We start from the raw sequence: 72089 nt of genomic DNA, 5'->3' as shown, positions 1-72089 counted from the left end.
GGACCTGCCTCAAGAGCTAATGCCCAGGACCAAGCACTTCAATGTCATCCAAAGTCAGATTTATATCCTACTCTGTCACTTCCTCTTAGAGAAAACTTGGCCAACCTACTGTATATCCCAGACCTTTAAATGAGGGTAATGTCGCATCTCAGATGTCTTGAGAGTCCAGTCTCTGTAAATCCTAGAGTAGCACCTGGCAAGTAGTAGACATACAGTAGGTTTTTGTTGACTAAGTGATAGTTATCTAGAATATTTCTCAGCCATAAAAAAAATGAAATAATGCCATTTGCAGCAACCTGGATGGACCTGGAGGTTATCACACTGAGGGAAGTAAGCCAAACAAAGACAAACATCATATAATATCACTTATCTGTGGAATCTAAACAAATTGATAAATATGGACTTATTTACAAAACAAAAATAGACTCACCAACATAGATGTCAACCTTATGGTTAGTAAAAGGGAAGGATAAATTAGGAGTTTGGGATTAACATATGCATACCACTATATGTCTTTTAGGATTTTAGTAGCTCAACTGGAATTCCATCACCTCCACTAGCTTTGTTAGCAGTGGCCACAGGACTGGAAAAGGTCAGTTCTCATTCCAATCCCAAAGAAAAGCAATGCCAGACAATGCTGAAACTACCATGCAATTGCATTCATCTCACACACTAGTAAAGTAATGCTCAGAATTCTTCAAGCCAGGCTTCAACAGTATGTGAACCCTGAACTTCCAGATATTCCAGCTGGATTTAGAAAAGGCAGAGGAACCAGAGATCAAATTGCCAACATCCATTGGATCATCAAAAAAGCAAGAGAGTTCCAGAAAAACATCTATTTCTGCTTTATTGACTATGCCAAAGCCTTTGACTGTGTGGATCACAACAAACTGGAAATTTCTGAAAGAGATAGGAATACCAGACCACCTGACCTGCCTCTTGAGAAATCTGGATGCAGGTCAGGAAGTAACAGAACTGGACATGGAACAACAGACTGCTTCCAAACCAGGAAAGGAGTACGTCAAGGCTATATACTGTCACCCTGCTTATTTAACTTATATGCAGAGTACATCATGCGAAATGCCAGGCTGGGTGAAGCACAAGCTGGAATCAAGATTGCCAGGAGAAATATAAATAACCTCAGATATGCAGATGACACCACCCTGATGGCAGAAAGTGAAGAAGAACTAAAGAGCTTCTTGATGAAACTTAAGGAGGAGAGTGAAAAAGTTGGCTTAAAATTCAACATTCAAAAAACTAAGATCATGGCATCTGGTCCCATAACTTCATGGCAAATAGATGGAGAAACAGTGGAAATAGTGACAGACATTATTTTTGGGAGGCTCCAAAATCACTGCAGATGGAGACTGCATCCATGAAATTAAAAGACACTTGCTCCTTGGAAGAAAAGTTATGACCAACCTAAACAGCATATTCAAAATCAGAGACATTACTTTGCCAACAAAGGTCCATCTAGTCAAAGCTATGGTTTTTCCAGTAGTCATGTATGGATGTGAGAGTTGGACTATAAAGAAAGCTGAGCACTGAAGAATTGATGCTTTTGAACTTTGGGGTTAGAGAAGACTCTTGAGGGCTCCTTGGACTGCAAGGAGATCAAACCAGTCCATCCTAAAGGAAATCAGTCCTGAATATTCATTGGAAGCACCCATGTTGAAGCTCCAATTCTTTGGCCACCTGATTCAAAGAACTGACTCATTTGAAAAGACCCCAATGCTGGGAAAGATCGAAGGCAGGAGGAGAAGTGGACAACAGAGGATGAGATGGTTGGATGGCATCACTGACTCAATGGACATGAGTTTTAGTAAGCTCTGGGAGTTGGTGATGGACAGGGAGACCGGGCGTGCTGTGGTTCATGGGGTCGCAAAGAGTCGGACATGACTGAGCGACTGAACTGACTGACCACTATACATAATATAGGTAACCAACAAAGGCTTACTATACAGCACAGGGAATTCTTTTCAATATCTTGTAATAACTATAATGGAGAAGAATCTGAAGAAGAATACATATATGTATATAACTAAATCACTTTACACCTGAAACTAATACAACATTGTAAATCAACTATATGTCAATCAAAATTAAAGACAGGAAGCAATCCAGACATTTATCAAGATTCTGGACAATGCATTACCAAGCCTTTCATTTTTCCTCCCATGCCAGTCTGTCCAAAACCCCTCTTCATATTCACTGATCACTTTTATTTATCAAGATTTATCAAGATTCCAGACAATGCATTACAAAGCCTTTCATCTTTCCTCCCATGCCAGTCTGTCCAAAACCCCTCTTCATATTAGCTGTTCACTTTTCTGCAGAAACTCTGTTTTCCTGTCGCTTTTAGCATGAAGGACATTTCAGGGCTGTCTCAGCTTGTTTATGCTACAGTGTTATTCTCAGGAGTTTAACACTCTCTTCGCCTCATTTCAACTAAGTCTCTGCTAATACACTTCTCTATCTAGTCCCTATTCTGTTCCAGATACTACATTAGGAACCGAGCATACATATATGAACTAAAACAAAAGTTTTGCCCTATGGACTCCTCATGTAGAATAGGGTTCATGATACAAAGCATTATGGAAAGATAAAAATGGGGACATGAGGAGGAATGTCAACTCCATCCAAGCAGAGGGAAGCATAATCCATTTTTGAGTAAAGGAAGGAAGGGAAAGAAAGGAAGAAAATGTATGATTTAGAACCTTGGAAGAAACTAAATGTCAAAAATAAATCTCAAAATCATGACCCGAACTCATGGGAGAACATCTAACTACTCTTAAAATGGGTTACAGGGAAATTAATAAATGTATTAATAACAAAAAAGCATAACATATAAGAGACTGGTAAATTTTACTACTTAAAGCAGTAAAATAAATGTATATCAAGAAAAAACACAAAAGGCTGATACGTAACAAGAGATGTTGGTTATACGATCACCCACAGTTTCAAAGATACTTTCATCATATGTAACTAACCACAAGTATCAAGGGAAATGGGACATCAGTACATGAAAGACAAAAAATCTGTAGAAAAACGAGTAAAGGAAATGTACAGGCAATTCACAAAAGAGAAGTCTCAAATGCCTGATAAACATATCCCCCACCTTAGTAATCTGGGGAATTCAAACTGGAATAATAATGAAAAAGACATTATCTCACCCATTGGATTAACAGACATTTAAAGGTGTGGCAAGATCAAGTGTTGCTGAGGGAATAAAGACAAGAAAATTATCATAAATTGCTGGAGAAATATACATTGATAATATACCTGCAAAGAGCAATTTGGCTCTCTGAGTGCTCTTTGCAGGTATATTATCAATGTATATTTGCTATATTAGGTCATTCCCTATGACCTAATAATTCTACTTTTGTGTATATATACACACACTAGAGAATATTATGACCATGTACACAGATTATACCAGAAAACTAATTGCAACTGTATTTATAATAGAAAAAAAATGTCAATCATGTGCATGCCCACCATTTGAGAAACAGATGACCAAAATAATTTATGTAACGGAATACATAAAAGAACAAACTAATGGTGAGATCTGAAACACATAACTTAAGAGGGAAAGTGTACAGTTGATATTTTGTGTATATATGATATGATACCATTCATGGAAATCATTTAAAAAACCTACAAAATATAAAACAACACTGTATGTGATTCATACAATAGAAGAGTAAAAAGCAGACTGGAAAATATACATGTTAGGTTGGTGCAAATGTAATTGTGGTTTTCGACTGTGAATTTTAAATCTTTATAGCAGGCTCAAACACATCTTTATTAATCAAAATCAGAACCATTACAGTCAACACAGTTTTGCCAATGAGAAATAAGTTTGTATATTTCTGTATTGTAAAAATCTGTGCTTCGGGATTTGATGAACTCTTGGAGAGCATTTTCTGCCTCCTACTGGTTGTGGAAGGTTTTTCCCTGCAAAAGTTGTTGAGAAGCTTGAAGAATTGGTAGCTAGTTCACAAGAGATCAGTTGACTACGACAGAGGAGGCAAAACTTTGTAGCCTAATTCATTCAACTTTTGAAGCATTAGTTCTGCAAAGTGAGGTCAGGTGTTGTCGTGGAGAATTGGACCCATTCTGTTGACCAAAGCCAGCTGTAGTCATTGCAGTTTTCATTGCATTTCATCGATTTGCTGACCATATGTCTCAGATGTAATGGTTTTGCTGGGATTCAGAATGCTTTAGTGGATCAGAGTGGCAGCAGAACACCAGTGACCATGACATTTTTTTAGGTGCAAGTGTGGCTCTGGCGAGGGCTTTGGAGATTCCCCAAAATCTCCAGCCGAACCACTGAGCTGGGTCACTGCCGGTTGTTATATAAAATCCACTTTTCATCACACGTCACAGTCTAATTGAGAAATGGTTCATTGTTGTTGCATAGAATAAGAGAAGATGACACTGCAAAATGACGATTTTATTTTTTCTGGTCAGCTCATGAGACAGTCACTGATAAAGCCTTTTCACCTTTCCAATTCACTTCAAATGCCAGATGACCATAGAATGATCGACACTAAGTTCTTGGGCAACTTCTCATGTAGTTGTAAGAGAATCAACTTCGATGATTGCTTTCAATTGGTCATTGTCATCTTTCAATGGCCAACCACTATGTTCCTCTTCTTCAAGGCCCCTATCTCCTTTGGAAAACTTGAACCACCACTGCAGTGTACATTCATTAGCACTTCCTGGGTCAAATGCATTGTTGATGCTGCAAGTTGTCTCTGCTGCTTTATGATCCATTTTGAACACAAATAAGGAAATTGCTCGACTTTGCTTCTTGTCTAACATCATTTCCCTAGTCTAAAATAAATATAAAATAAAAAGCAAATAATAAGGCATCAGCAAAAAAACATAAGGCGAGAAATGTGCATTAAAATGATGTATAACATAACCACATTTATTTAAGAATGTATTCCAATATCAAATAGCGAATTTCAACAATGCAAAACTGCAATTACTTTAGCACCAACCTAATACTTAATCCAGGGTTTCCTTTGTGGTTCAGATGGTAAAGAATCTGCCCACAATGTGGGAGACCTAGGTTCGATCCCAGGGTTGAAAGGATCCCCTGGAGAAGGAAATGGCAACCCACTCCAATATTCTTGCCTGGAGAATCCCATGGACAGAGGAGCCTGACAGGTCACAGTCCATGGGATCACAAGGAGTCGGACATGACTGAGTGACCTTCACTTTCACTTTTTCATTTCCAGTACTTAATTCACGAAGATATTCGTCGAGAGGGAAAAAGAAATGAGACCGACAGTAAGAGTCAGAAAGGACTTTAATTTTATATGAAATGTTTAATTTGTTTATTAGAAGAAAAAAAAAAACTTTAAAGCAACTGTAGCCAAAATGTTAACAATTGTCCAGTGTTGGTGGTGGATCCATGAATATTTGTTTTGTAATTATCATTTCTGTTGCTTTCACAAATGTCTTGGAAATTTAGATACAAACTTAGGAGAAGAAGAGCTACTTTTGAAGTCATATATGATTGAGGGGTGACGGTGGGGATGCAGGTGACAGTTTTGGGTTTCTCTTCTTCTAATGGCCCTGGGATAAACCAAGCTCCAGCTCAAGGAAAAGAAAAGTAACGCAAAAATCCAAGTGATGTCTGACCATAGACTTAAAATCTTCTCGGGAACCAATAGGATATATATATATTTTATTTTTTTTTTTGCTAAAAACCAAATATAAAATATTAAGCAAAGGAAAACTCCACATTTGTGTGTTCACACTCATTTAATTAAACTTTCAGCAAACATTGGTGAGTCCCTGCTTCCCTGGTGGCTCAGATGGTAAAGTGTCTGCCTGCAATGCCAGAGACCCGGGTTCAATCCCTGGGTTGGGAAGATACCCTGGAGAAGGAAATGGCAACCCACTCCAGTACTGTTGCCTGGAAAATCCCATGGATGGAGGTGCCTGGTAGGCTACAGACCATAGGGTTGCAAAGAGTCGGACACAATTGAGTGACTTCACTTTCTTTCTTTCTCTCTCTCTCTCTCTCTCTCTCTGTGGTAGGCACTGTGCTAGGTATAAAGGACACAGATAAACCACTTCCTTGGGATCAAAGCACTAAAGCTGTGTTGTGCTGGGTACATGAGATTCCACGTTGCTAGAACAGACATTGGATATTTGAAAAGAAGAGATGAATGCTCTTTAGAGATGTACCATGTTTTGTTAAAAGCAAAACTTTCCAACCTTTGCTTTTGTCCTTGAAACTGAGAAATAAAATTGTCAGTGGAACTAATAGTCTTTGGATGGCAGGCCTGCCTACCATTTAGTTTTCATTCCCACTGGGCAGGAACCATGTCATCGCTGTGGTTTGCTCTGTGCTGAGGGCGGGGATGCTCAGATGCTCAGAGGGAGGGTGCCCTCGGGGCAAGCCTTGCACCTGCTAGTGACAAATTGTCATCAGGGAGTTCTGTGTGTATCTAATTGGCTCTTCATTCAGAGGACATCTTTCCCCTTCCCAATGCAGAGCGTCCAAGGAGCAAGATGCTGAGGGACATAGGACAGAGAATCCAGACTCCTGATGCTACAGTTTGCTTCAACTTCCTTTGTGACTGTAGCCAGAATCACCTTTCTGATCCTTAAATTTCACCAATTGAAAATGGTACCAGTTCTGAGATCACTAATATATTTAGGGGGATGAGTGAAGACAATATACTGGATAACAGAGCAATCATTGAAGATTTTCAAATGGTCTCTTCTGATCCTCAGCACAGTCCTGTAGTGTACAAAGGAAAGTTCCTGAAGCTTCCATTTTACAGAGGAGACTCAGAGAAGCCACATAACACTAGTAAAGGGCTCTCTGGTCATCAGAAGTATTTTTAAACTAAAGAGTACACATGAGCTTTGTCAGACTATCTACCAATTATCATACTAGTGATGTGACTACAGTCATCCAAAATTGCCCAGTTGTTCTGCCTATTCTCTGAGTCAGACATGGCTCAACCTGACACCTTCAGGCCCTGCTTAAATTCTCTCTCCAGAGGTGACAACTGGGCAGTATACAAGGGGGTAGCAACCGGAGGATATCCATTAAAGTACCCTTTCTTAATAATACCCAAGGGGGCTCTCTGAATTCAGGACAGCGCTAGACCAGCTAAATGAGCAGCTGTGAACAAATGTGGCCACAGCATGCAGTGAATTATGTATATGTCATCAGTTACTGATGTGTGCACCCACGAGCACCTTCGTATCCTGTGAACCCAGGGGGACGTGCTCCAGGGCGTAACTGGGGCAGGCCTGGGGGATTCCCTCTCTGCTCCGCATATCTGCCCAACCCTGATGCTGTCCTTGCTCCCAAGCCTTCATACTGGCTCTCAGGTACCAATCCTGGGTCATTTTGGCCTCCCATCCCACTATCTTAGTCTAAACCCTACTGCTCCTCAGATGTCAGCATCCATATCATTCCTCTGGGAGGCCTTCTGGGCCCTCCCACCTCTAGATTCAGTTGTTCCCCACATAGGCCCAAAGATCCATCCTTCTTCTTTTGTGATGTATGAGGATCACATGGGTCAATATTGTCATGGCCCATGATGGAGAAGGAGCAGCCGGCCTGGGAAGAGCCCAAGAGTTTCTCAAGTATGTATGCCTATGTTGATATTTTTATACAGGGTCCCAGGTCCTATGCTCAGAGGAGTCCTGCAGGCCTTCCACCCCAGGACCAGAGCAGGCATGGACTGTCCTTGTCATGTCATTAACATGAAAAATTCCAGCCATGTGGTCCTCTCCCACTACATCTCACTGTCACCAGCAAGGTTATGGTGACTTCTCTGGTTTTTCACTGTCCCCTATTCTGTCAATTTCACATTCTGATAGAACACTTTTTCCCAGATTCACTGTAAACTTTGTTTCTAGAATACCATGCCATCTAATTTTCTATTTTTATTATACATCCCACCAGCCACTTCTCCCTGGCCCTGCTTTCCCCATCTGTACAATAAGAAAGTTGGAGAAAGCAAATCTCTAAGGTCCTTCCAAGGCTAATGTTCTGAGTCTATGAAAAATCCCCTTAGCGGGTTGAAGAGCCCAAAGAAATATCCGCCTGTGTTAAGTGGTTATCATTTAGGGGCCATAGAAACAGCTTAAATGAACACTACTTACAGCAAAGATTCCATCACCCTACTTATTTTTTCCCCTTCCACCCTGCTCCAGTTGGTTGAACCTCCCCTCCCGTGGGTCAGCTAGAAGATTACTGATCCTGAGGAGATCTGATACACATGACTTGATGAAAGCCGTACACAGGAAAGTTAACAGTGATTAGCATCTATTTGCCTTCACTTCATCTTATTACAGATTATACTTGTATATGAACTTCATAATTCTCTGATTACCAAGGAGTTCAACTGAGGTCCTAGATCTCTTCAGTCCTAATTAGCCTTGTTCAGCCGCGCTCATGCTGGACTGAAGCATCGTCAGAGTATTTTTCAGCCGGCAGTGGAAGCAAAATGATTCATTCTGGGAACCTTGTCTCTGTTGCTGTAAACTATTTGCATATCATCTGGATGTGCACAGACCTAGGCTATGCCAGGGCCCCAAAGCAGTTTGCTTTCACCCTTTTCCTCATTCATCTGAGAAATGGCTGTGCATTATTCAGTAAATGGTCCCCTCCTGGGAGCTGACATCACTTCCTCGTGAAACAGAATATAATTTAGATATTTTGAGGCACAGCATGGCATAGTGATTGTGTACACATTCTTGGACAGCTGGGCTATGTTTTAGCTTAGTGGTTGATTTTGGAAGAGTTAGCTGAACTTTCTAAGCCTCAGTTTATTCATCTATAAAATGGGAATAATAATAATGCCCACCAGATAGGACTGATATCAGGATAAGGTGAAATCTATAAACTGTATAGCATATTGGAAGTATTTAACATATGTTCATTTTCATCATTATTAATATTAATTTCTCTTTCTGTGAAAGAATAGCAGAGAGGCAACAGAAAGACTGTTTACTTTATGAATAAGAAATGAAGCTAGATGAGAAGAGGTGAATTCATACCCTCCATAAACATTAATCAAATCCTTACCATGGGTGAGTCCCTCAATATTCAAAAAATGTCCAACACTATTTTCTGCCCCTCAAATAATCAGTAGCTTTTAACTGTGCCTGTGGGACCAGGGAAGGCTTCCCAGAGGAAGTGTCCACAAAATTGGTCTAGTGGAATCAATTTCATCCTTAAACACCTCACCTCAAACTTTAAAACCAAGCTTAATGCCTAATGTTACCTCCACCATGAAGCCCTCCTTTAATCTCTCCCTCATTCCATTTCTGTACTTGGTCTATACTGACATACTTGCATATAAAATGCACCAAAAAAGTGGAGATCTTTAACTTCTCTGTCAGTTTTCTATATCACTGGCTCACAGCTTTGTGTCCAAAACACAGTACAGATAACCACATACTATAATTTCTGACACCTATGGTGGGATTGGACGAGGATAAGAGGCTTATGCAAGCTTCCTGAGGGAGGGAGAAGACTCTTGAAAATATCTTGGATAGCAAGTTCAAACCAGTCAATTCTAAAGGAAATCAACCCTGAATATGCACTGAGAGGACTGCTGAAGCTCAAGGTCCAATACTTTGGCCACCTGATGCAAAGAGTTGACTCATTGGAAAAGACCCTCATATTGGGGAAGATTGAGGGCAAGAGGAGAAGAGGGCAATAGTGGATGAGATGGTTGGATGGCATCACCTACTCAATGGACTTGGGTTTGAGCAAACTCTGGGGGATGGTGAAGGACAGGGAAGCCTGATGTGCTGCAGTCCATGGGGTCACAAGGAGTCAGACAGGCCTTAGCGACTGAACAATAAATGCTGGAATTACTGCTTAGAGCACACATGCATGCTCAGTCCTGTCTGACTCTTTGCGACCCCATGGGCTATAGCCCACCAGGCTCCTCTGTCCATGGAATTTTCCAGGCAGGAATACTGGAGTGGGTTGCCCTACCCTTCTCCAGGGGATCTTCCCAACACAGGGATAGAACCCACATCTCTTGCATCTTCTTCATTGGCAGGTGGATTCTTTACTGCTTTGCCACCTGGGAAGCCCACTGTTTAGAGACACTCCTCTAAGTACTATATTTACATCAACTTACTTAGCCTCCTGACAACTTTGTGAGGATGCTGAAATACTGAGCAATTTAGAACTTTGCCAAGATTATGCAGTAGCAGGATCTGGATGCAGGCAGTCTGGCCCCAGAACCCTTGCTCCTAACCAGGATGTAATAACTCTTCATGTGTGCTCAGTCACTTCAATCATGTTTGACTCTTTGTAACCCCTACGGACCATCGCCTGCCAGGCTCCTCTGTCCATGGGTTCTCCAGGCAAGAATACTGGAGTGGCCTGCCATGCCCTCCTCCAGGGGATCTTCCCAACTGAGGGATTGAACCCGTGTCTCTTATGTCTCCTGCATTGGCTGGCAGATTCTTTACTATAAGTGCCACCTGGGACGTCCAATGACTCCCCATAGGTGTTTGCTGAGCTACACGTTATAATGGTCATCGAGTTCTAGGCAATTTACATGTATTGCCTTATTTGACTTTCACAATAGTCTGATGTGAATCCAGTCCTGATCTTCATGTTATAAGCTGAGGTCTAGCATGTGTAACTACCTTGCCCAAGGAGGTAAGGATAGTAGGTGGCAGGAGTTTAAACCCAAGCCTATTGCCAGTGTCTGAGATCTTATGTACTGTCCTAGTATTTCCTATAATGTGATACAGGAATTCTCAGAATTTATGTGAGATGATTTTTATGTGGTTCTTGGGTTAACAGTTATGTATCTATATTTTTTCTTTTTAACTTTATTTATTTATTGGCTGCACTGGGTCTTTGTTGCCGCACACAGGCTTTCTCTAGTTGCCGTGGGCAGAGGCTCCTCTCTGGTTGTGGCGTGCAAGTTACTCACTGTGGTGGCCTCTCTCGTTGTGGGGCACAGGCTCAGTAGTTGTGGCGCATGGGCTAAGTTCCCCTGAGTGATGTGGAATCTTCCCAGACCAAGTCTTAATCCTGTGTCTCCTGTATTGGCAGGTAGATTCTGGACCGCCAGGGAAGCCCAACATATCTGTTTTAATGTGCACCACACAATAGGACTACAGTCTTAAACCCAGATTGGTGGTAGTGGTGTAATTGCTAAGTTGTGTCCAACTCTTGCAACTCAAACTCATTATTACATAGGTGTAAATACATGAATCAGCCTAGCGTAGGTGTTTAAGAGTTAGTTTGTGTCATTTGAAAAATCGTTAAGTGCAGGGTAATATTATTAAGTTAGGGATATGAGACTTGATGCATTGATGACTGAAGTTTGGGATGCTCTATCTTACACTCCCCTGCCTGCCTGGCCTGTGAAATAGGATGATAATAGAAAGAGATTTGAGAGTCTTCCAATTGTGAAAGCAGTGCAAACACAAAGATGAAGTCAAGAAAATGTTCGTCAGTTTCACACAGTGTTGTCTGGATTTGTCTGTCTTTGAACTTTTTTGAACTTTGAACTTTTTTCTTTGAACTTTGAACTTTTTTCTGTGGAAATGAGTAGCCTTTAGACATGACATTGTCTATTAATGTTTATCTTTTAAAGTCATTGGGGTTTCCTATCCATCTAGATTTATAATAGCTTGACAATATCGATAGGTAAACATTATCACAAATACGTGTTCACTACCAGCTCCTTAGGAGACGGCTGCTGATGAAGCAAGTTTGGATGTGTGTGTGCCATGCAGAGCCCGCTCTACATCCACCTGTGCATTTTATAAATTAGGGCATTATCCTCCTCTTTGAAAGTTGTTTCTATCTGCCAAGATGGGTAATCTTGCCTCTTTCTCCATTTGAAATCATAAAACTAATTGAACAATTCATTGACCCTAATGGCTTTAGAAAAATCAATAATCACATCCTATTATTGATAGAGTGGAAGCACATGGAAGAAATTATCCAATACAGAAATAAGCCAGTTAAAATAAATAATTCAACAAGCTGCCTGGCAATCTATTCAAATTTTGAACTTGAACGATCATGTGGAGTTTCTTAAGTATAAATAATGAAAGCCACACATTCAGTGCTGCCAGGTTGTGGGCTAAGGTTACGGACAGCAAAGATGCCAGTCCCTGGCATTTATCCCAGTACTCCTGGCTATGAGTGATCAGTAAATAGGAACTTGACTCTTAGGGTGGGGGGGGGGGTGTTTAGGAACACTGCCTTCCAATTAGTGTGGTTAGCTTTTGAGGTCAGAAGAGAGCTGTAATAATATGTTCCTTATACCTTCCTCAAATATATATAGTAATTTGCAAAGCACTTTCATATCTAGCTATAAACCAGGTAGATATTTTGCAAATGGGAAAACTAAGGACCAACATGTGACCTGATTTCCACAGTCACAGTGCTAGTAACTACAAGAATAGAAACTCTAACATAAGTTTTTAAGCTCCTGTCCTTTGCTCAGTTTAGGACAATTGCTAGCTTTGGCTTCTGATTCCCTTCTAGATTCAAAAAACGTTCAGTACTCAAGTCTGCTCTCTGTGTCAGAAACCTGTAATTAAGAAGAGAACTGTCATTTGGTCAAGGTCACATAGTTCAGAAAGGATAGAGCAAGGATTTGATCGCACTTCTCTCGACTCCTGGTCCCAGGCTGCTTTCTTATACTTCTCAGCCATTAGCATGTCTCCTCTGGAGGCAGGGAGGTGAGGTGATGAGGGAAAAGAGAAACACTGGCTGAAAACCGCTGATGTTCCAAAACAGAACACAGCGATTGAGACTGAGACTGAAGGAAACTTTCAGCTGGTTCCTTGGGGTGAACTGCTTCTCTTTCCTGGTTCCAAAACATCAGGCTTGGAGGTAGATGGGAGCAGATGTTTGTAATTGACAGGAACTTGGTCCATGGGTCCTGACATCATGAAAACAAAAATTATAGCAGGACTATGTGAGGGGAAAATAAAATGGAAAACTATACTCCACTGCCTGGTTGGTCTTTCTCTATTACCTCATTTTCTCAAAGTGGTCACAACACAGGCCATATCCGAGAGCAAGGAAAAAGTCATCAAGGAGGCAGTCCAGTGCCAGCTGCAGTTCTGGACACTTAGACATTCACTCACACCTCTTTCCTGTTCATCAGTGTATCTCACGTGAAACAGTACAAGCTGATGCTCAATTGGGCACTCAGGATGTACCAGGCACTGCTCTAAGTGGTTATGAATATTAGTTCATTTAGTCCTCCCAATAACATATATAGATACTTTTATTATAACCAGGTAACAGATGAGAACATTGAGATATGGGCAAAATAAGTGACTCATCCAAGGTACCACAGTGGTACCTTCAAGGATTCAATTGAACACAAGCCCAGTGGCTCTAGAATGTTCTAAACTGCTACATATAGTCTAGTGCCAAATGGTCTGTGCTTGCCTCTTCAGATGCTGGCTCCACCTCTGTCCACAGGGCTCTTAGTGGACTGTATCAAAGTGCCCCCAGGTCTCCTGGCTTCTGCTTGGGTCTGGCCAATGGAAAGTACCAGCAAAAATCAGATGGGAGAAGAGTGATCAGGACACTTAGTCTCCTTCCCTGCCAAAGCCGCAGGTTCCTCTGCCTGAAGCCGCAGCTCCTGTTGAGAGCCCTCTCCTGCAGCAACAGCTGCAACCTACTGTCCTCTCCTGGCTTCAGAATATGCTCCTCCCCATGGGAAAGGGAGAGAGGAAGGAAGAGAAGGAACCAAGGATGGGAAGACAGGGAGAGGGGAGTTAAGGGTACTTGTCAGAGCAATTTAGAATACTGGTCCACCTCATTTCACTTGGGACACTACCTTTTCTCCACTTGTGTCATGAACCTTTATCATGTGTTATTTCATGTTTAGCATATGTATTATCACAGCCACTTTATAGTCCGCAAAACTGATCCTCAAAAAGATGAAATAATTTGTCTAAGTTCACTCAAAGTGAAGAATCAAAGCCTTGATTCAGCCCAGCAATTCTGATTGCAAATTCAACCTAGTTTCCTCCCCCAAGCTTCAGTTTCTGAGCATTCAATGTCTCCTTCCCAACAATGAGCAGATATTTAGGAAGTTGAAACCCTCTTGGAGGAAGGTCTCTTTCTTCATGAAGGCTTTGATCATGATGGGCATTTGATTTTGTTTCCTTGGCATCAATGTTAGCTCCTGGGTCTCTGGTTCCCTGAACGCCAGTCTTAGCTTGATCTTTGGAAGGGTGATGAACACATCTCAAATGCTGAAAAATATATTCATTCTATGTGGTTCCAGTCTTCCAAGGTTAGCCCAGGAATCATTTTTATAATAGCATATAGCAATCGATGTAGAGAGACATTAATGTACTTTTCTGATAGCCCACTTTGAAAAATATAGGTCTTTTTTAAAAACTTAGATATTGGTATTTGTACAGATGGGTGACATTTGAGTGTATCACCATGAAATCCCCAGAGGACCCAGAAAGTCCCTCTGAGAAATGTTTATTTGAGAATCAAAAAGGCCATCACCCCTCTCCGTCCCGTTGATTTAATTCTCCTGGAAGTACATTAATCCTGGGCCCAGACATTGCCTTGAAAGTAGACTGGAAATATCCATTGTTAAGAAACCACTTTTTTTTTTCCTGATAGGAGGAAAATGTATGATTTTGTCTGTGAATATTTAACATTCTAAACAAAGTGGCCAATAAAATGAACCATATAAGCAGCTATTTATGTGGACAAAGGTTCAGATACAAGATTGAATAGACTATTTTTGTAGGAAACCAAGCTGTTGTTTCATTTTCTATTGAGACTCTAAACTCAGGAATTTTCAAACTAAAAAGAACACAACAGCTCAGCAGAACAAGAAAGAGAGCACAGGCAGCCCGAAGAGCTGCACTCACTGCCTTGTCTCTTCTGCTCCACTCCGCAGCAGCTTCTTACTAGAGAGGCATCTTACTTTAGTTATTTTCTGTCCCAGGTGCTAGCGTCCTGCCTAGCCTGTGTAGTTAAAAAGTGAAAATATTAACCCCTTGGTCATGTCTGACTCTTTGCGACCCCATGGACTGTAGCCCACCAGGCTCCTCTGTCCATGGAATTCTCTAGGCAAGAATACTGGAATACGCTCTCATTAAATAATAACAGTGATTGACTGACTGGCTAAATGAGTGAGTGGTCTTAAAAGTCTTTTCTTATTTTTCATTTCACCTTCAAAGATTCCCTTGAGATAAGCACGAGGAGAGATCATCCTTCCTTCCATTTTATAGATGCAAAAACTGATGCCCAGATAGGTACTGGGTCTTGCCCAAGGTCACACAGCAAATTAGTAGCAGAGCCAGTTGTTAAAACCTTGGTCTTTTAGACCCAGTGCAGCCAAAAAGAAAAAAAAAAAAATTAAAAACCTTATTTTTTTAATGACAAGGCTCGTGGTCTTTCCAATTCCTTGATCTGGTCTTCTTTTTATTGTTTGTTTGTTTGTTTAACCCTTTGTTTGGTATACCAGATTACACAGTGAAAATGGCATCTGGGGACTAGAGATGGATTGGAGTGGAAATGGCATTTGGGAACTGAAGGACTGAAAACAAAGCTCTTCCAATCGAAACCATGAAATCCCCAAATGAAAGGGAAGGCATTGAATTCCCTGATACAGAGATCAATGTAGTAGAAGAGAAGTGAATGACAGATATGAAATTAATTGCATTTAAATTTATGCAGTTACAATAGAAAACAATTCTTCTGGAATGCCTTCCTGAGGCTTTGATATGTAGTGGTAATTAAAAGAGCTCCTTTAAATCATTTATTATAATTATGCTTTAAATGATCCAGTCCTAAATGTAGCCGGCTTTTTGTTGTTTACTGGTAGCTGGTGACATTTGGAATTGACTAGACATTTGCAATAATTTGACTACTTTTCACATACAGAAAACTGAACTGCTTCTTGCAATTGAATTGGGAAAGTGTATCTAGATCCCTGTGATCCCCTCCCTTTCTACCCTACCTCAGTGATATTATATACTCTTTTCCCCCAGAGGCAGCAAGAGGTAAGCAAAGCTGGGACTTCAGATCAGACATATTTTGCAACTTCAAAGGCAAAAGTTTGTATGTAAAAGCACAGAACTGGTTATATACTTTGATTGTGAGATTTGACCCTGTACAGGTCCATGCTGATTTGGAAGTGAAAGTTGCAGAGATGGCTAAGACCTTGTGATACAGGGATTGAGATTGTAAATTCAGTCCATGTGCCAGCCATTTTCCTTTCCATATTAGCTCTCTCTTATCTTCACTTAAAGTTTTGTGGCTTACAGGCGGAGAAACAGGTTCAGAGAGGTTGAGAGGTTTGCCAAATGCCACACAGCTCTCAATGGGTTGGGAAAAAGGAGGAAATACTTTTGGCTCTGGGTTCAATACTTTCTCCAACCTGCCGCAAGGGCTGCCTTTATGATCCTGCAGTGTTTATCAAGCAACACCCGAGTGTGATACGTGTTATAAAAGTGCACCCCCATTTGAATGGCAGGATTCAAAGCAGTGAAGTAACTGATTCACCCAGGGCCACACCTTGAGAGACAAGAACGTGACTTTGATCCAGTTTCCTCGGTCCAAGTTCAGAAATAAAGCACAATTTTTTGGTCCAGAAGTCAAGTAGGTAATATGTCCTGGGTCATCAGTGGGCTGGGGAAGGTCATAGCTATGTCAGTAGGAAGTCATTCCCTTTTAAATGTGGAATTGAGTTTCCAGAAAATATTCATGTTTTGTGACTTCCTAAGATAATTTCTGGGCTCCTTCCTTTTTCCTTCTCTGCCCTGAGCTTCATCTTCCCAAACAAGCCACCTTGAACTCAGGGTATAGTTTCTCCACAACAACCCCTTCATCAGCCATCTCCCCCACTTCTTCTTCCTCACTCTCTCTGCTTTTTTTCTCCTTAAAACACTCATCTACCTCCTGAAAAGCATGGGTTTTTCTCTATATTAACATCTGGCAAATGACTCGACCTATCTGAGCCTCAGGTTCTTCATTGTAAAGAGGTATCTCTAAATTGCTAATATCTAAAATTGAGGATGAGTCCTCTGACTTATTTATGTTTGTGCCCCTAGAACCCAGCGTGGCTCCTACACATAGTAAATAAATGACCATGTCCTATAAGGACTTTGTATGGATTACGTGAGATAAGCTATGGAACTGACCTAGCACAGGTCTTAGCACTGATGAATTTTAAAAGTCAGCCACTGTCCTTAGGAATCAGTAAACCTTCCTGCACAGGGAGTTTATATTCTCCAGATTTAATGGCAATGGAACAGAAGTAGGTGGAAGATTGAAGGATTTATTTCCTTCTGATGATCAGAAGTGCTCTCTGCAGTGGTGCCATTGACCTGATAAATTGTAGCATTAGCCTCAATGTTGATGAGTCTCTGACCTGCTCCAAACACTGAGCCATCCCGACACGGAGTCATCTACTCCTTCTATGCTGAGCTCTGCACTAGACTGAGCTGCCGGTGCTAACGGAGTGCCCTTTTAGGAGCACAGCACTTTACAGTTTATCCTTTTCCTCCATCACCCTTGCCCACTCTGCATCTCACAGGTCGTAATACTGAAGTCCCAGAGGTGACATGACTGGTACACACAGTACCCCCAGGAATGGAAATGGGATTTCCAACCAGGTCTTCTGATTCCAACCTTCCTCTTCTTCCTAACATTCGTTTATCACATGTGCACCTCTTCCGAACACCCTGCCTGCTTCCTCTGAAAGGACTTGACCACAGGATTCTTATTCTGTTTGAATGCACTTCCCACCTAATGCCCTCACCCAAATATCACCTGGTGTGAGGTGATACGATGAGTCAGTCCCTTGCTCAGGCTTCTGTTATTGTGAAGAAGCAAAGATAATGCTCAAACATATACACATCGCAGTCTAAGTAAACAAGAGGGACAGGAATAGGGAGAGAAAAAAAAAAAACTGTAAGAAGTGCACTTAGGATATTGATCTGACTCATTGATTCTTTTTCATTTTTTTAAAAGTATGGTAAAATATATATAAAACATAAAATTTATCATTTTTACCATTTTTAAGTGTATAATTCTGGGATATTAAGTATATTCACACTATTATGCAATCATCAGCACCATCTGTCTCCAGGACTTTTTTCTTCCATTTTTTTTTCTTGAATATGAAATGCTACTGGCTGAAACAGAATGCAGCCCACACTAGTTTTTCCTTCAGTGCTCTGCCAACTTAACAAACTCTCATGGACTGGAAATCTGAAAGGGCCAATCGGCCACTTTGCTAAGGGAACACTAAGAGCAGTAGCAACAGAAAGGTCAAGTGGGTTTGCCCCCCTGAAAGATGTAGCCATAGTCAGCTAACTGGGGTCACCACACATCTGCATGCAGGAATATGCCCGTGCTCTTAAGAGAAACCAGAGACAAAGGCTTGGGAAATAAAAGCCCTGCTTTTCTGAGTACAGCCTTCCTGCACCTGTCATTCTTCTGTGGGTGCAGAGGATACCGTGTGTGTGCAGGAAAAGCTTTGTAATAACTGAGCTGGCTTGGGAGAGGGCAGAGCCAGAGACTTCTTTCAGGAGGGCAGAATATGTTTCTGGGCTTGGGAGTGGGGTTTTGAGAACTTCGAAGGGAGACCCAGAGGTGGAAACAGACAAGCAAGGATAAGCAACTAAATGCTGTGAAACAGACATACAGCAGACATGGAAGAACACACACACACACAACCCACAACACTAATAATCACTGACATTTGCCGAGGGGTTTCTCAGTGCCAGGCACTATTCTAAGTGAAGTGAGCAAAGCCCGGGGAGTTTAAGGAACTTGATTGTGGTCAGCCAGCTCCTTTGGGGATCTACAAAGGGTCTACTTTAACTATGGAATTTAAATGGGTTGAATTAAACTTATAAAACTCATGAGTTGAGAATAGGAGAACCAAACCAGTAATAGCCCTGGCAGATCAAGAAGCTTGGTGTTCATCTAGCAGCCATAGGGAGCCATGGAAGGCAGTTGAGGATGGGCATGACCCAGTTATTTATTATACAAGTGTGCGTTAAATGATCCCTCTGACAAGGCTGCCTTCCATGTTTTAGAGTGGGAGAGGTTACTAGTGCTCTTCTCAGGTGCAGAGATGTGTGGTTTGGAAAGGATAACTCAGGTGGGCTGAGTCCCAAGGTCCTAAGGCTACTCCTACTCAAAGTAGTGTCAAGCCCTTCGTTTTGCATGTGTGTGTCAATGTCATATGTAATGGGCAAGCTTTCAGGCTTGTGGCTCTGCCCTTCCATCTTCCAGAGGACTCTTTCTTTCCCACAGCTCATACATGAACTCTCAAGTTCGGAAAGGTGTATATAAAATGTTAGTGCGGAAGAATGCAAGATATTGTGGATGGTATCACATTGCACATGAGATCATATACACTTACAAGCCACTTGTTAGGTGTTTCAGGAATGGACAATAGGCTCCACACCCACACGCCTGGTGTCATTGGTGGGTACCATTGCCAGGAATAATGCACTGAGAAGTCTGAGAGGGTGCTGGGCTGAGGGCATGTTGGCAGTGCTCTGTGGGCTGGGCAAGCCTTGAGAGGGTCCAGGGGAGGGAAGTGGTAGCACCTATGCCATGTATTTGCCATGTAGCAGGCTATGTAATAAGCTGAGTGTGCCCTCTGCCTCTTTGGAGTTCTTATCCATCCCTAAGTCTGCAGCTTTTCAAGCTCTTTGCTGGAGACAGAGTGTACAACTGGCTCCGTTCACCAGAACTCGGCATGTCTGCCCGAAGCACTTGTTCTGTGTACATCATCGTCTGGCTCTGGGCTCCGCATCCAGTGTGAATTACTCCCTGCTTCTGATGTTACACCAATTCTTTTGAGACAGTACTAGTGAGAAATGGTGACGGTGCTTGTATCTTAGGAAGAATAAGTTGGTCTTAGAAATTCTGCTTATAAAGACTGATCTAGTTGAGGGTGAGTTCATGCTGCTGAGAACCTTCAGCAGAGGATGGGCTAAGGATTCTGGCAACCCTGGCCTAAAATCCTTCCTTGGACAAGTTATGTATCTACTGTGAGTTTGGTTTATTCTTCTATAAAATGGGAAAAATAACTATAATAATATACTAACACAGAAGATCATATCTTAGAAAATAAACTACTGGTTACCAGTAGGGAAGTGGGGAGGGGCAATATAAGAGTAGGGGGGAAAAGAGTTATTATGGAATTATATGAAATCACACATGTGAAATTTTGATAACTGTAAAGCACCATAGGGTTGAAAGAATCTTTGTCAGTCCCTCAGTCATGTCCAACTCTTTGTGACCGCATGAACTGTAGCCCTCCAGGCTTCTCTGTCCATGGGATTCTCCAGGCAGGAATACTGGAGTAGGTTGCCATTTCCTCCTCCAAGGTATCTTCCCGACCCAGGGATCAAACCCATGTCTCTTCTGTCTCCTGCATTGGCAGGTGGATTCTTTACCACTGCACCACCTGGGAAGCCAATTTAAAAATAAAAGTGAAATTTAAACATTAAAAAAAAATTAATTGGGAATTTGAGATGGATTGGGAGTTTGGGATTAGCAGATGTATTATATGTAGATTGGATAAATAACAAGTTCCTACTATGTGGCACAGGAAACTATATTCAATATCCTATAATAAGCCATATTGGAAAAGAATATGAAAAATAATATATATATTTTATATATACATATATCTGAATCACTTTGTTAGACACCAGAAACTAATATAACACTCTAAATTAACTATGCTTCAATGAAATAATTTTTTTTAATTGTAAGTATTCTTAACCAAGTGGCCAGATTAACCAACGTTCTCCTTTCCTTCTATGCATCACACTCATGAACATCCCCCCTACCCCCAGCATGCTGACTACTCGTGACTAAGGGCTACTCTCTAATATACACACTCACTTCTGTGCAAGTGACCAGCTACTGGTCCCGATCACATTTCCTAAAAAGTTCCTGCTCTCTCTGCCTAGAGGTAGCACAGTGTGATGTCTAAGAGCCTGGAGTCAGAACCCGGTCTTGCCTGGACTCAAACCTTGCCTCTGTCACTTAGCAGTTCTGCAGCCTTGGGCAGACTGTCTTAACCTCTCTGTGTTCAGTTTCTTCCTTTGTCAAATGAAGAATTTAATCATATCTGTCTCATAGGGTCTGTCTATAAGGATTAAATGAGCCAATATTTTTAAAGCACTTCAAATAGTACTTGATGCATACTAAGTGTTAACCAGTAAGAGTTTTTTATGACAATGAAGATGTGGGCATATAGTGGATTCTTACATATTAGATCCACCGCTCCTTCTGAGTCCAAGTTCAATTTTTTTTTATAATTTGTTTCTTGGTTCTGAAGAATGGTATGCATCAGTTGTAGAATGTGGTCTCCTGCTGACAGGATTCTGGTTAACTGCTCAACTATTTTCTTGCCTTCAGCAGACACATCCTTTGCTGATGGCATCACAGGACATCACTGGCCACATTTGACAAGGTGGAGTTTCTCAAGGCAGTTGCCTGGGAGGAGAGGGTGGCTGCAGGTCAGGAATGAAGAGCTGAGGGAAGGCGGGGTGGGTGAAAAGTTGACTAGAAAATTGTAATGTCAATATTAGCAGACAGGCTAATGAAGGACTGCAATTTGCAGATAAGTATCTCCTGCATTCTCTCTCTTCAAGGGAGATGGCATATGCAAATCAGGATCAGCTGAGCCTGGCCTGGGAGCTGTGCAGTGTTTGTATGAGAGGGTGCCTCAAGTATGGGAGGGTGACCTCCCGGCTGACCTTTAAGTGTCTGCAGTCTCTGTAGACAAGCCATGTGCACAAATAGGGCAAGCAGGAAATTGGGGAAGAAATCAGCCCAATAAAAAACATTCTTGGTGTTAAGAAAAATATGAAAGTAAAATTTAGAATGATAGGTAACTAATGAGAACCTGGGGAAGTCTGTTGTGGGGACTAGAACTTTCACAGCAATGTGAGAACACTGTTGGTATAATTGTTCTCTGGTTTGTGAGTTGCCCACCTGGCAGCCCTGTAGAGGAGCTAATGGTGACCTCCTTCAAGAAGACAGGCCACGCGCCGCGCCTCCCAGGACTGCAGTTGGCAGAGCCTCTGTCCCCGCAGCAGACCACTGCTGACTCATGCCTTCTCAGGAGACCCTCAAACACTCAAAGGCGGGTCTGGCTCAGTCTCCTGTGGGGGTCTTCGCTCCTTTCCCTCAGTCCTTGCACACAGTGTTTTGTTTGTGCCCTCTAAGTGTCTCTGGCAGCTACAAGGTTTGATTTTAAATGTGATTGTGACCCTCCTACCATCATATTGCAGCTTCTACTTTGCCCTTGGTCATCCAACCTGGAGATCTGGCATAGGGACTGAGTATCCCCAGTCAATCTGACTTTGAAGGTCAGCAGGATTTGATTACAGAACTTCCACAGGACTGGGAAAACTGAGACACTGGGAGGGCACAAACCAAACCGAGTGTGCACCAGGACCCTGGAGAAAGTAACAGTGACCCCTACAAGAGATGAGCCAGACTTGCCTGTGTGTGCCTGGTGGGGGTGTGGGTCAACAGTGGCCTGCCATGGGGTCAAGTGCACTGACTACAACAGTCCTGAGAGGCCAAGTGTGCTGAGAAAAGTCCTTTTGAAGGAGGTAGCCATTATCACCGTTCAGTTCAGCTCAGTTCAGTTCAGTCGCTCAGTGTGTCCGACTCTTTGCGACCCCATGAACTGCAGCACGCCAGGCCTTCCTGTCCATCACCAACTGCCAGAGTCCACCTAAACCCATGTCCATTGAGTTGGTGATGCCATCCAACCATCTCATCCTCTGTTGTCCCCTTTTACTCCTGAACACAATCTTTCCCAGCATCAGGGTCTTTTCAAATGAGTCAGCTCTTCCCACGAGGTGGCCAAAGTATTGGAGTTTCAGATTCAACATCAGTCCTTCCAATGAACACCCAGGACTGATCTCCTTTAGGATGGCCTGGATGGATTTCCTTGCAGTCCAAGGGACTCTCAAGAGTCTTCTCCAACACCACAGTTCAAAAGCATCAATTCTTCAGCACTCAGCTTTCTTCATAGTCCAACTCTCACATCCATACATGACCACTGGAAAAATCATAGCCTTGATTAGACGGACCTTTGTTGGCAAAGTAATGTCTCTGCTTTTTAATATGCTGTATAGGTTGGTCATAACTTTCCTTCCAAGGAGTAAGCTTCTTTTAATTTCATGGCTACAATCACCACCTGCAGTGATTTTGGAGCCCAGAAAAATAAAGTCAGCTGCTGTTTCCACTGTTTCCCCATCTATTTGCCATGAAGTGATGGGACTGGATGCCATGATCTTAGTTTTCTGAATGTTGAGCTTTAAGCCAACTTTTTCACTCTCCTCTTTCACTTTCATCAAGAGGCTCTTTAGTTCTTCTTCATTTTCTGCCATAAGGGTGGTGTCATCTGCATATCTGAGGCTATTGATATTTCTCCCAGCAATCTTGATTCCAGCTTGTACTTCCTCCAGCCCAGTGTTTCTCATGATGTACTCTGCATAGAAGTTAAATAAGCAGGGTGACAATGTACAGCCTTGACGTACTCCTTTTCCTATTTGGAACCAGTCTGTTGTTCCATGTCCACTTCTAACTGTTGCATCCTGACTTGCACACAGATTTCTCAAGGGGCAGGTCAGGTGGTCTGGTATTCCCATCTCTTTCAGAATTTTCCACAGTTTATTGTGATCCACACAGTCAAAGGCTTTGGCATAGTCAATAAAGCAGAAATCAATTTGTTTCTGAAACTCTCTTGCTTTTTTGATGATCCAGCAGATGTTGGCAATTTGATCTCTGGTTCCTCTTCCTTTTCTAAAACCAGCTTGAACATCTGGAAGTTCACGGTTCACATATTGCTGAAGCTTGGTGCAGCACTTTCACAGCGTCATCTTTCAGGATTTGAAATAGCTCAACTGGAATTCCATCACCTCCACTAGCTTTGTTCGTAGTGATGCTTTCTAAGGCCCACTTGACTTCACATTCCAGGATGTCTGGCTCTAGGTGAGTGATCACACCATCGTGATTATCTGGGCCATGAAGATCTTTTTTGTACAGTTCTTCTGTGTATTCTTGCCACCTCTTCTTAATATCTTCTGCTTCTGTTAGGTCTATACCATTTCTGTCCTTTATGGAGCTCATCTTTGCATGAAATGTTCCCTTGGTATCTCTAATTTTCTTGAAGAGATTTCTAGTCTTTCCCATTCTATTGTTTTCCTCTATTTCTTTGCATTGATCACTGAGGAAGGCTTTCTTATCTCTCCTTGCTATTCTTTGGAACTCTGCATTCAAATGGGAATATCTTTCCTTTTCTCCATTGCTTTTCACTTCTCTTCTTTTCACAGCTATTTGTAAGGCCTCCTCAGACAGCCATTTTGCTTTTTTGCATTTCTTTTCCTTGGGGATGGTCTTGATTCCTGTCTCCTGTACAATGCCATGAACCTCCATCCATAGTTCCTCAGGCACTCTGTCTGTCAGATCTAGTCCCTTAAATCTATTTCTCACTTCCATTGTATAATCATAAGGGGTTTGATTTATGTCATACCTGAATGGTGTAGTGGTTTTCTCCACTTTCTTCAATTTAAATTTGAATTTGGCAATAAGGAGTTCATAATCTGAGCCACAGTCAGCTCCTGTTCTTTTTTCTGCTGACTGTATAGAGCTTCTCCATCTTTGGCTGCAAAGAATATAATCAATCTGATTTCAGTGTTGACCATCTGGTGATGTCTATGTGTAGAGTCTTCTCTTGTGTTGTTGGAAGAGGGTATTTGCTATGACCAGTGCATTCTCTTGGCAGAACTCTATTAGACTTTTCCCTGCTTCATTCTGTATTCCAAGGCCAAATTTGCCTGTTACTCCAGGTGTTTCTTGACTTCCTACTTTTACATTCCAGTCCCCTATAATGAAAAGGACATCTTTTTTGGATGTTAGTTCTAGAAAGTCTTGTAGGTCTTCATAGAACTGTTCAACTTCAGCATCTTCAGCATTACTGGTCAGAGCATAGACTTGGATTACCACGATATTGAATGGTTTGCCTTGGAAACGAACAGAGATCTTTCTGTTATTTTTGAGATTGCATTCAAGTACTGCATTTCGCACTCTTTTGTTGACGATGATGGCTACTCCATTTCTTCTAAGGGATTCCTGCCCACAGTAGTAGATATAATGGTCATCTGAATTAAATTCACCCATTCCAGTCCATTTTAGTTCGCTGATTCCTAGAGGGTCGACATTCATTCTTGCCATCTCCTGTTTGACCACTTCCAATTTGCCTTGATTCATGGACCTAACATTCCAGGTTCCTGTGCAATATTGCTCTTTACAGCATTGAACCTTGCTTCTATCACCAGTCCCATCCACAACTGGGTGTTGTTTTTGCCTTGACTGCATCCCTTCATTCTTTCTGGAGTTATTTCTCCACTGATCACCAGTAGCATATTGGGCACCTACCAACCTGGGGAGTTCATCCTTCAGTGTCATATCTTTTTGCCTTTTCATGCTGTTCCTGGGGTTCTCAAGGCAAGAACACTGAAGTGGTTTGCCATTCCCTTCTCCAGTGCACCACATTCTGTCAGACCTTTCTACCATGACCCGTCCAGCTTGGGTGGCCCCACACGGCATGGCTTAGTGTCATTGAGTTAGACAAGACCGTGGTCCTGTGATCAGATTGGCTAGTTTTCTGTGATTGTGGTTTCAGTGTGTCTGCCCTCTGATGCCCTCTCTCAGTTCCTACCATCTTACGTGGGTTTCTGTTACCTTGGACGTGGGGTGTCTCTTCACGGTTGCTCCAGCAAAATGCAGGCGCTGCTCCTTACCTTGGACGTGGCATAGCTCCTCTGGGCCCACAGCCCCTGTCCGTGGACATGTCACCATTACTCCTACTATAGTTTGGCTTCAGGCCAAAGTATAGGGAGGGAACACAGCCCCACCCATCAGCATATAATTGTATTAAAGATTTACTGAGCATTGCCTGACTTTATCCACAGATGACACCACCCTTATGGCAGAAAGCAAATAACTAAAGAACTTCTTGATGAAAGTGAAAGAGAAGAGTGAAAAAGTTGGCTTAAAGCTCAACATTCAGAAAGCTAAGATCATGGCTTCCAGTCCCATCACTTCATGGCAAATAGATGGGGAAACAGTGGAAACAGTGGCAGACTTTATTTTGGGGGGCTCCAAAATCACTTCAGATGGTGACTGCAGCCATGAAATTAAAAGACTCTTTCTCCTTGGAAGAAAAGTTATGACCAACCTAGACAGCATATTAAAAAGCAGAGATATTACTTTGCCAACAAAGGTCTGTCTCGTCAAGGCTATGGTTTTTCTGGTAGTCATGTATGGATGAGAGAATTGGAGTATAAAAAAGCTGAGTGCCAAAGATTTGATGCTTTTGAACTGTGGTGTTGGAGAAGACTCTTAAGAGTCCCTTGGACTGTGAGGATATCCAACCAATCCATCCTAAAGGAAATCAGTCCTGAATATTCATTGGAAGGACTGAGGCTGAAGCTAAAACTTCAGTACTTTGACCACCTGATGCAAAGAGCTGACTCATTTGAAAAGACCCTGATGCTGGTAAAGATTGAAGGCAGGATGGCATCACCAACTCAAAGGATATGAGTTTGAGTAAGCTCTTGGAGTTGGTGATGGACAGGGAGGCCTGGTGTGCTGCCGTCCATGGGGTCACAAAGAGTCAGACGTGACTAAGCAACTGAACTGAACTGACTGAGTATGGCCTTGCCCACCAGAACAAGACCTAGTTTTCCCCACAGCCAGTCCCTCCCATCAGGAAGCTTCCACAAGTCTCTTATCCTCATCCATCAGAGGACTGACAAAATGAAAATCACAATCACAGAAAAGTAACCAAAGTGATTACATGAACTACAACCTTGCCTTACTCAAAGAAACCATGAGCCATGCTGTGTAGGGCCACCCAAGACGGACGTGTCATGGTAGAGAGTTCTGACAAAACATGATCCCCTGAAGAAGGGAATGGCAAACCACTTCAGTATTCTTACCTTGAGAACCCCATGAACAGTATGAAAAGAGAAAAAGATACGAAACTGAAAGATGGACCCCCAGGTAGGTAGGTGTCCAATATGCTACTTTAGAAGACTGGAGAAGTAGCTCCAGAAAGAATGAAGAGACTGAGCTAAAGTGGAAACAATGCCGAGCTGTGGGTGTGTCTGGTGGTGAAAGTAAAGTCCAATGCTGTAAAGAACAATATTGGGTAGGAACCTGGAATGGTAGGTCCATGAATCACGGTAAATTGGGAGTGATCAAACAGGAGATGGCAAGAGTGAACATCGATATTTTAGCAATCAGTGAACTAAAATGGACTAGAATGGGCGAATTTAATTCAGATGACCTTTATGTCTACTACTGTGGGCAAGAATCCCTTAGAAGAAATGGAGTAGCCATCATAGTCAGCAAAAGAGACCGAAATGCAGTACTTCAGTACAATCTCAAACACAACAGAATGATCTCTGTTTCCAAGGCAAACCATTCAGTATCATGGTAATCCAAGTCTATGCCCCAACCACTAATGCCGAAGAAGCTGAACAGTTCTATGAAGACATACAAGGCCTTCTATAACTAACACCAAAAAAAGATGTCCTTACCATCATAGGGGACTGGAATGCAAGAGTAGGACGTCAAGAGATACTTGGAGTAACAGACAAGTTTGGCCTTGTAGTACAAAATGAAGCAGGGCAAAGGCTAACAGAGTTTTGCCAAGAGAACGCACTGGTCATAGCAAACACCCTCTTCCAACAACACAAGAGATGACTCTGCACATGGACATTACCAGATGGTCAATACCAAAATCATATTGATTATATTCTTTGTAGCTGAGGATGGAGAAGCTCTATACAGCCAGCAAAAATAAGACCGGGAGGTGACTGTGGTTCAGATCATGAAATCCTTATTGCAAAATTCAGACTTAAATTGAAGAATGTAGGAAAAACCACTAGGCCATTCAGGTCTGACCTAAATCAAATCCCTCATGATTATATGGTGGAAGTGACAAGTAGATTCAAGGGATTAGATCTGATTGATAGAATGCCTGAAGAACAATGGGCAGAGGTTCTTAACATTTTATAGGAGGCAGTGATCAAAAGCATCCCCTAGAAAAAGAAATGCAAAAAGGCAAAATGGTTGCCTGAGGAGGCCTTACAAATAGCTGAGAAAAGAAGAGAAGCAAAAGGCAAGGGAGAAAAGGAAAGATACACTCATATGAATGCAGAGTTATGGAAAATAGCAAGAAGAGATAAGGAAACATTTTTAAGTGAACAATGCAAAGAATTAGAGGAGAACAATAGAATGGGAAAGACTGGAGATCTCTTCAAAAAAATTAGAGATACCTAGGGAAGATTTCATGCAATGATGGGTACAATAAAGGACAGAAACAGCATGGACCTAACGGAAGCAGAAAATATTAAGAAGAGGTGGCAAGAATACACTGAATAACTATACAAAAAAGATCTTCATGACCCAGAAACCACAATGATGTTTATCATGGTTAACCATTCACCTGGATAACCACTCACCTATAGCCAGACATCCTGCAGTATGAAGTCAAGTGGGCCTTAGGAAGCATCACCACGAACAAAGCTAGTGTAGGTGATGGAATTCCAGCTGAGCTATTTCAGATCCTAAAAGATGATGCTGTTAAAGTGGTGCACTCAGTGTGCCAGCAAATTTGGAAAACTCAGCAGTGGCCACAGGACTGGAAAAGGTCAGTTTTCATTCCAATCCCAAAGAAGGGCAATGCCAAAGAATCTCCACTCTTCCACACAGTTGTGCTCATTTCACATGCTAGCAAGGTAATAAACAAAATCCTTTAAGATAGGCTTCAACAATATGGGAACTGAGAATTTCCAGATGTGCAAGCTGGATTTTAAAAAGGCAGAGGAACCAGAGATCAAATTTTCAACATCTGTTGAATGATAGAAAAATCTAGAGAATTCTGGAAAAAAAAAATCTACTTCTGTTTCATTGACTATGCTAAAGCCTTTGACTGTGTAAACCATAACAAAGTGGAAAACTGTTAAAAGAGATAGGAATACCATATCACCTCATCTGCCTCCTAAGAAACCTGTATGCAGGTCAGGAAGCAACATTTAGCACCCAACATGGAACAACGAACTGGTTCCAAATTGGGAAAGGAGTACATCAAAGCTGTATGTTGTCACCCTGCTTATTTAACTTCTATGCAGAGTACATCATGTGAAATGCTGGGCTTGATGAAGCACAAGCTGGAATCAAGATTGCTGGGAGAAATATCAATAGCCTCAGATATGTGGATGACAACACCCTTATGGCAGAAAGTGAAGAAGAATTAAAGAGCCTCTTGATGAAGGTGAAAGAGGAGAGTGAAAAAGTTGGCTTAAAACTCTAACATTCAAGAAACAAAGATCATGGCATCCGGTCTCATCACCTCATGGCAAATAGATGGAGAAACAATGGAAACAGTGACAGATTTTATTTTCCTGGGCTCCAAAATCACTGCAGATGGTGACTCAGCCATGAAATTAAAAGATGCTTGCTCTTTGGAAGAAAACAAATGACAAACATAGACAGTGTATTAAAAAGCAGAGACCTTTGTGGACTAAGGTCTGTCTAGTCAAAGCTATGGTTTTTCCAGTAGTCATGTATGGACAATGAAAAAGGCTGGGTGCCGAAGAATTGATTCTTTTGAGCTGTAGTGCTGGAGAAGACTCTTGAGAGTCCCTTGGACAGCAAGGAGATCCAAGCAGTCCATCCTAAAGGAGATCAGTCCCTGAATATTTATTGGAAGGACTGATGCTGAAGCTGAAGCTCCAATAGTTTGGCCACCTAATGGGAAGAATTGATTCATTTCAAAAGACCCTGATGTTGGGAAAGATTGAAGGCAGGAGGAGAAGGGGACAACAGAGGTCAAGATAGTTTGATGGCATCACTGACTCAATGATATGAGTTTGAGCAAACTTCGGGAGATGGTGAAGAACAGGGAAGTCTGGCGTGCTGCAGACCATGGGGTCACAAAGAGTTGGACACGACTGAGTGATTGAAAAACCATGAACAAATGAGAACCTCCTGTATAGCACAGGAAACCCTACTCAGTCCTCTATGGTGACCTCAATGACCCAAGTGGGAAGAAACCTAAATAAAGAGTGGATGTACGTATATGTACAGCTGGTTCACTTTATTGTACAGTGGAAACTAACACAACATTGTAAAGCAACTATATTCCAATAAAAATTAATTTTTAAAAAGGAAAAGAAATGAGAACAGGGAAAGGAGGAGGGTGAGAGGAAGGAAAACAGTTCATATATATGCACTATGCAGCAGGCATTTGTCCAACATTTATTGTTAGCTTCTTTATGCTTCAGCACAACTCCGTGAGGCGAACATTGATATCCCCATTTTACAGATGAGGAATCAAACTGGAAGAGCCCAGCATGACACAGGTACCATGCGGCAGGGTTAAATGCCCAGGTTCATCTGATTTTAACCCTAGTGATCTTTCTCATACCTCACAGCCTTCATAGGTTAAAACCTGACCTCAGGGTCATTTCCCCATTGTTGTTATTGGCAGGATGGGTCAGTGGTTAAAGCTAGGTTGTCAAAGTCAATAAGACAGTTTTATTTCCTACCTTGACTGCTTACCACCTCTTAATCTTAACTGCCCTGCCTTCTCTGAGCAGAGCCCCTTTGTCTTTAGGAGGGAATCAGCACCCTAGGATTGCTTTGAAGAAATGGATTGAGAGCGTGAGAGAGAAAAAGGTAATGGATTATAGTGTACAATGCTCTGACAATGTTCCATAAACAGAATATCCTTCTTCTTGGTATTTTCAGTTTTATTATTTTGATCATTAATTTAGTGCATCATCTCAGGTATGCCAGGTATTTGGATTCTGTGTAACTCTGAGCTTGTTGAGGACTGGGAGCCAAAATTGGAAACTCATCAAGGTTTGAGATCCAGAAAGAACCTCAGAAAAGCCATTAAATTCCAACCCTGCATTCTGCAGATGGGAAAAACTAATCTTAGAAAAGCGAAGTCATTTGTTCAAGGTGGTGGAGAATGATAAGTAGCACCTCTAGCGTCATAACACCTATCGAGCTTCTAGGCATGTAGAAAACAGTCTCTTAGAAGTATTTATTCAGCTAATTCTGCTTTCTTACTCTTCCTTAAACTCAGAGTAGCCTGTATGGTATTTTTCATTCATGAACTGGTTGTGAATCTTGTTATCTGACTCTAGGGGAAGTGTCTGTGGAGGCCCTGGCCCACCTGCCTTTGGCGTGTGACTTCTCTTCCAACTCACTAACCCTGCTTCACTTTTCTCCAGGGACAGATAGGAAATTAGTAGCCATGTTAGCACTTGTGAACAGCAGAGCAGTTCTGATGGAGAACAGGGAAGAGTTTTTCATGTTGTGGTTATTTGCGGTATTTCATCAGCCAACAATGTAAATTAAATTAATTAAAAAGCATTGTACATTTCTAATTCCAACACTGGATTCACTCAGTAGCCATGGAAATTTTGAATAATGGATAATAGTCATCTCTGATTTCTCAACATATGTTTTTTCACTTACACAGCTGTGAAAAAATTATATTTATATATTTGTTGATGCATAATTTCCAGCCTGAAAACAGAATTGATATTAGCATTAAGCTGCCAACAGGTGTCATTTTTTTCCCTTCTCTTTCTGGTGAGCTGGAATAATCCTTTCTCTGGCAGGAAATCAGTATTTTTTCACAGTCATTTTTGCATCCTTAAGAACGCCTTTAAAATTATTTTCTACTTGATGAAACACATCCTCTCAAGGCTTCATTATTTTCACCCTGGTGTTATCTGATTGAATATTTCAATCACAAAAAACTTGGGAGATTTGAGTCATTTCCTACTCAAAACGGCATGGAACTACAGCTGGGAATGTTGATACTATTTTGAAGGTCTTTTTTTTTTTTTCTGCTAAGAAATAACTGTAAGTTTAATAACCCCATTGTATTAAGCCTGGATACTATGTGTTTTAATTATGATTACAAGGTATCTTTTAGGTAAAATTAATCAAGTCAAACACTGCATTCATTACTGCATTACTGATTACTGCATCAAATTCAAGGCGGCCAGTAGAAAAAAGATTCCCAGGAGACTTTGTTGGTTTTTTTCAAAGTTGTGTGTTTTGTTTTTTTTTTTTTAATGTCTGCCAAAAAAGTTCTCCAGGACTCCAACAGAGTAATAAAGGAAAAAAAAACAAAAATAAAAAAGTGAAAGTTGCTCAGTTGTGTCCAACTCTTTGCGACCCCATGGGCTTTAGTCCATGGAATTCTCCAGGCCAGAATACTGGAGTGGGTAGCCTTTCCCTACTCCAGGGTATCTTCCAAAGCCAGGGATCAAACCCAGGTCTCCCACATTGCAGGCAGATTCTTTACCAGATGAGCCACAAAGGAAGCCAAGTGGAATGGAAATTTGATAGTCATCCTAAAATTTAACCCTATTCCAGTATATTCCTTCCCAGTTAGTATTACATCCATCTTTACCTCCACCTCCCCAGCCCACACTATTCTAGACTATCTCTAAAGTCCTTTAACTGACCTTTTTTGTTGCTCCCTATTACCTCCCCAAATCTCAGGTCCTCCCCTGTGGTTGAGTTCTTTTATGTAAAGGCACATTTAATATGAATTGCCTTACTTAATACCACTCTATGGTGGCTCTCCCTTGTCCTAGGGATAAACTCAGAATTCTTGAGATGTACACACAACATCCTTCATTTATGATCTGGTCTCCTCTGCCACACATTTTTCTGTGTCATGCTCAGTTACTACCCTCTTCAGATCTATGTTGCAGCCATATGGAGCTTCCTGGAGTTCCAGGAGCAAATATGTTTTTCCATTTCAAGCTTCAAAGACTTTATTCAAGCCATCTCCTTTGCCTGGTTATCCCACGCTATCCTTGTCCAGACTATCTTCTTCAAAATCCAGGTTAGGAGGCTTCTTGTTGGCAAAGCCTCTCCAGTTTTATCACCAGCACTATTATCACCCTCATACACTTCCACATACAGTGTAGATAGAGTGACTTTCTCCTATGCTGTTTCAGGTGATCTTTTTAGTTTCAAAGGGAGTAGATCATAATAGTTAAAACTTTGAATCTAGAGCCAGATTCCCTAGATTCACATCCCATCTCTGTCATTAACTAGATGTGTGAGATTGGGTAGTTAGGTAATCTTTCTGTGCTTTATTTGCCCATTGTAAAGTGGGAGAAATAATTACACTTCCCAGACAGGGTACAGTGAGGATTATATGAGACAACATATGTAAAGGACTTAAAAGAGTAGCTGGCTGGTAGTAAGTATGTAACTATTGATCCATATAGATTGGTTCCTCTCTGTTTAACTTTACTGAATCTCTTTTGAGTCGTCTTCCTCTGCTAGAGTGAGAGTTCCCTGAGGGCTGGAATGTAGTTCTCCCATCTTTTTGTCTTGAGTGCCTGGAACTGTGCCTTGCATATAACAGGTGCTCAGGAACAGATGTAGGTGGAATGAATGAATAAATCAACGTAGACAGACAATCTGGAAGTTTAGCAATCAGAGAGCCATTTCCCTCCCTTGCTTATATAATGTAGTTATGATGTCCCTGACACTTTTTCTTAATTTTTTTTTTTTTCTTTTTTGTTTTTAACTGAAAAACTCCTCTCCTTTCATGTTTACTAGCTCAAACATGGGATGAGTGTTTGCTGCACATTTGCAAGAGGGTTTGAGTCCAATATCCACACTCTGGTGTCCTGCCTTGTTCTATTTTACTTTCCTTCGCCATTGCCAAAATGAATATCCATTGATGGGATTTCTAGTATTCATCACATGCAACACCAGATGGATCTGAATAGTTTCTCTAACAACCAATTTGCATTTGGACTCAGCTTCCAAAATGCCTTCCCATTATAGCTTCCATTTGCCCTCCACACACTTCGCCATCTTCCACACTGTTCTAAAGACCACACCTCTAATTTTGAAAATCACGGATTGATGTGGTACCACTGAGCAGGTATCAAGTTAAAACAAGAATTGTATTTTATTGCCAAATCATGACTTGCTCATATATTTCAATTTCTACCATGTCATCTAACACACTTTTTCATTATAATAATGTTTCAAAGAGAATTCCCAAGGTATTACTGGGAGACTGATCTTCTTGTGCCCCTACTGCTCCTGAGGCTTCATCTTGGGGTTATGTTGCCTAGTGGGTTTAGTTCTTGAGCCAAGATTTTCTTGTTAAGGTTGTTATACTTATTTGGGGTTCTGTTAGGTTTCACGAACTTAAATGAAGAGTAAGTAATAAATTCATACAGGAAATTGGGTTAGCATGCGATTAACATCCCGGCTGATGCAGACGGGTGTACCAGTGATGGAAACATGTGCTTGTATCATGATGAAATGCAGATTAGAGGCCCTGGAGCCAACCCAAGGATATCTGCCCAAAACTGTTTCATCTCTGTCAGCTTTAATCTGGTCGAAAGAGAGCACACTTCAATGCAGTGAGAAAAATGTGAACTCCTAAAATAACCCAGTGGTACTCTGTTTTCCATTAAGATGCTATTAGAATACTCACTTTTCACTTGTGGTATAGTAGAAAGTATACTAACCAAAACTTAAAGGATCTGAACTCAAATCTCATCTCAGCCTTTAACTTATACTGTAAAATCTCACTGGGCCTTCGTTTCTGCATCTGTAAAATTAATGGGCTGAGTTAGACTAATAATTTGTCATAGTTTTTTTTTTCTTCTTCATAAAACAAATGACAAGTAATACTCACACACTCTGATGGGCAGACCCATGGTTTTGCACAGTTACCCACATATTAGTTATAGCTGTCCTCTCTGCTCCTGCTCAAGTAAGCATATTGTAAAGCAATTGAGTCAGATTGACATTTGAAGATGACCTGGATCCTGTCTAATTTATTTTAAAAATTAAAAATAAAATAATTTGGAAGCTTGGGTACATGATTATTAATTTTTTAAAAGGTGATTTGCTACACAATTCCCAAAAAGTGTGTCACAAACTCAATTTTAACAGAGCATTGTGATGCTATTATTCTAAAATTTCTGTGAAGTAATCAAGGTGCCTGTTGAGCACAGTCCATAACCTTCAGTTTTAAACTATTTAGAAGACAAATGAGGAAGAATATACATTTTTGTAGGTAGTCCTCACTTTGATGGGTATTCTCCTTGCCCCTTGGAGAACTGCTTGTGACAATAATAGCTTCCTGATTGTTATGTTGGCATGTGAAGCAAAGCTATGTTTCTAAAATGAGGTAATGTTATCATCACATAAAAATAAGGTAGAATCCTCTTTAAGAAGTGAAAATATATAGAACTTGACTAAAACAGTAATGAGTCTGTTTGGAATATCTCATTTTGAAATATTTATTTGCAAGGTAATAAAACAAAAAAAAAGTTTGTAGTATGGTGATTATTAAAATTTTGAGTAATATAGGAAAGAGTTTAGGATAAAAGTTGCTGAAGAACCATAGAAGTTTAATATAAAACTCAAGTGTAAAAATGTTGTATTCAGTTTTTCATTTCTAACAATATATTGGTCCAGATAACCTGAAGAGCTTTACATTATCAAATACTTGGATAAAGTAAACTTTATAAATGCAAGACTGATATTACAAGAAATAAGAGGGAGAGGGTTGCAGGAGGAATGGAACAGGAGATTGGGGGTAGCAGATGTAAGCTATTATATGTGGAATGGATAAACAGCAAGGTCCTACTATATGGCACATAGAACTATATTCATAATCTTGTGATAAACAAAGGAAAAGACTATTGTAAAAAACTATATATATTGTAAAAAAATATATATCTGTATAACTGAATCACTTTGCTATACAGCAGAAATTAACACAACATTGTAAATCAGCTATACTTCAATTTTTAAAAAAAGAAAAGGAAATTATAATCATCCTGAGACAAAGAATGAGCCCAAAATTAAAACCAGTAAGTTGGAATAGTGACAATAAAGCTGTAGAGTGGAGAGAAAAAGTAGCAATACTAATAATGTGGGATATAGGTGTTTAAGTCCACATTGGATAAAGTTACTAGTCCTTAGGCTTTCTCTGTTTAAACTGAGAAAACCCTCATAAAATTTGACTTTAAGAAAAAAGAATTAATTAAGTAAAACCTATTAATCCATCAGATTAGAAAGATACTAGGGAAGTTTGTACATTTTGGGTTATGGATGGTAAAAAAAAATTGCTTTAATTTACATGGAATTAGATTTGAGACTTTAAATATATATTATCTCATAGTATGAAACTAAACCAAAAGCAAAATTGATCCTGGGATACCTGACAAAAGTAAATAGAAAACTTCTGCAGGGAAACAGTTTCAACCTAGGCTTCCTAAGATTCCCATAGAGAAATATGGTGGTGAAATAAAAATCCAGAATTGCAAAATGTATAAAGAAAGACATTATTATGAATGAAAGTCAGCAGGCACCACAACAGAATTAAACACTCAAAAAGTTCAGGCAATATAAAGGTTGAATAGAGATTATAAAAGAGGGATATTTTAGTTAATAAAATCATATAAGATATTTGGAAAAATGAAAAAAAAAACTATTAAGGACACACACACACACAAAAGAAAATCTTTGGAATTATTTAAGAGAATTTCTACAAATGGAAGGCATGGTCCTTAAAATAGGCAAGCTCAATAAATTAACTAAACAGTAGTGCAAACATAGTTGAAAACATTACTAGTTAACTGGAATACAGAAGTACTTGAAATGGAATGCAGATGTACTTGAAATGCACAAAGAGACAACAAAGAGGTAAAAGACATAAGAAAGAGTAAAAACTAGTTATGGAGAATAGGAGAAGTTCCAATTTATTTAATTGTATTTCTAAGAGGATGAAATAGAAAAAGTGAGGAATAAAAGATAGTCCAAGAGTTAATGGCTCAAAATTTCTTAAAATTAATGGAACTGCATGAATCCGTTGAATCAGACAACATATAAACATATAAAACATATAAATCTATACTTAGATATGTATGTCTTGTTAATTTAAAATGGTACAGCAATTCTGGAAAATAGTTGGGCAGTTTCATATAAGATTAAATATACAGTTACTCATTAAACACACTCCTGGACATTCATTCTGAGAGAAAGGAAAACTGATCTACACACAAATTATACATGAATATTTATAAAAGCTTCATTTCAATAGCCATACTCTAGAAATAACTAAAGTGTTCTTCAGTAGTTGAATAGTTAAACAATCTGTGGTACATTCATACAATGGAAATCTACTCAGCAGTAAAAAACAGTATGAACTAAATGATAAAGTAATTTGAATGGATCTCAACAGCTTTATTCTGAATGAAAAAGATCAATTTCACATTATCACATACTGTATGATTTCATTTACATAAATTTCTAAAAATGACAAAATTATAGAGATAAGAGCAGATTAGTAGTTTCAGGGACTAAAGAAGGTGGTGCAGAGGAAACAGAGGAGGTGTAAGTAAGATCTTCACAGTGCTAAAGTAGTTCTGTATCTTTGTTGGAATGTTTACCACATGAATCATACTCTTGAATCATACATGTGACAAAGTGATAGATGGCTATATATGAACATTGCAGCAGTGGCACTTTTCTGGTTTTGGTAATGTACCAGAGTTATGTAAGATGTAACCATCAGGTCATTTATTTCTCTCCCTCAGTTCTTGTTTCATCATAACAAAGATTTGGAATGATGGACTAACTACAACTCAAGCAGGCAGGATTTCTTGGCTCTGTCTCACTGTAGCAAGGATTCAAAACAACAAACTAGTTATAGCTCAAGAAGACAGAACTTCTATTAAACAGACAGCAGATAGTACATTCCTGAGATGTGGGAGTGGGCCAATGCCCAAGGAGTGACAACCATCCCTCTTGGCTTTTCTTTTTATACTTCCCATCTCCTCCTCTTGGCTCTGCCCTGTGCAAAATAGGGCTTGTTCCCACCACCAATCAGGAAATGGAATGCAAATGCACATACGCTCAAGGCCACTCAAGAAGGAGGTGTGTCTGGGCACATGGAAAATAGGACTTTTACATATCCATTTAGGTGGGCATGGACTGAGAGTTTTGATTGACATTGGAAGTTATATAACAACAGGCTCTGTTGCACATGTCTTCCCCATGATTCAGTCTGTTATAATCAGATGTATGTATGTATAGAATATTTATGAACCCTTAATAGGTTCCTGGCCGCCTGAGATTACTTGAGAACACAGCTGTGCCCAAGGGTGCATGTGCTGGGGCTGGAGAAGCCCCAGTGGTTAGTTTCTATCTACTGTGTGCCTAGGGTGCAGGTGCAGGAGTTAGAAAAGTCTCTGTGGTTACTTTTGTAACATATCTGTGAATTCTCCTGGGTGTGTCAGGGGAGGGGTTTAGAGATCAACTTGCATCCTTTTCCATTAGACTACCCATTGTTGCTTATGCATAACTTCCTCCCTAAAATGACTGTAACGGGGCACTGAATAAAGGGGCCACAAGACCCCTCTCTGGGCTTCCCTGGAGGCTCAGATGTTAAAGAATTCTCCTGCAGTGTGGGAGACCTGGGTTCAATCCCTGGATTGGGAAGATCCCCTGGAGAAGGGAACAGCTACCCACTCTAGTATTCTTGCCTAGAGAGTTCCATAGACAGAGGAGCCTGGCAGGCTACAGTCCATGGGGTTGCAAAGAGTCAGACAGGACTGAACAACTTTCACTCTCAAACCCCTCTGTACTATGTTGTAACTTTTTGTGAATCTGTAGCTATTTCAAAATAAAGTACAGGGGGAAAAACACTGCAGACTAAGAAAAGATTTAAAAAGTGACCTGAGAGAAAAGAATACTTATCTATGAGAAAATGACAAACAGCAAACTTACCAAAAGTATTATAAGCAATCAGAAGGCAATAAAATATTATCTTCTGGGTTCTGAGAAGAAATAAATATCAATTTAGAATTCTGTACCCAGCTAAGTTATCATTCAAAGTATGGTTAAGAAATACCGTCATGGTAACTAGGACTACCCTGGAGGAGGGCATGGCAGTCCACTCCTGTACCCTTGCCTGAAGAATCCCATGGACACAGGAGCCAGATGGGCTGCAGTCCATAGTGTTGCAAAGAGTTGAACACAACTGAAACAGCTGAGCACACAACTAGGACTACAACTTGGGGATATTAAATTGGAATTGAGAAAACAATTGAGAGATAAAGATGATCTAAACTCAGAGTGAATCAGTTTCACCTAAGTGAACCTAAGTGTACCTATGAGGCAAGAAGAGGGAGAAGTCAAATTAATTCAGAAACTGCATGATTTGTGATGCTACCAAGTTACAAAAGGAAGCAGAAGAAATTCAGGAGGGGAGGAGAACAGGAAAATAGTGGTGGGGGGACGATAACACTATTAAAATGCCATCTTTGAATTTTATACTAGAATGTTTCCTTATAAGTTAAAACCAACAGGTCCTCTTTGAGTGTTTTTTAGATTAGAATCACTTCTATGGAACAACATCTCTCCATTTTGTTTTGCATCCTCAATCACCCCAACACTTCATCCTAAGATTTCTTGATCAGAAGTGTGGCACATCAAGGTTACTCAAAATAGGTCTTTAGCAGTTCAGTGTGGTGTGTCTTCTTACTGGGGCCTGTAAAGGGAATTCTGGAGAAAGAGCCCCTTTATAATTAGGTGATCGAGCGCAAGTTTCTAAACCTCTTTGCCTCAGTGGCCTAATTGTAAAGTAAGTATAATACTAATAACCCTTATTTTTTTTAAAATGTAAAACATTAATGCATTATTGCAAGTAAAGAACTTACTATGGAGACCATAGAAAGGACTCGAGTGTCAATCTTTGCTGATGATGTTATTGTATCTAGTGAATCTAATTTAGATCATAAGTTAGTATAGACACTAAATAAGAATTTTGAAGATATCCTGAGGTCACAGGTCATTTGAGTTGAATCTTTAAAAATTTGTTAAGTCAAAAAAATGGGGTAAAGTATTTAAAACAAGGGGATCTGTCTCTGCAAAGTCAAAGTTTCCAAAGAGGAAAGTGGCTTAAAGGAATTGTCTGGATAAAAGTGAGTATGAGCAAGGAACACCAGGAGAATAGGAGCATTGAAAAACTGGAGCTGGAAATTAAGAGCTTTGAATCCAAGGCTAAGGAGATTGAACTCTCCGTCGGCAGTGGGGGAATCCTCAGGGTGTTTGAGTGAAACACTGACATTTACATGTTTAGAAGCAACTTCCTGTAGCGCTGTGGCTAATAATGAAGGAGGCCAGGCTAGTGGTATCTTAAGAATCTCTCTTCACCTCTCCAAAACACTGAAAATGATCATTCATGGGGTATGTTTACTGAGCCTATGCAAAACTGAAGGTATTCCTAGCAACTCCTCCCTACCTTACCTCCACATCTTTAAAATTCAGTTAAGTCTGTATTATCTTGAGATGTTAATGACTTTGAATAATTGTCAACACTTGCAATTATAATGACTGATACTTTATTATTTCTTATAATGAGCAATGCTAATTAAAATTGATTGTACTAGAGCTTTAGCTACAATTTTACCCCCCTTCCATATTTTTTGTTTAAATCATAAGCTTATTGTGCTGATTTGGTGAACTACACAATGTAGGCTTATCATCTGAGTGTTTACTTCCCAGTTTAGCTTGTGAACCACATTAGCAACAATTATGAAATGTCAAGGAAGCAGTGAGAATAACTGAATTTGTGCCATAAGAAAAATCCCAAATTTTGATTGACTGATTGATTGATTCATTCATTCATTCATCTCATGGAGTTTTTATTGAACATCTATTATATGCTAGGAACTGTGTGAAGCCAGGGGAAGCAAATGAACAACGTATGACTTGAGGAATTTGAAGCATAGTGAGAAAGACTCATTACAAGGTAAATTGCCTATAGTATGCAAATACCACAGTTGGTAGACATTAGCTCTGCCTTTGAGAGTGCAGGCAGATTTCAGAGAAAAGGTGACTGGGATGGCCTAGGGATAGAGTTTGAGATGGGGACTTCAAAACACAAGCAGGAGCTTCTTTCTTTGACTTTTATTGATATTTGTCTATACCTGCCATATTTGCAAGACTTTATAAAGTTTCTCAAAAGAAAGGACATGTAAACTAGCCAGAGGATTCAAGAACCAAGACCAAGAATTGTAGCCTGGAAAATCCAGGCTGCAAAGAAAGGCAAGGCATGCTGATCAGATGATATGAATTATACAAGCACTTAAGGGAAGTAAAAGGAATCAATCACATGTTCCAAGAAGGATGAAAGACCGTGCTGAAGTGCAGGGGGCCTGGAGGACTATGGCACAGAATAGCTTTGGCTATGCAGTTCATGTAGACACACTCTAATTGAGCATCGTAGGTGTACTCTGCCCAGAGCCCCCCTTTAGGGCTGAGGTGTTCATATTCCCCAGGGTGCTGGGAGTATTGGCAGCTGTCACTCCTAACTGAGTCCCTGTCTAGCTACTGCCCTTGGCACAAAAAAGTTGTTTTGCCCAAGGTAAGCCTCTGCTTTAAAAGGCAGCTTGGATTCAATGATAGTTAATGAGGTGGAGCACAATGACCCTACCCCTTGTCTAGACTGGGGACAATTACAAAGCTCAACTCCATAGATCCCCATAGAATCAGCTGAGACTTGTATTCCAGTGCATCAGAGTTCAGCTTGTCCCTCTCTCAGTCCTAGTTACAACATCTGCTACAGATACAGTTTCAGAGAGCAGCTCTTGGCAAATCTTCTGTCTGCAAACTTCCAGGTCTCAGATCTCTTCCCTGGAAGCCAGATTTAAAACAGGCATCCATTCTGTCTCAATTTGGGGGATTCACCAATGCAACAGATAAAGGTCTCTTACCTCAAATGATTAACAGATTTTTTGTTTTTGAAAGTTAGGGCATCTAAAAACAATGCAGAGGCTTTGGAAAACTGTTAAACCTGTGGAATATATGAATGGAAGAAGGAGGAAGAGGAGAGAAAAAAACTTCTGAAATTATCTAAATTTGTGCTGTCTAAAATTGTGCTCCTTAGACGAATAGATGGTTCATCAAACCTTACAAATGGATGTAAAGTTTCTCTATGAATTCATAATGTCTTTAGAGCTAAAGAATGTGGTTTGATTAGGAACCATAGGGGAAAAAAATCTCCCTCCTAAGACAACTAGTCATCCAGGCTCCTTTTGCCTATTTTGAAGGACATGAATCTGTGACCTTCCTAGGCAGCACATTCCAACCACTTGCCTGATTAAGAAGTTCTTACTGAAACTGTGAAACTTTTATGGAAATTAGAAAATGTTTGACATTTTCCACAATAAAAACATAGCATTTTATTTTTAACTTACTTAAATAATATGTGGACTTCATTGAAAAAACAAAATCCTAAGGGCAGAAAGACTTATCATGGAAAGCAACAGTTCCTGCTCGTATCATTCCCGCAGTCCCTGTCTAGCTATTGCCAACCTGTTTTCACATTTGGTTGGGGGACAGAACTGGGGAAAGCATCTTTCTGCAGACTACCTCTGTGTGTCTAAAGTGCTTGTCAAGTTCTTAGGCATTGTCTGTATATTGTCTGTGTACCCTTGCAATGGCTGATGAAGATTTTGTCCAATTCATAAGCTCACTCCTCCTGGTCCATATTCCAGTTCTTCTTTGGGTCACCTTTGCTCCTCCCAGGACACTTCGTATCCATTCCGTTTCCCACCAGCTACAACCAGTCTCTCTTGACTCTCCACTTTATAAGACAGCACCCATGTTTTCCCCATACATTCTAAATCGATAGCCTCGGTTTCCCTCCCTGAACCATGAGTAAGACTTCGATGAATTCTTGGTAGCTGTATTCCTAAAGTTAAAAATGAATCATGGAACTTGAGTTATTTTTAAAATATTTATTTATTATTTATTTATTTGGCTGCTCTGGGTCTTAGTAGTGGCCCCTCGCATGTGGGATTTTAGTTGGGGCATGTGAACTCTTAGTGGCAGCACGTGGGATCTAGTTCCCTGACCAGGGGTTGAATGTGGGCCCCTTGCATTGGGGAGCATGGAGTCTTAGCCACTGGACCACCAGGAAAGTCTGGAAGCTAATGATTATCATTATGTAATAGTGTTCACAGCAGAGCTAAGTGCCGTGTCCAGATTAGGTCTCCTTTTCAGATCCTATGTCTCAATTCTTGTATCACGCGGAAGAGAAGGACTTCAGCATCAAGTTTAAAGGGAATCTCCTTTTTCATACTTATCCTGTTGCCTTTCTTAAGTACCAGCATTTCCCAACTTCTAGATGATACTGTTTAATCCCATCACTGCCTTTGCCTCTACCTGCACCTGGTTTTACCTGGTGAGTTCCTTCCTTGGCCCTGGGCTCCTAAGCCAATCTGGGTGCTTCTAATCTAATCTTCCAACTACTGTCCTATGACCTTCTTGGGTAGGATATTCTATAAGTGTCTCATGGCATTCCCTCTCTCATTTTATAAGATAGCTTCCTAAGAAGGGCAGGTGAACTTCCTGAATCCTTGCCTGTTCTGTGTCTACCCTCACCTTTAATTGGCAGGGAGTTTTAAGTTAGGACTCATATTCCCTCAGACCTTTTGTTCTTAACCTTATTTCCCTTCCCTTATTTTCTTACTCTATTGTAGATTTCCTTTGTCTTTCATTGTTTCATTGGCAATCACATTTTTAATTTCCAAGAGTTTGTTCTCTTATTTCTAACTTTAAAAAAATTGCATCTTTTAAAAAAATGGTTACAGTATCTTCTCAAATGTTTTAAAATAAAGCAAACAGAATTTTTTTTTTTAAATTGTCTTCTGTTTCCTAAATATTTCTGTGACTTTTTATCATGGTCTTTTCCTTCACGTTGTCAATGTTCCTCAGGTAGCTGAGCATTCTTTGTTGTCTGCTCCTGTTTCAGAATGAAACTTTACTAAACCACATAAGGGCTCTGAGGAGGTAGGGCTTATATGTGGGAAGGTTCTGTTGAGATGACCAGGCATCTCCTGCATTGCAAGTGTATTCTTTACCAGCTGAGCCACAAGAGATGCCAAGGCAAGGTCCAGTCTTGGGCAAATGCCTGTCTGCTGACTCGTTAGTGCACTGGCGGTATAGGGCTACAGCTTCATCCCCAGGCTTCCATTTAACCTCACTATTTTCATCCTCACATCTCACCCCACCTCTTCCATCACATTTACTTTTACAAGTATGGGAGCTCTTGGGAATTCATCATGCAGGTAGTTTCTCTTCATTCATCAGTAATAAGTTTCTACCCTCTGTTTTGCAGAGACTTTTTGAAATCTCTCATCTATCAATGATTCTCCTTCTGTGTTTGACATAGTTTTTGGTTTATACTCTTCTTATTTCCTTATCATATTTTTAATGGAGTACCAATCCATGTTTTTTCCTACCATCTTGGACAAGATGCTTCTCTTTTAGTTATTAGTTTAAATAAAGACCCCCTGTTGCATGCATGCCTGCTCACTCAGTTGTGTCTGACTGTTTGCAAACCCGTGGACTGTAGCCCACCAGACTTCTGTGTCAACGGGACTTTCCAGGCAAGACTGCTGGAGTGGGTTGCCATTTATTCCTCCAGAGGATCTTCCTGCCCCAGGGATCAAACCTGGATCTCCTGTGTCTCCTGCATTGGCAGGTGAAATATTTTTCCTAATGGCTTCATTGGTTACTGCAGAAACCCATAGACAATAATGTTATGGATTGAATTGTATCTCCCCCCCAAAACAAACCATTTTGAAGTCCTTTCTCTCAATACCTTAGAATGGGGCCTATTTGGAAGTAAGGCTGTTGCTGATGTAATTACTTAAGATGAGGCCACCTAATCCAATATGACTAGTGTCCTTATTGGGAGATGTCCATCTGAAGACACAAAGACACACAGGAAGAATGATCTGTGACAGCAAAGGCAGAGATTAGAGTTATAGCACTGCAAGCCAAGGGATGCTAAATATTGCCTGAAAAAACACAAAAAGCAGCAGAAGTCAAAGAAGGAGTCTCTTTTATAAGTTTCAGAGGGAGCATGGCCCTGCCAACATCTTGATTTTTGGTTTCTAACTTCCAGAATGAGAGACAATAAATTTCTGTTGTCTTAAACCATTCTGTTTATGGAACTTTGTTGTGACAACTCTGGAAAATTCTTGCAAAGAGACAGCAATTAAGAGCTTGATAAACATTCAGTTTAGAAATATAGCAGTAACTTAACAAAAATAAGTAACCCACCCCCCAAAAAAAAGAAAAAATATTGTTGAAACTAGTTACCTTTGGGAAAGTGAGACTGGGGCTAGGAAGTAGGCAGAGGACTATTGCTTTTCATTACAATCCTTTCTGTACTAAGAGAATCACCAACTTAGAGAACAAACATGGTTGCTGAGGGGAAGGATGGGGGAAGGGATAGTCACGGAGTCTGGGATGGATAGGTACACACTGCAATATTTAAAATGGATAACCAGCAAGGATCTACTGTATGGCACAGGGAACTCTGCTCAATGTTATGTGGCAGCCTGGATGGGAGGGGGATTTGAGGGAGAATGGATACACATATTTGTATGGCTGAGTCCCTTTTCTATTCACCTGAAACTATTACAACACTGTTAATAGGCTATACCCCAATACCAAAAAAAAGAAAAGAAAGGAAAAGAAAAGAAAACCTCTAACTCTCTCATCATCTTGATGTGTAGCTTTAGGCAAGTAGATATAGCTCTCTGGGTCTCTGCTTCTTTTCTTCTGAAATGAGAGGCTGGACTATATGATTTTGCATGTTTTTCTCAAGTTAATTAAACTTGCTGTTCCTCAGAAAGAAAGGAACAGAAGGTTCTGTTCCTAACCTGTAGCATGAAAATATTAATAGTAACTGTCATTTAATGGTTGGTGTGAAGATTATCTGAGGGGAGACATGGAAAGCATTTGGACCAGTGCCTGACACACGATTGTGTGTGTGTGTGTATGTATGTCTGTATGTGTGTCTGTGTGTGTGTGTCTGTGTTAGTCGCTTAGTCATGTCCGACTCTTTGCGACCCCATGGACTATAACCCACCAGGTTCCTCTGTCCACGGGATTTCCTAGGCGAGAATACTGGAGTGTGTTGCCATTTCCTTCTCCATGACACATAATAAACCATCAATAAAGCCTCTGTGCTACTACTGTTAGAAAATAATAATGCTTTCTATGCTACTGTATTGTTTTCAACCATCGTCTTACTTCCCTAGACATCACTCTGACTTGTGTTCTGGTTTCTCAACATCTGTGGCAGGCTGAATAGTGCCCCTGCCCAAGGATGTCCATGTCCTAACCCCTGGAACCTGTATATATTTACTTTATATGGCAAGGGGGAATGTAGGTTCAAGAAGATTGCTAATAAGCTGACCTTAAAATGGGGAGATAATTCTCAGTCCAATGTAAATCACAGGAGACCTTAAAAGTGAAAAGGAGAGGCATGAGAGGAGTCAGAGAAACAGACATGACGTCAGAAGCAGATCCCTGGAGTGAGTGAGTGGTGTACTGTGAGAATTCAAGTGTTGTTGCTACCTTGAAGATGGGAAAGGAGGACACAGCCAACCAGTGTGGGTGGTCTCTAGATGTTGGAAAAGACAAGAAACTGATCCTTTCCTGGAACCTTCAGGAAGGTATGAAGCCCTCCTCCTGATACTGTGATGTTAGCCCAGTGAGAACTGTGTCAGACTTCTGACAGCAGAGCTATGAGATAATTAATTTGTATTGTTTTACACCAGTAAATCTGTGTCCATATGTTACAGCAGCTATTGGACACTATTACACCATCTCTTTATACAGATAGACTCAGCACTAAAGCCTGATATCCCCAGATGGTAACTAGCCATTGCTGAGTACCTTGGACCTCTTCTCTTCCCTGTCCTATCTCTTAATCCATCTATAAAGCTAACATTTGCTTTTGTAGCTGCTGCCAAATGCTGTTTTCTCATACTCAACTTGTAGACGTGGAAAGCCCGTAGGTTATAATGCCCATGGAAAGGTGACTTTTACCATATTGTCATTTCCAGCAAAGCGTACAGACTAAGGGTATGGACTCTGGAGTAAAGAAGAGCTGAATTCTAATCCCTGTTGAAGTGTTTACTAGCTGTGTGACCTTGAATGAGCCCATGTTCCTCCTGAAGCTTCAGTTCTTCATCAGGAAATCAAAGTCAGTAACATTACCAATACATGGGGGGTATTGTGTTGTCTAGATGAGATGATGTATTTCAAGCATTTAGCACAGTGCCTGGCCAATGGATAGTGCACAATAAATAGTACCTAAAACTTGAAGTGATGGAATAGGCTGATGTCAGGTTTAACCCCAGAAACTCTTATTCCTCTTGCTATTCCCAAAGGCTTCATCTGAAAATTATCTGACTCTCTTACTTTGTTTTGTATCTATGGTAATATATATGATATCTTCGAATATCAAACAGATGTGTGTGTGTGCATGTGTGTGTATTGAACCCAACACATGGCTTATAAGTGCTATTAGCATAATAGTAGATAAAGGAGTTTATAATCAAAACTCAAAGTTTTTGGAGTATAATTTCTTTGTAGTGTTGTGTTAGTTTTTTCTGTGCACTGAAAAGAAACATACACACACACGCATGCACACGTGCACACACACACACACACACACACACACACACACACACAAATATCCCCTCCCTCCCAGATCTCTCTCCCACCCCCAGCCCCACTGAGGTCATCACAGAGCACCAAATTAAGCTCCCTGTGCTATATAGCAGGTTCCCACTAGCTAACTATTTTTGGAATTTATATATATATATATACGCTACTATATATAAAATAGATAACTAATATGAACCTACAGTATGCCACAGGGAACTCTACTCAATACTTTATTATAGCCTATATGGAAAAAGAATCTAAATAAGAGTAGATATATGTGTATGTATAATTGATTCACTTTGCTGTACAGATGAAATCTACACAACATTGGAAATCTACTATACTTCAGTAAAAGTTAAAACACAAACTTTGATTCCATGGTTAGTGAATGATAATCCCTCTTTTCTCTCTCATCCCACTGCATTGTCTGACGACTGTCGACAGCACTCCTGGGATGGCTGAAGGTGATCAAGTGCCCCTCTGCTTTTCCACCTACAATCCCTTCCATCACCCTCACTCTAAAGTCTGCAGCCTAGATGCTTTTAGCCATCAGGCTGCCTATTCATTCTTTAAACAATCCCCATCAACCACCAATAGATCCTGTTCTGTTTCAAGACATGGAGGGAATTTTTAATTCCTTTACCTCTTGCCCACTGACTTGTCTCGCTCCTTCACCCTCCCCTAAAAGAGTGTCTAACATCTAGAGAATGGGCTCTTGGGTTTTGTTCAGGTCAGATCGAGATTCAAAACCTATCTCGGCTACTTGGGAGCTGTTTGCCTTTGAGCAAGCTGCTTGACTGCTCTGTTTATCCTGTTCTTCTTCGATAACATGGGGATCCCATTTAAAATAGAATGCCCACTACAGATGACACATGGGAAATACTGAGCAGGATGCCTGGTATTGTAAGGCTGAATAGTAGCAATAGTAATAATAATACCATTACTGCTTTACTGCATCTTTATCCTTCAGCCTCTCTTCAGGTCTCTTTTCCCAGCCCGTCCCCTGAGACCCCATATCTAGTGGCATTCCTCTGCTAAGCTGAGTTAGAATCTTTACGATGTTAAGTGTATAACTGGTCCCCATAGTTTATATTACATTAGTTTCCGATTTAAGCAAATAATGTACTTCAATATGGCATCATTTAACAAAAGCCTAACCTGCCCCCTACCTGGCAGAGATGATGGGAGCTTATTAAGATAATGTCTTTCTAGTACTTAAAGCCCCTTGAAAGACATTCACTAAATAAACAATGGTGTTTGATTTTGGTGTTGTTTGTTTTAGTTCTTAATGCACGCTCTCTGAATTGTATTAATAGGTCCTCTGCCATGCTTTTCACAATATGGGCACTTGTTAAATGCAGCTAGTTGCAGAGTGAGAGTGAAGGTTGTCTCTATGTGTCTCTGATTAGCTCTTGCCCTCCTCCCCCTCTGTCTCCCTCCTCTCTCTGTCTCCTTTTCTCTATTAAACCTGGAATCCTCCTCCTCCTTCTACATTGCTAGTACACTGATTTTCAACCTTGGCTGCACATCAGAGTCATTTGGGGAGCTCTTTATACCTCCTGATAGCAGGCCAGACCCTAAATCAATAAATGAAGACCTCTAGAAGCAGGACCCAAACACAGTGTGTTCTTGAGTTTCCTAGATGATTCCCATGGGTAGCCCAGGTTGACTCCTACATAGCCAACCAGACCTCAATCAAATGACACATGAGAACAGAAAATTAATATTTAGTGTTTACTTCTGCTCAACCATGAGGGGAGATCTAGTGTAATCTCTTTTCTTCTTTCAGTGAATAACAGTACCTGATAAAGAGTGAGCATTTAATACCTATTTCTTTTTCTTTTGCTGAAAATACCCTGGTCTTTCTTGGTGGTTCAGACAGTAAAGAATCTGCCTGCAACATGGGAGTCCTGGGTTTGATCCCTGGGTCGGGAAGATCCCCTGGAGAAGGAAATGGTTAGCCCCCCCAGTATTCTTGCCTGGAGAATTCCAGGGACAGAGGAGACTGGCGGGCTACAGTCCATGGGGCCACAAAGAGTTGGACACAACTGAGCAAATAACACTTTTCATACCCTACCCAGTCCAAAGAATTCCTTCATGCTTCTGGCTTCTGTAGCAGTTGATGTGAATTCCTCTTATTAATTATGATCTATCAGTTTGGTTATTCAGATTCTCTGAGATAAATAATTCTACCATTTAAGAGTAATTTTATCACACTGTTTAATATGGACAACAGATACTTGTGATATGAAAACTGCTGTCACCCAAGGGTATACTGAGTACTGTCTGAGAGTCCAGAGGAAGGCCTGGAATGAGGGGATGTAAAAAAAAAGAGTGTAGGACTTCCAGGGCTCAAATCTCCACCCCACTATGTGTCTACAGGGACATTGTTTCACCCCTCAGAAAGTGGAGAGGGACTTCTCTCGTGAACCAGTGGCTGAGAACCTGCAGTTCCAATGCAGGGGGCCCAAGTTCAATCCCTGGTCAGGGAACTAGGTCCCACATGCCGCAACTAAGAGTTGACATGACTCGACTGAAGCTCTTGCATGCCTTAACTGAAAGATCCCACATGCCCCAACTAAAGGTCAAAATCTTGTGTGCCACCACTAAGACCTGGCACAGACAAATAAATAAATAATAATAAAAATAAGTATTTAAAAAAGGAGGGGAAATGATACCACCTACTTTAGTGGTTAGAGTCACTGAAGGCATAATGTAGGAAAGAAAACACAGACTGCCCTAGTCAGCTCTGGCTACAAAATAAAATACCATAGCCCGGTGGCTCAGGTGGTAAAGAATTCGCCTGCAATGCGAGAGACTTGGGTTTGATCCCTGGGTCAGGAAGATCCCCTGAAGGAGAGCATGGAAACCCACTCCAGTATTCTTGCCTGAAGAATTCCATTGACAGAGGAGTCCAGCGAGCTACAATCCATGGGGTCACAAAGAGTCTGATATGATTGAATGACTTACACTTTCACTTTATTTCATAGACTGGGTGGTTTAAGCAACAGAAACTATTTTCTCACAGTTCTGAAACTGGAAGTACAATATCAGGGTACCAGCATAGTTGAATTCTGGTAAGAGCCCTTTTCCTGACTTGCAGATGGTCTCCTCTGTGTTCTCATCTTTGCCGTATTCTCAGAGTGAGAGCTAGCTCTCTGGTGTCTCTTCTTAAAAGGTTACTAACCCTATCATCCCAGGGCCTACCCTTCTGACCTCATTTAAGCTTAACTATCTCCTTATAGTACCTGTCTCCAAAGACAGTCACACTGGGGGCTAGGGCTTCAACATATGAATTTGAAAGGACTATATCCAGGCCATAACAGCAAGCACATAATATGAATTCAGTAATATTAATATCCCCTCTCACAACTTAACTGAGCAACAACTCTAGCTAGGTTGGTAGATAGATAATCTACAGATTTAAGAGCCATCTCTCTGTCTATCTGTCTTTCACTTGGGAGAATAAGAGGAATATCAGGGAAGAGAAATCACAGTTAGAGCTTGTAAGTTGAATAGGATGTCTTAGGCAAACAAAGGTGTGCCAAGCAGTGTGTGCGTGTGCTAAGTGCTCAGTCATGTCTGACTCTTTGCAACCCCATGGACTGTAGCCTGCCAGGCTCCTTCATCAGTGGAACTTTCCAGGAAAAAATATACTGGAATGAGTTGCCATTTCCCAGGCCAACAGATCTTTCAGACCCAGGGATTGAACTCACATCTCTTGCGTCTCCTGCCAACGGCAGACAGATTCTTTACCTCTGCAACAGCTGGAAAGTCCTATTCCAAGCGAGGAAACAGCAATTCAAGTCTTTTAAAAGACATAGCATATTTTAAATTTAGTGAAAACATCACCAGTTTTCAGCAAAACTTTGGGTTTGCAAGAGAAAGTTTCATGGTAGAAAACGCAAGAGATATTGTCTGGGGGCATGTCATTAACAATCAAGGCTACCAAACTGAGGTCTTTGGATTTTTCCCTTTGGTTAAAGGATTCCTTTGTCAGTAGTTACCTTTTATCTCTCTCTTTTTAGATAACTGTTCGGATTCTTGAGGGCAAGGATCTTACCAAATGTTCTTTTGTAATCCAAGCCTAAGCTGAGAACACTGCCTTAAGAATGTAAAAGGGATGAGTTCCTACATAGCCTCAGCATATGAGAGCCATCTCTTTCATTTGTTCAATTTGAATTAAAGGCAGCTAGAACCTCTTTCCTCCAGGTTGGCATGAAATTGAACATTATTCTCTTGGATTGTGGTCAGCATGGGAACAGTTCTACTTCTCCTTCATCTGTGCACGCTGCCTCTCCATCTATGGCAGTGTCTCTCTGGCTTACGTTGCTATGTTTGCTGGCTTATCTCCCAGCACAGCAAGCTCCGCTCCACTCCTTAAATGCTCTGTTCCACCCCCAGTGGTGACCTTGGCCGCAATCCTTAGCCCATGGTCCTTACAGATATGCAGAATTATTATTTTCTAAAGCCATGCTCTCCACCTCTAGGTGCTGCTCTGCTACTGGCTTGGCTGAAAGTCCCTTCCAGCTTCAAATTTCTTTCTGTCTCTCCATGAGCCTTTGGATATTTTTGTCAATAATTTTCAAAACACAAAGCTTTTATTTCTCTCCTTCACTAGGGCACTCTGAGTTAACAGCATTGACAGGTCTGACCTCTGAAACACAGATGCCTGTTTAAAATAAAAGCCTGATTATTATATAATGAACTATATTCAGTTTACTAAATAGTTAACCTAAACATCAATATATGTATATATTTATGCTCAATAGATGTATAATTTATGCTAATGATAATTACAAATAATACAAAGACATAATAACTCTACTGCAGCTCTGGTATTCATTACCAATGCTTCATTTGGCTTCCGCTCCACATCCATACACTGACAATTTGACATGCCCAGGAACTGTGCTGGGTACACAGGGCATGGAGATGGCTATATCATCCTTGTTCTCCAAGAGAGTAGACTTTAATTCATGAGTAAGACAGATACATGGGAATAGCTAAGGTAGTAGGAAAACCCTTGTTAATGAATGATGATAAGGCTGACACTCTTGTTTTATCATGACTATGCGAGCTTCCTTATTTGATGTGCTATTCCTGTGTTAGGCTTGTGTCCAGCTTGCCCAGATCTAGTACCTACATTGGCTCTTATTTCCTTAGTCAGTTCCTTATTAAAGTATAGCTATGCCAAGATGTTGAAACAAAGTAACTCTCAAGTCTCTGGATGGGGTGATTGACATATCAAAATTTGTTTTTCTTACTCATAGGAAGCCCCGTATGACTAGAGAACACAGGTAGTACCATGTGGTCACTCAGGTTCTTGGGGTCTTTACTTCTTACAGGGAGATGGTGATACCACCATCTCGGCACGTGGTGCAGTGGAGTGTGTCTACCCCAAAATGACACATATCATTTTTGCTTGCAGGCTAATGAGTCAGAACCTGTAACAGAATCCCAAACTAATTACAAGAAAGGCAGGGATTTTGTTATCGTTGCTGCCACTAGAGTAGTGATTTTGGAGCATGAGCTTTGAAAAATTTGAGTCCTAACTCTCTGTTAGTTACTTTTGTTGTCCCCAAGGGGAGGGAAGAGTAAAAGCACCCCTCTTCCCTGCTCAGTTCTGGGCATATAAGAAAGATGGAAGCCAGAACAGCATCTCTATTAATGATGCAGGACAGGTTGTAGCCATGTGGCCTTAGTCTATTAGCCAAGTGGTCCCTTTGGTGGAATCCCAGAATTGGGCTGACTCCTGGACCAGGAATGATGACAGAGAACTCATGTCTTCTACAAGAATACTGGCTCCCAAAGGAGGAGGAGGAAAAGTGGAGATAGGCAGAGTGCCTACTTACTCTTCACCCACTTCCCAATTAGACCCTCTCACCTCTCTGAGAGTAGTGTAAGTAAAGAAAGTAGGAAAACACTAACGGAGCCCAATGTGAGGGAAAGCATTTTTCATCAGCTTTTACTAGTTGTATCATTCTGGTCAGTCACCCAGCCTCTCTGACTGTCAATTTACTCACAGTTTCTCTTCTTGTGTCTTGTGCGGGACATTAGGAGATGTGCTGGATTCATAATGTGGAAGAGTTCTTCAAATGCCTTCTATAAAATGCTCATGAATACTTGAGATAGAATTACTTATGAGTATATAAGACCAGATGGCTTTAAATGTCCCCCACTGCCAGTAAGCCCATAATTTAAAAAATCTTCTGAGCTGGTTCTCTGTGAATACCTTCCCACTTGTTACTCAACATGAATTTCCTCAACAACCCTCTAGGGTTGTTCCTGCTCCTAACAGTAAATGTCTAAAACCACCCTTTTTTCAGCAAAAGCTATCCACTTGATGTCCCTCCAAGGAGGGTTCTATTTTAACTCTTTCTTGACTATCTCCATTGGGTTTGATTGGCACTAGAGAATGGAAAATACTCAAATGAAAATAGTTATTTTCAGAAAAGTGACACTTCCATTTTCCTAGCGAAAGACTGATTAATCTCTGGTCCAGAGATTCTAAGGTTGGGTCTTTTCAGATAAGAAATTACTCTTTTCAGATCCAAAGATTTTTTTTAAAGTAGAAATGTTTTAAATGAAAGTATTAAATTATACAATTACATGTGTAGACTTTGCCATTGAGGGAGTTATTTTCATGGTGTAGGCTGAATCCAGCATAAAAATATTTACTACTTCAAAATGTCAATATGAAATAATGAGAACCTAAAATTAAATATTTACTGTATAATCAGTCTACATTCATCCACTCACAATGTTCCCTGAGAAACACTGATTACACTGAATTTGACCACCTGGATTCTCCTAATATTTTCAGGCTTAGGGAAAAAAGTGCCAAAGTTTCACTCATAGGCATTTTCTAACAGCTTTTTAAGGAAAGAGATTTGTGGAAAAGGGAAATATGCAATGAAGATGACTTCAGTAAGTTCCACATAACACACAGTCCAGGAGAGCCACCCTACTGGTCTCCCTTGGCCGTATCTCCTAGATCCAACCTCACATCACTAAATCAGTAAATCTTCATCTATCTTCATCAACTCTGACAAAAACTGAGCTACAATATAGGGATATAACTGGTCCTTGTTCTTGAGGAGCTCAGAATCTGAGAGAGACAGATAAATGAACACCCAAAGACAATGCATTATGATTAGACTGACATTAAAAGTAAGCCTAGTGGCAGAGGATTAGAAGGGCCTTGTTCTTGTTTAATTTTTAAGTTGTGTCTGACTCTTTTGTGACCTCATGGACTGTAGCCTGCAGGGCTCTTCTGTCCATGAGATTTCCCAGGCAAGCATACTGGAGTGGGTTACCATTTCCTTCTTAGAGAAGACCATCAAACCCACTCTCAGATATTATTCCAAACTGAAGCCAAAGACAGGCAGTTTGTCTATTTTATTATTTTGTGTGCAATTGGGAGAAGAATTTTAACTTATTTTAAAGACCTAATTTTCACCATTTATTTTAAAAATTAACATTGAGTCTGCCAATTTAGTGATGTGAAACAAGGTTGACTATAGGTGACAGCCTTGTGAACATGCTGGAGAGTTCAAGGGATGACCTAGAAAGTTTGAGACTGCACAGCAGGAGGCCAGGATATGTTATGTGATAGTGAGTTAAAAATAAGCGCTTTCTCATGGCTACTGTTTTAACATCTGAAGAAAAGAAGGGAGCTGGGCCATTTGGTCTCTTAGGTTCTCTCTGCTTCTGGAAATCTAACATATTAACTAGGAAACATTCTCATTAAAAAAATAATAAAAACAAAAAAAAAGTTTAAAGATCCTAGAAATGCTCCAGCAGGAAATGGTATTAGCCTAATTTAAGTTACATATTTCATTTGCATATTCAACTATCAATGAGGCAACATAACAGGTCAAAGCATGGACTTGTTTGGAGCTCATCAGAACTAGGCTTGTTCAAGCTTTGTCATTTTACTGGCTATGAGGCTATGAGCAATTTGTTTAACTTTTCTGGGTTTCTCATCTGTCAAATGGGGAAGTTAAAACTTATCTCAAATGGGAGTTGTGAGAATTAAATAAGATAATGAATGCAAGAACTTAGCACAATACTGGATACAAAAAGAGACTCAATAAACAGTATTGTTTTTAATGAATACAGTGAGGTGCACACTGTCCAAGGTGCTGAAGCAAAACTGAGTCCCTGATTATAATAAGGGAAAGAGATATAAATCACCTTATCTTGTACACATGAAAAAATGTACAGTAGAGGCATGAATGAAATAATATCAGATCACAGGAGGAGTGATACTGACTTAGAGCAGGAGGTAGAGGTAGGGTCTAGAGACAGTTATAAAGAGGAAGAGGTAATACTGTCAACTGGATTTAATGTACAAGTGAATTATCTAGGCAAGCAAGGCAGGAAAGGGAAAAGGAATGAGCGTGATCAAAGGTGCATGGACCTAATGGTGTCTGTGACTTGAAAGTCATGAGCAGTCTGATTGATCCATTTAAGAGATCAAGAAAGCAACCTGGGGCCACTTGTGAAAAGTCACATGAGAAAATTTTGGACTTCCAATAAATAAGGACCCATCAAAAGCTGATTTACTGTATATTTATTTTTAACTTCTAGACTTCAGATCTTTTACTGAGTCAGACTGCTTAATACAGTTGGCCCTCTGTATCCATGGGTTCCACATCCTTAGATTCAACTGATGGTGGGTTAAAATTTTTTTTTTTTTTTTATTCTGAGAAGTTCCAAAAAGAATTGAATTTGTCACATGCCAACAATTATTTACATAACATTCATGTTATATTAGGTATTACAAGTAATTTAGAGATGATTTAAAGGATAAAGGAGAATGTGCATAGGTTATATGCAAATACTGTGTCATTTTATATAAGGGACTTGAGCATCCTCGGATTTTGGTGTCTGAGGGGGAAGGAAGAATAGATGTTCCTGGAACCAGTCCCTCATGGATAGAACAATTGTCCTATATTGCCTCTGTGATCTAAATCAAGGGTGGACAAACATCCTGCAGATCAAATCTAGTCTGAGGCTCAAGCTGAGATTTTTTTTGAAAGGTTACATTTCAAGTGGTTATACAAATAAGTATTCAATATGCTTGATTTTGTCCTTTGATCACAAAGCATAAAATGTTTACTATTATTGTTGTTGTTATTTGACCCTTAAAGAAAAAAATTGCTGATCACTGGTCTAAATGATTAATGTTAAGCTCATAATATTTTGATTAAAATGCCAATATGTTCATTAAATCCTGTAAATATTTGCTTTGTGCCTACTATGTGTCTGGAATTGTCTATCTCCCTGAAAACATTCTTTTTGCTACAACCTGACTTTCACATTATGTAACAGATTCAGGGTTCGTTACCTAGCTCTGCTCATTCCTGCATTCATTGGCTTTTTGGACGTACTTTGTATTCTCTTTTAGAACATGTGATAATTATCAGTTAAACAATGGGAATTTTGTGTTTTTCTACTTTTTCTTTATATTCCCAATGATTATCCAGCAATTCTACTGTTACTTATTTTCTTTGCCTGGAAATAAGAATTTCCCTCTTTTGTAAGTGTCCTAGATTGCAATTTTGCACAGGATCTACATTAGCTGAACTATACATCACTGACTCATAGGCAAAGAAGATATCAAATCAACAGTGGCTTAAACAAAGTAGACCGTATTTCTCCTCTTCATATAGTAGCCATTGGATAATTGGTCAAGAGCTGCAATGACAGCTCAGCTCCATAATGTGTTGCAGGGATCCAGGCTTCTGTCTTGTTGCTCCTCTGTCCTTACAGGTTGCTCTTTTCTGAAAGGTGCAGGGTGAATCACCACCACATTGTGTTCCAAACACTTGATCAAAGATGGCCAGAAAATCAATACCTGCCTTGCAACATTGTTGCAAAATTATAGAAACATAACAGGCCCAAGCAAGTGCTACAGCTGTTATTACTAATAAATAGGTGGTTGCAAACAGTATGGTGAAGTGCTAGTTGTTTAGTATGTACTGAATAAAAATAGCTTCAGTGGAACTGAAATGAATACAAGAATGCATTTTTTATCTTCTTGGTGGTTCTGGGAATATGACAGCTATTATAATGAGAATACCAGTACAGTTACATTTGAGAGGAATTTTTGTTTTGTCTTGTTTTGTTTTGTTATGAGCAGAAGAGTGTCTCAAGGATTTCAGTTCTAGTAAATTCTGAATTCCATGCATAACTCAACAGCACATTCTTCGAATCCCTGTACTTTTTTTCAGACTTTTTGCCTGTAGCCATATCCTATTAAATATATTTCCATGTCATGTTGCGCTTAAATAATGTGGCAGGACAGAGCCTTGACTTAGAAAATGACACCCTTCCTCCGAGGAAGCTTCTATCACAATCATCTCATACAGAAATCATATTTTGTGTTTCGCCTCTGTGGAAATGGGTGACATTGTTAAAAATTTATTTTTGCTGCAAGAAAATCTGATTCTTGGTTTATTGTGTCAAACAGCTGCTAGTATATAGTGCTGGGCAGCTGTCCAGCTGTGAGATTCACAGAAATTAATTTAAGCCTCGGGTATATTGCAAGGCCAATTAGAATGGTCCCTCCAGGTATGGCAGTGACTTAAGAACATTTGTCATTGGGCAGGGGGGTCCAGATGATTTGATGGTGCCCAAAGTCATGTAAGGAATATTTTCCAAATATTATGGCAAATTTTAATGTAAAATATGCTTATGACAGCTTGGTGTGTATATATATATATATACACACATATATATGTATATATGTGTATGTGCATACACACATATGAATAGTAATGAAGGAAAATCATAATACTTAAGTATATATTAGCTTACAGAGTATAGTATGTAGTTTCTACAGCAATTCAAAGCATCTGACTGAAATTGAATTGAATTCTGCCTATCAAAAAAACCTCTTTTTCTCTTTACTTCTTCTATTTGTACTAATTCTACTCAGATAGGGTTGGATAGGTCAAGTTTTCTGCACTGACTCCTTTAAATGTAAAGATATAAAATAAAATCTTGTGGACCTTTGATTTGCCCCTATGGTCCTTGATCTCTGGGTTTGAGGAGCACTGAAATAAGAATTGGGCACGGCTATCACACTAAGCAGGCATGGATGTGAGAGTTGGTCTGTGAAGAAAGCTGAGCACCGAAAAATTGATGCTTTTGAACTGTGGTGTTGCAGAAGGCTGTTGAGAGTCCCTTGGACTGCAAGGAGATCCAACCAGTCCATCCTAAAGGAGATCAGTCCTGGGTGTTCATTGGAAGGACTGATGCTGAAGCTGAAACTCCAGCACTTTGGCCACCTCATGGGAAGAGCTGACTCATTGGAAAAGACCCTGATGCTGGGAGGGATTGGGGAACGACAGAGGATGAGATGGCTGGATGGCATCACCAACTCGATGGACATGAGTTTGAGTAAACTCTGGGAGTTGGTGATGGACAGGGAGTCCTGGCGTGCTGCGATTCATGGGGTCGCCGAGAATCAGACACGACTGAGCAACTGAACTCAACTGAACTGAACTGATCACACTAAGTAATCAATGGAACCAGTGTAATCATAAATGCAATCACAGAAGCTGGCATGGAAATCTCATAGCTCTGCCCATTTATAAAGTGTCTGTACATATGATTTATAATATGCATATGTCAATGTTTAGGATTATAATAACATAAGAAAAGAAAACTTAAAACTATCATGTAGCATTCTAATGCACTAAATAATAAATCCAAAGAATGCCCTAGGGATCTTCAGGCATGAAATTTGAGAAGTAGTGAATCAAATACAGTTTCAAAGTTGCTAACCTCAAGATTAAACAGGCCTTTTTCAGATCTGGAGGTTCTGCTCGTAAATTTAAATCTTATTTCAATTGATACAAGTTTATTAAGACACATATAATGGTTCAGAGCACAGGTTTTGGAGTCAGAAGAAAACTGAAAACTCAAATTTAAGTTGTGACTCTGTCCTTTGTTCTGGGAATGCTTTGGCCAATGCATCTCGGTGCCAACTGTCACTCTTTAAGATCTGTTTAATCTAGCCATAATTCTCCTTTAGAACTGAGCTCAAACACATTTCAAAATGAAGCCTTTCCTCACCTCACAGATAGAACTGGTTCCTCTGGTTCCTATTATATGTATGCATATGTTCCATATTCAGTAATAATAGTAATGATGCAATGATGTCCAGCATTAATGGGCAGTTACTGTGTACCAGGCACTAGGCCAGTTGCTTTACCTGCGTTACCTCATTTAAACTTCACAATGCCCCTGTGAGATAAGTATTGTTCTTCTACAGATTAAAAAGAAAATGTATATTATAAAATCTATATTATATAGATTCTATAATTAGAGTGATTTCTAAATCACTCCCTAAAGTAGAATCATTTCCAAATTCCCAAAAGTGGAATCATTTATTCAAACATTACCAATATTTAAAGCAACTGATACACATTGCTTATGTATTTTACAAAAATATTGAACCATTTTAAACTTCTACCTATAATGAATGCAAAAATCTATTTCCCTACTAGCACTGATTATTATTTAAACTGTGCTTTTTCTTTAAACTATGCAAATTTAATAGGTTTAGAGTCACCAAATTTTATTAATTTGCATGCATTTGATTGCCTCTAAAGTTGAAAATTTTCACATAACTTTATATTTATTGCATTAATTATTTTATTCATGTCCTTTCTTCACTTTTCTATTAATGAATCAAAATACTCTTATCAATTTGCCTAACTTTTAATAGAATAAACATACTGTATGTGTCAAGTATTTCTATATAAACATATGTTTCCAGAATACTGTTTGTATTTTCAAGTTGTTTATTTTCTTTTTTTTTCCCCTAATTTTTAAATTTGATTTTTGCCATACATTGACATGAATCAGCCATGGGTTTAGATGTGTTCCCCTTTCTGAACCCCCCTCCCACCTCCCTCCCCATCCCATCCCTCTGGGTCGTCCCAGTGCACCAGCCCTGAGCACCCTGTCTCATGCATCAAACCTGGACTGGTGATCTGTTTCACATATGATAATATACATGTTTCAGTGCTATTATCGAGTTGTTTATGGCATGGATTTAAACAAGTTTGAGAAAGCAGTACCCTTTAAAATAAAAATAAATATTTATGGTAGAACTTATAGGAAATCCAAATAAGCAAGAATAAAAAATAAAGTTCTCCCACATGCTTATGATAATTATTCATAACATTTGGGGCAATTTTCTTTCATCTTTTTCTTACACACTTAAGTATTTTTCACAAAAATCATCTCATGTACATTCTGCTGTCCTATTTTTTTCCACTTAGAACATTAAGAATTTATTTTAATGCCGTTAAATATTCTTCTTTACTCTGGTTTTAATGGCCTCACAATATGGAAAGATAAAATTTATTTATCCAGACCACTGTTTTTGAATCTCCTTATTTCTAATATTTCACTGTTATAAAGAAGCATAGACAGTTTTATAGGCTGAATCTTTCGGCATATCCATAATTATTTATTTAGGATGAATTTCTAAAAGTGGGTCATAGGATTAACCAAATTTTAAAGCTTCTGTTATATATTGGCAAGTTGCCCTTCAAAGCTGTGTCTTAAGTTTATGGCTTGGGATTTATTTTGGCTTAAAGTTGTAAATGTTTACAGCGTACTTGAAATAATTTAAAAGGAGCAATTTACCTAGTTATGTATGTGTTGGAAACAAAAGACAAATATATCTGCAGTGTCCCAGGAGCACACATTTCCAGAGCAGATAGCTCACAATTTATAAATCTTAGAGTTAGTTGAATTTGTATCTATGGCTTCTTTCCTAAATATGCTAGAGAAAATTTAGTTTAAAAAATCAACTCTTTGTCTACGTCAACTTGTCTTCACTCCCACAAAGCCATATTTTCCAGATCAACTTAACATGTGGAGGTAGTGGCTCAGAGGACTATTAATAGTTCTACCAGATGCTTCCGTGTACCAAGCACTTGCCAACATCCTTTTCTTTCGGCCATATTGCACAGCTTGTGGGATCCTATTTCCTGACCAAGGACTGAACCTGCAGGGCCCTCCACAGTGGAAGTACAAAGTCCTAACCACTGGACTACCAGGGAATTCCCCATTCCTCCTTTTATTCAATAGCCATATTAAATAAAGCCTTAGTAAGAATAGCCTTACTTTGTGGAAAAAGAAACCAAGCTTCAGAATGGTTGAGGGACTTGTTCTAATTTGCACAGAAGAATTTACAGAATTGATGCCTGTTTCACTCCAAAAGAGCACTTTTTTTTTTTCACTATTCCATGTTGCTTCCTCCTGGACTCTAAAATTTCAGCATACATTTTACTTCTACCCACCCCACATCCTACCAACTTACACGTACATTTACATTTTTATTAAAAATTGACCTTTGAGAATTGAACACAAGTTCTGGTTGCAGCCTTTGATCTCTCTCTGCTCTTGTTTATTTTAATGAGCCACTTAAAAATTATACATAGCACCCCAAGAAAATAGAATTGCATATTAATGAGTATTAATCATATGCATACCATAAAATACTATAAATTAACTCTAACAGTGACTTACATAGTTTAACATATGTCTTAGTATGCCTTTTAGTCAATATTGAGCAATGAGTTGTTTTTTAAAACCATCTTGATGGATAACATTGGAAGAGAAAGATATTCAGTTCCCATTACTATATGTACTTTCAGTTCAGTCACTCAGTCATGTCCAACTCTTTGCGACCCCATGAACTGCAGCACGCCAGGCCTTCCTGTCCATCACCAACTGCCAGAGTCCACCCAAACCCATGTCCATTGAGTCGGTGATGCCATCTAACCATCTCATCCTCTGTCGTCCCCTTCTCCACCTGCCCCCAATCTTTCCCAGCATCAGGGTCTTTTCCAGTGAGTCAGCTCTTCGCATGAGGTGGCCAAAATATTGGAGTTTCAGCTTCAACATCAGTCCTTCCAATGAACACCCAGGACTGATCTCCTTTAGGATGGACTGGCTGGATCTCCTTGAAGTCCAAGGGACTCTCAAGAGTCTTCTCCAACACCACAGTTCAAAAGCATCAATTCTTCGGCGCTCAGCTTTCTTCACAGTCCAACTCTCACATCCATACATGACCACTGGAAAAACCATAGCCTTGACTAGATGGACCTTTGTTGGCAAAGTAATGTCTCTGCTTTTTAATATGCTGCCTAGGTTGGTCATAACTTTCCTTCCAAGGAGTAAGCATCTTTTAATTTCATGGCTGCAGTCACCATCTGCAGTGATTTTGGAGCCCAAAAATATAAAGTCAGCCACTGTTTCTACTGTTTCCCCATCTATTTGCCAAGAAGTGATGGGACTGGATGCCATGATCTTAGTTTTCTGAATGTTGAGCTTTTAAGCCAACATTTTCACTCTCCTCTTTTGCTTTCATCAAAAGGCTCTTTAGTTCGTCTTCACTTTCTGCCATAAGGGTGGTGTCATCTGCATATCTGAGGTTATTAATATTTCTCCCAGCAATCTTGATTCCAGTTTGTGCTTCCTTCAGCCCAGTATTTCTCATGGTGTACTCTGCATATAGGTTAAATAAGCAGGGTGACAATATACAGCCTTGACATACTCCTTTTCCTATTTGGAACAAGTCTGTTGTTCCATATCCAGTTCTAACTGTTGCTTCCTGACCTGCATACAGGTTTCTCAAGAGGCAGGTCAGGTGGTCTGGTATTCCCATCTCTTTCAGAATTTTCCACAGTTTACTGTGATCCACACAAAGGCTTTGGCATAGTCAATGAAGTAGAAATCAATGTTTTTCTGGAACTCTCTTGCTTTATCGATGACCCAGCGGATGTTGTCGATTTGATCTCTTGTTCCTCTACCTTTTCTAAAACCACCTTGAACATCTAAAAGTTCATGGTTCACGTATTGCTGAAGCCTGACTTGGAGTATTTGGAGCATTACTTTATTAGCATGTGAGATGAGTGCAATTGTGAGGTAGTTTGAGCATTCTTTGGCATTGCCTTTCTTTGGTTTTGTGTTAGTCCCTGTGTGATTATGGGTCTTCTTGCTTCTTCTGTGTGCCTTCTGATGGAGGAGGCTAAAAGGCTTGTGTAAGCTTCCTCATGGGAGGGACTGGTGGTGGGAAAGCCTGGGTCTTTTTCTGGTGGGCAGAGCCTTGTTCAACAAAACTTTAGTCTAATTATCTGCTCAGGAGTGGGGTTGCACTCCCTCCCTGGTAGTTTTTGGCCTGAGGTGATCCAGGTCACAGCCCTCAGGTCTATGGACTCTATGGTTGGGTTAATGGTGAACCCTAAGAGAGTTTACACCAAAGGGGACCTTCCCAGATAGCTGGTGTCAGTCTCCCCAGTCCCTGTTTTGAGCCCCTGCCGACCCACGCCTCCACAGGAGACCCTCCAACACTAGCAGGTAGTTCTGATTCAATCTCCTGTGGAGTCACTGCCCCTCCCCTCTGAGTCTTGGTACATGCAAGGTTTTGTTTGTGCCCTCCATGACTGGAATCTGTTTCCCCTAGCCCTGTGGAAGTCTTATAATCAAGTCCCGCTGGCCTTCCAGGTCAGATTCCCTGAGGATTCCCAGTCCCTTTGTTGGGGCCCCAGGCTGGGAAATCTGACATGGGGTTCCAAACCTTCACAGCAGTCAGAGAACTTCTTTGGTATTATTGTTCTCCAGTTTGTGCATCATGCACCCAGCAGGTATGGGATTTGATTTTATCATGATTGTGCCCCTCCTACCATCTCACTTTGGCTTCTTCTTCATCTTTGGATGTGGGCTATCTTTTTTTGGTAGGTTCCAGCATCCTCCTTTTGATGGTTGTCCAACTACTAGTTGTGATTTTGGTGCTCTCACAGGAGGAGATGATCACATGTACTTCTTCTCTGCCACCTAGAACTGGAAGTACTGTCTGTCCATCTTGATTGAACTGTTTCTTTTACCATCTGCACTGTACTCCTCTCTTTTCATCTAACAGCCTATAGAGTTCAGCTCAAGAGTCACTGCCTTAGGAGGCCATTTCTATGTCTCTGGTCCAGGTCTGTCACCATGGTTAAATGTTCCTTTGACTCTGCTTCCACAATACTTCATAGAAGAGTCTAAGGAGTGTTTGTCTCATTGCCCTATTTGTTTGCATACCTAACTAATGAGTGATGTAACAATTTCTAGACAGAACTTTTTCTAGCCAGTAGAGTGCTAAAGATTTCTGAGGTGACAGAAGTCTCTCTGACTTTCCTCTAGGAGTTTAGCTCTCAGATTATGGCAGCTGAGGGAGTAGAGGAGATTCAAACCTCTGAAATTTTCATGTTTACAATCAACCTTAAGTTCCCAGTCACTCTTGCCATTCCTGAGGCTAAGCAGGACTTTTTCTTTCATTACTGCCTTCCACCAGAAGCCTACTGCACTGTGTCCACCCTTGGGTGAAATCATTATCTTGCAAAGTTGCAGCATTTTCTCTTTGGGCATGATTCTAGAGAAAGTTTCCATATATACAGTGGCCATACATGTTGTAACAAGTCAGAAAAGTCATACAAGGTAGGGATTATCTCCATTTAATAGTTAAGGAAACCAAGCCCAGAAGTCTCATCCTGAAGGATGATTTGTCTTGAGTTTCTTATTCAATACAAATTCACCACCATTTCTGACTTCTTCTTTACTTGAGTTGTTCTGTTGTACACTAAGTCCCTTATAGATGATCGAGTTCCATTCTGAGAGCATATTCATAAGTCCAATTTGTTTGTAAGTCCAACAAACTTAGCCTGGGTACCCAGCTATGATTAGCTATATAATACTATACTATGATAGGTTTATAATACTTTTCACACAATACATAAATGAACAAATACAAAAGAATAAAGCATTTTTAATCTTATAGTTCAATAAAACAGTTGGCATACAGGGACTCATATCAAGTGAATAGGTAAGAGTTACTGGAGGAGGGAGAAAAGGTGGGAAATGGTAAAGCTGAAGGAACATCAGCAATAGGAGATGGCAGTGTAAACTGCAATTTCACTTCCTGACATTGATGAAACACATGTTTGCACCTTTGAAAGTTCACAACTCGAAGTTTTGAATGTCGGTGACTTACCATATTGTAATTTTTGAAGGTTCACAGCAATGCCAGTTGACTTTCTCAGAAAACCATTGTTGAGCCTTGTTCAGGGTCACATTGTAAGTAGTGACTGAGTAGAAAACACCATCTATGTTTTGATTTGAATGTAGGGAATTCACTGGGGAGTAAAGGAATTGGGATTAGTCAGAGAAGTAGGAATTTAAACAATGATATAGTCACAGCAAAGGCCTCAGCCAGTTCCATGGGGAGCTCTGAAGCTGGCCTGGCCCTGTAGAGTGGTGTCAGATTGAATCAGAGGCCAGACTTTTTATATCCACCCCTCACTGCCAGTAATTGGATGCATGCTGTCCTGGGACAGCACAGTGCTCCTGGGAGAGGAGATGGTCTTCAGCCTCGGGCAGTAGGGAAGCGGGTACTTAGCCATAACCAGTCTGAGCTTAGAGCTCAACACTCCCAGTCCCTGGGGAGTGAGTGCTTTAGTCCTAAAGGGGAATCTATGCACACACTCATCTTTTGATGCCTAGGAGCAGTCATATGACCTAGGCTGTCCATCACTATTCCACTATTCATTTTGCCGTCTGTACTTGTGTAACTGATGTACAAAAGGAGCACGACACAGGGCCCACCACCCATGGTATCTTTGGAGGGTCGGCTGAGCTGCTAGGTAGTGAGAAACCTCGCCTGGGGTCCCAGTCCTGGATGATCACACACAGTTTGTTGGGAAAACCTTTTTCCATGGAGTAGGAAATCTAATTTTGCTATTCTCTTTGTGAATCTGGCCATATTTTATTTGTCCTCTAAGCTTGTATTATTTAGAGTTGATATATGATGTCTTTAGCATTGTTGTTGTTTAGTCCTGAAGCCATGTCCAACTCTTTTGCAACCCCATGGACTGTGGCCGACCAAGCTCCTCTGTCCATGGGATTTCCCAGGCAAGAATATTGGAGTGAGTTCCCATTTACTTCTCCAGGGGATCTTCCCGACCCAGGGATCAAACCCTTGTCTCTTATATTGGCAGGCAGATTCTTTACCACTGAGCCACCAGGGAAGCCCATATTTAACATAGTTTCTGGTATATAATAGACCCTCAAAGAATGACCCCTTTTCCCTTCCTTGCTAGGTCACTGTAGGGTCAGATATTATCTACCATCACTCCAAGTTCTTTGAATCCATACTGAATTATTATAATGGATTCTCATATTTTCATTTCATTTTTACTACTCATTGTTTACAGACTAAGATCATAGTAATCCAGGTGTGGTTTTCATTTGATTCCCAGAATGATGAAATTTCATAACTGGAGTAGTCCAACCCCCCCCCCATTTTTTTTAATTCATAAATAAATGAACTCATTGGTGGGAGGAGGGAAGGAAATTGACTTGTTCAAGGTCACGTTGTAAGTAGTAACTGAGCAGAGAACACCCTCCATGTTTTGAGACCCATCCCCTGGCTCACCACCCACTCCCTCTCCTAACCTCCAGCTGCTGGTACGTTCTAGCCTGCAAGGCAGCATTATTTGCCTTTCTTGTGTTAACATTATTCTAGCATGTAATGTCTGTGTTTAAAGCAATGACCTGAGAAAACACTTTTATTTCCAGTGATGCACTTATTTTGCAGGGTTTATTAATTTTATTTATGTATTTGATCTCTCAAATGAAATAATAAACTAATTAGTGGGACAATTTACTGGTGTGCTCTGCCAAGAGTATTTTACAACCTCAGTGCCAGCTTGTCTAACTGTGGTGTCAGCAGATCCACTTTCTGCCCTGCTGCCCTTAATTTAGCCATCAGACACTCATGGTAGGCAGTCTTGTGCTGGGTACGTGTGCCTCCAGAGGGCCTCTGGAGATGTCAGATCATATGGCAAAGGAAATTTCCCCCAGAAGCCTCCATGGAATTTACTCAAAGGATAGACTGTTTTATTTGGCTTAAAAGGATGGGGGTTCAGCTCCCAGAGAACAGAACTGGGCCAGTTAAGTATCTGAAATACTCAGAATGAGAATTTCCAGAGGAGGAGGAAAGGCTATATGTATGTAGGTGTTGAAAGTCACACCTGAGAAAGCCCATGGCCCATCAAAACCAAGAGCAGAGCAAGGAGCAGGACACAGAGATTGACATCAGGACAACAGACACGGGAACATTGCAAGACACAGAAACAAATGTAAGAGAGATGCTAGAAGACCCAGAGTAATTAGAACAAACAGGGCAATAGTGCAGAAGTTTGTTATTGCTGTTTTTCAAACTGACTTTGAAGTGAAGTACATGCACTTCCTTCTAAGGCAGACCCCATCTGTGCTCTTTTAACAGTTAGTGATTCTCTCTGTCTTAGAATTAATCCTAGTCTGTTGTCATTGCTTCTTGTCTAGTCCCATTTGACCATGAGCACCACGATATCACCAGGGTCTAGAACTATGTCTGGACTATAATAGGGTTTAATAAACATTTATCAAGTGGAAGAATAGATGGATAGATGGATGATAAATGAATACATGAGTCAGTCTGCCAAAGCTACTGGAGGTCTAAGATCCATGAACTATACTATATTTATCTGCTCTTTTAAAAGTCTTTTTAGTTGAATTTGTTACAATATTGCTTCTGTGTGTGTGTGTGTGTGTGTATTTTGTGGAGTTTTATTGGGGGGTGACAAGACATATGGGATCCTAGATCCCTGACCAGGGACTGAACCCACACCCCCTGCACTGGAAGGAAAAGTCAACCACTCGACCACCAGGGAAGTCCCTGTCTGCTGTCTTTGGTGTAACAAGCAGAACCCAACCAGAGATAACCTTTGTCAGTGACTGATATTTGTTATAGAATTGCTCAGTATAGCAGATAAATATACAGCACAAAATATTTAACCTCTCTTGACTAAACCTTCCTTCTTATGAATGTTTATAAACACACACACACACACACACACACACAGATAGTGAAAGACAGGGAAGCCTGGTGTTCTGCAGTCCGTGGGGTCACAAACAGTTGGACATGACAGATTGACTGAACAACAACACACATTCATTTTCGGGAGACGTAAAAGGTCATAACACTGTCACCTTACATGGTACCATTGCTGGCTTACAGTTGCCTTGTGGGTATGAACGCTTCGCTTTCACTATCCTGGCTGCTGATAAACTGTCACTATGGATTGAATCTAGCCTGAGGGTTCAACCTGCCTCTTGAGAAATCTGTATGCAGGTAAAGAAGCAACAGTTAGAACCAAACATGGAACAACAGACTGGTTCCAAGTTGGAAAAGGAGTACGTAAAGGCTGTATATTGTCACTGTGCTTATTTAACTTACATGCAGAGTCTGTCATGTGAAATGCAGGATTGGATGAAGCACAAGCTGGAATCAAGATTGCCGGGAGAAATATCAATAACCTCAGATATGCAGATGACACCACCCTGATGGCAGAAAGTGAAGAAGAACTAAAGAGCCTCTTGATGAAAGTGAAAGACGAGAGTTAAAAATCTGGCTTAAAACTCAACATTCGCAAATCAATCAATGTAATACACCACATTAACAAATTGAAAGATAAAAACCATATGACTATCTCAATAGATGCAGAAAAAGCCTTTGACAAAATTCAACATCCATTTATGATTAAAACTCTACAGAAAGCAGGAATAGAAGGAACATACCTCCACATAATAAAAGCTATATATGACAAACCCACAGCAAGCATTACCCTCAATGGTGAAAAATTGAAAGCATTTCCCCTGAAATCAGGAACAAGACAAGAGTGCCCACTCTCACCATTACTATTCAACATAGTTCTGGAAATTTTGGCCACAGCAATCAGAGCAGAAAAAGAAGTAAAAGGAATTCAGATAGGAAAAGAAGAAGTGAAACTCTCACTGTTTGCAGATGACATGATCCTCTATATAGAAAACCCTAAAGACTCTACCAGAAAATTACTACAGCTAATCAATGAATATAGTAAAATTGCAGGATATAAAATTAACACACAGAAATCCCTTGCATTCCTATACACTAACAATGAGAAAACAGAAAGAGAAATTAAGGAAACAATACCATTCACCATTGCAACAAAAAGAATAAAATACTTAGGAGTATATCTACCTAAAGAAACAAAAGACCTTTACATAGAAAACTATAAAACACTGATGAAAGAAATCAAAGAGGACACAAACAGATGGAGAAACATACCGTGTTCATGGATCAGAAGAATCAATGTTGTCAAAATGACTATACTACCCAAAGCAATCTATAGATTCAATGCAATCCCTATCAAGTTACCAACAGTATTTTTCATGGAACTAGAACAAATAATTTCACAATTTGTATGGAACTACAAAAAACCTGGAATAGCCAAAGTAATCTTGAGAAAGAAGAATGGAACTGGAGGAATCAACCTGCCTGACTTCAGACTATACTACAAAGCCACAGTCATCAAGACAGTATGGTACTTGCACAAAGACAGAAATAAAGATCATTGGAACAGAATAGAAAGCCCAGAGATAAATCCATGAACGTATGGACACCTTATCTTTGACAGAGGAGGCAAGAATATACAATGGAAAAAAGACAACCTCTTTAACAAGTGGTGCTGGGAAAACTGGTCAACCACTTGTAAAAGAATGAAACTAGAACACTTTCTAACACCATACACAAAAATAAACTCAAAATGGATTAAAGATCTAAATGTAAGACCAGAAACTATAAAACTCCTAGAGGAGAACATAGGCAAAACACTCTCCGACATAAATCACAGCAAGATCCTCTATGACCCACCTCCCAGAATAGTGGAAATAAAAGCAAAAATAAACAAATGGGACCTAATGAAACTTAAAAGCTTTTGCACAACAAAAGAAACTATAAGCAAGGTGAAAAGACAGCCTTCAGAATGGGAGAAAATAATAGCAAATGAAGCAACAGACAAAGGATTAATCTCAAAAATATACAAGCAACTCCTGCAGCTCAATTCCAGAAAAATAAATGACCCAATCAAAAAATGGGCCAAAGAACTAAACAGACATTTCTCCAAAGAAGACATACAGATGGCTAACAAACACATGAAAAGATGCTCAACATCACTCATTATTAGAGAAATGCAAATCAAAACCACAATGAGGTACCATTACACGCCAGTCAGGATGGCTGCTATCCAAAAGTCTACAAGCAATAAATGCTGGAGAGGGTGTGGAGAAAAGGGAACCTTCTTACACTATTGGTGGGAATGCAAACTAGTACAGCCACTATGGAGAACAGTGTGGAGATTCCTTAAAAAACTGGAAATAGTACTGCCATATGACCCAGCAATCCCACTCCTGGGCATACACACCAAGGAAACCAGATCTGAAAGAGACACATGCACCCCAATGTTCATCACAGCACTGTTCATAATAGCCAGGACATGGAAGCAACCTAGATGCCCATCAGCAGATGAATGGATAAGGAAGCTGTGGTACATATACACCGTGGAATATTATTCAGCCATTAAAAAGAATTCATTTGAATCAGTTCTAATGAGATGGATGAAACTGGAGCCCATTATACAGAGTGAAGTAAGCCAGAAAGATAAAGACCAATACAGTATACTAACACATGTATATGGAATTTAGAAAGATGGTAACGATAACCCTATATGCAAAACAGAAAAAGAGACACAGACGTACAGAACAGAATTTTGGACTCTGTGGGAGAAGGTGAGGGTGGGATGTTTTGAGAGAACAGCATTGAAACATGTATATTATCTAGGGTGAAACAGATCACCAGCCCAGGTGGGATGCATGAGACAAGTGCTCGGGGCTGGTACACTGGGAAGACCCAGAGGGATCGGGTGGAGAGGGAGGTGGGAGGAGGGATCCGGATGGGGAACATGTGTAAATCCATGGCTGATTCATGTCAATGTATGGCAAAAACCACTACAATATTGTAAAGTAATTAGCCTCCAACTAATAAAAATAAATAGGAAAAAAAAACCTCAACATTCAAAAAAATAAGATCATGGCATCCAGTCCCATCACTTCATGGCAAAACATGGGGAAACAATGGAAACAGTGACAGACTTTATTTTCTTGGGCTCCAAAATCACTGCAGATGGTGACATCAGCCATGAAATTAAGACACTTGTTCCTTTGTAGAAAAGCTATGACCAACCTAGACAGCATATTAAAAAACAGAGACCTTGCTAACAAAGCTTTGTCTAGTCAAAGCTGTGGTTTTTCCAGTAGTCATATATGGATGTGGAAGTTGGATCAAAAAGAAAGCTGAGTGCCAAAGAATTGATGCTTTTGAACTATGATGTTGGAGAAGACTCTTGAGAGTCCCTTAGACTGCAAGGACATCAAACTAGTCAATCCTAAAGGAAACCAATCCTGAATATTCATTGGAAGAACTGATGCTGAAGGT

Source organism: Cervus canadensis, chromosome 2 (assembly GCF_019320065.1).
Source record: "Cervus canadensis isolate Bull #8, Minnesota chromosome 2, ASM1932006v1, whole genome shotgun sequence".
NCBI classification, from domain to species: Eukaryota; Metazoa; Chordata; class Mammalia; order Artiodactyla; family Cervidae; genus Cervus; species Cervus canadensis.
The sequence above is the reverse complement of the archived record's forward strand: the minus strand, read 5'-3'. Positions refer to the sequence as shown.